Below are 72,089 nucleotides of genomic sequence, written 5' to 3'. Positions count from 1 at the left end.
CCCTCTGGTCTCAGCAATTCTTCGCATGGCATAACTTCACAGCTAGAGGCCCGGAAGGGAACAGCTTACATTAACTTGTTGCCAATGCGGTATTTATTGGTCACCCTGAGTGGACCAGACGAGGAGGTCGGCTTCTGAAGCCAACTCACTCCGTCTGCTGAACTTTAGATGCCAAGTTATAACATTTTAAAAGCAAAATGCTGCAGATGTTGGAATTCTTTGGTTAGTGCACTATCAGCACCTTTTTTTTAAGCACTAACCATTACCATTTGTCCTTTTGTCCTTTACTTCATGACATCTTTGTCAATCTCTCCTTTGTCCCCACCTATCGCTGGCCTTCTATCCAGCTTCACCTGCCCCACCCCACTTTGACAGTATAAATTTCATCACATTTCCACTTCTCTTCAGCTCTGAAGAAGGTTCATACGGACTGGAAACTTTAATTTTGTTTCTCTCTCCACAGATGCTGCTAGACTTGCTGAGTTTTTCCAGCATGTTCTCTTTTTGCTATAATGTTTTAACCTAGCCGCGCCGAAGTAAAAAAGAGACGCCTTCAATTTATGATGATGTCTGATAGGAGGGAAACGTGGAGGTGATGGCGTTCCCTTTCGTCTGCTCCTCTTTCGTTCCAGGTGTTAGAGATTGTTACATGTGCAATCAGAAGGGGACTTCTGGACTAAAGTTATACCTAGCAGCCGCCAAAGGACAACTATTAGCAAATTAAAGAGCTGACCTAATCTGGTTCTGTAACTGCCAGATAGGCGATTCATTTGAATCTCAGTAGCATAAAAAAAGAGGTTAAGTGTCCTGTCATGGAGTGCACTGTTACAGAGTGGAATTGCTTTGAATTTGGTGAGAGGGGAGGAGGGGAGGGAGGTGTTCTTTTCTTTCTCTATCTTCCTCAGCCTGCAGAAGACCAGGAGTTGAGAAACTGCACACGACGAGGCTGAGTTCTGAAAACATCCAAGAGTGACATCACAGGAGGAACACAAGTTCATCAGTTGGTGAGAAACTGCTGTTAGGGAGGGTCTTTAGGGAGCTGAAAATTATAAAAGCATGTTCTTAAAAGAAGGAGCTACTTAGATTTTAGTAAGAAACATAAACAACAGGGAAGTGAAGTTAAATCAAGGCCAGGTAAAATAAAATTGTATAATTAAACCAAGGTAAAATGAAATTGTATAAATAAACCAAGGTAAAATAAGGTTAAGATAAAGGAAGTAAATTGAAGCTATGGCAAGACAGTTTTGTTGTGTAGAATGCTTGTCCTGTAATATGTGGGAAGTTGTGGACAGTACCGGTGTCCTAGATGACCACATGTGCAGGGAGTGTCACCAGCTGCAGAACCTTGAGCTCCAGTTTTCAGAGCTTGAGCAGTGGCTGGAGTCACTGTGTCACATTCGCAAGGCACAGAGCTACGTGGATAGCACAGAGAGGAGGTCACACTGCAGATTAGGAGACTGGAGGCAGAAAGAAAATGACTGCCAGGCAGTCCAAGAGAACTAGGCAGGTAGTACAGGAGACCCTGAATACGTGGCTGGAAAGCTGGTATAGGAGGGAGGGTTATCAGATTTCTGATGCATCAGGACTGGTTCTGGGGAAGGTAGGATGTGTACAAGCTAGGCGGTCTACACCCAAACAGGACTGGGATGAATATCCTCACAGAGGGAATTGCGAGCGAGTGCTATTGAGGGGTGGGGGTGGCTGCTGGTGGTATATCATCGTTATAATGGAAACTTGGCTTAAAGAGGGGCAACAATGGCACATCAACATTCCTGTATATAGAGCTTTCAGGCAGGTTAGAGAAGAGGATTTAAAAAAGGCAAGGGTGTAGCATTATTAGCTAAAGAAATAATTACAGCTGTGAGAAGGGATGATATATTAAATGAATCATCATATGAGGCCATATGGTTTGAGCTCAGAAAAAAAGGGCAGCCACATTGCTTGGAGTGTGCTATAGACTCCCAAATAGTGGAAGGGAGTTAGAAGAACAAATATGTCGGCAACTTTCTGAGTGCAAAAATAATAGTGCTGTAACAGTTGGAGAATTCAACTACATTAATATCAATTGGGATATGAACAGTGTGAAGAGCACAGAGGGCACAACATTCTTGAACCCTCCCTCCTTTGTCAGAGGGAGGTCATGTCTAACAAATTTGATTGATTTTTTTGAGGAGGTGACCAGGTGTGTAGATGAGGGTAGTGCAGTTGATGTAGTTTATATGGATTTCAGCAAAGACTTAGACAAGGTCCCACATGGGAGACTTATAAAGAAGGCAAATGCACATGGGATACAGGATAATCTGATGAGGTGGATTCAAAATTGGCTTAGTGGTAGGAGGCAGAGGGTGATGACAGAAGGATGCTATGCTGGATCTGTGCTATTATTCGTCATTTATATAAACAACATAGATGACTATGTGGGGGGTAGGATTAGTAAGTTTGCAGATGACACAAAGATTGGCCAGGTGGTTAACAGTGAGGTTGAGTGTCTAAGGGCTACAGGAAGATATAGACGGGATGGTCAAATAGGCAGATAAGTGGCAGATGGAATTTAACCCTGAAAAGTGTGAGGTGATACACTTTGGAAGGTGTATTTTGACAAGGAAGTATTCAATGAATGGCATGACACTAGGAAGTTCTGAGGAACAAAGGGACCTTGGCATGTGTGTCCATAGATCTCTGAAGGTGGAGGGGCATGTTAGTGGAGTGGTGAAAAAGGCATATGGGACACTTGCCTTTATCAATCGAGGCATAGATTACAAAAGTAGGGAGGTCATGTTGGAGTTGAATAGAACCTTGGTGAGGCCACAGCTGGAGTACTGTGTGCAGTTCTGGTCGCCACATTATAGGAAGGATGTGATTGCACTGGAGGGGGTGCAGAGGAACTTTACCAGGATGTTGCCTGGGATGAAACATTTAAGTTATGAAGAGAGGTTGGATAGACTTGGGTTGTTTTCGTTGGAGCAGAGAAGACTGAGGGGCAACCTGATCGAGGTGTACAAGATTATGAGGTGCATGGACATGGTGGATAGGGAACAGCTGTTCCCCTTAGTTGAAGGGTCAGTCACAAGGGGACATAAGTTCGAGGTGAGGGGCAGGAGGTTTAGGGGGAATGTGAGAAAAAAACTATTTTACCCAAAGGGTGGTGACAGTCTGGAATATGCTGCCTGGGAGGGTGGTGGAGGCGAGTTGCCTCACATCCTTTAAAAAGTACCTGGATGAGCACTTGGCAGATCATAACATTCAAGGCTATGGGCCAAGTGCTGGTAAATGGGATTACGTATGTAGATCAGGTGTTTCTCATGTGTCGGTGCAGACTCAAGGGGCCGAAGGACCTCTTCTGCACTTTGTGATTCTGCATTGAAGATAACTTTTTTACCAGCATGTAACAACCCAGCAAAAGGGACTCCTAGGAAATGAAGCTGGGCAAGTGAACCGCTGTAACCTGCAAGGCTACGGACCAGGTGCTGGAAAGTGCCGTTAAAAATGAACGGCTCGCTTCTATTTTCTCTTTTTGTGGCGGCGTAGGCACGATGGGCTGAATGGCTTCTTGCTGCACTGTAACTTTTCTATGGTTCTATTGAAGTTACGGTAGTAATGGGGCCGACTTCGTCCCTTAGATTGACTTACGAGTTGAAACGTTTACAAACCAGGCAAGGAGAGCAAAACTAGAAAGCGATCCATTCACCGCATTAAGTTTCCTGTCAAGTTTATGATGTTATTGGTATATTCCGTCTGTAATCAGTTTCTGGCGTCAGAAATAGCACAGCAGAGTCGCAGCTTACCGCTGTCCACTCCCGCATCGTCCTCCGGTACCCTTCCGCTCCAACCCCCAACAAAACGAACGCAAACAGGCACGCAGGTCACGGCAGAAGGATGCTCCGCGGGTAGAATATTACGCTTTGCTGTGTGTAGCAAAAGCAGTTGAAAGGCACAGAGCGAAACGTTCCCCTGATGAACGGGCAAGCTTATCTTGAAGTAGCTTACATGAAAGAACAGAAGTGCCTTTGCCTGTGACATGGTTGAGGCAAGACTGAAGTGACACAAAGTACGGGAACGGAATGATCGATAAGAGTTTCAAGGAAGAGGTCAGCGAATGAGGAGGAAGGCGATGTCACAACCTCTGATGCTCAGATCAGCAATGGAATTTAACAGCAGAACGTTTTTCTTCAGATACAAATTGATAATTTCACAAAAGGTACTCACGGTAAAAATCAACTGAACGCCAAAGGCGATGGCGCAGGAAGGGGAAAGCGGATGATGTGCGATGGGAAAATTACAGAGTCCATCAATAATTGCACCATGATCTTATCTATTGTCAGTACAATACAGCGAGCTTCATTGCATGAGGCTCTAAGTAAATATGAGGTAAGAGCAAGTTGTTTAACTGTGTAGTTCGAGCTTTCACGAGTGGTAAAGCTATTTTTCAATATGAAGCTGAGTACTCAACAATAGCAACAATTATCAGACTTTTCTTCCATCGTGTTTACCAAAGAGTGGCATGTTCTACTAGCACCAAATATAAAATTTATTGAAACTGAATGCCAACATTGCATGTATACGGCAATTCGCTATCAAAACTCAGTCTATTATTAGTACCTCAGTGAAGTTCTGGGGGAGTGCTGCACTGCCGGAGTTACCGCCTTTCATTGGACCGGTCCTGTTGTACCTAAAAGATCGCACGAGGATAAATCCAGTATTTGTCCCTCAACCAACACCACTAAAACAGATTAACAGGTCATTTGTCGTTTGTCAGATTTTGCTGTTGCAAAAGGCTGCCAGGTTTCCTGCATAACAATAGTAAACACATTTTCAGAAGTAATTAATTGACTATAAATAACGTTGTGATGTCCTGCGGTCGCAAAAGCCGCTATAAAGACGCAAGTCGTTGTTCTTACCTACATCTGTGTCTGATGGTTTCAGATGCATGTTCGCTTGTTTTCAATCACCCCCAATCATTTGAAGCCACATGGGCAGTGAACTAAAAATGTACAAGAAATATTAAAGATATATTGGCATGTTGTGACCGGGTGAGAATGAGTGAACTAGTTCCCTCTATTCAGCCTCCTCGGTTGGTCACAACAAAGATTTAAGTTTCTTTCACAGGAAGATGTATCCTTTCCAAATCAAAATGTATTTAACTATTTATGCAGTAAGCAATAAGGAGCCAATCAACAAGGTTCGGAATTAAAAATGAGCAAGTTTATTAACCACTAAACCAGCAAAAATTAAAATGATGATGTCACACACAGGCAGGTATCAGAAATAAGTGAAGTTAGAGAGCCCAATAAAAAAATAAAATAATGTATGGTTACATCCTTTGATTGACGTGTACATTGTAGCCAATTTGGATTAGCTTGTTTCGTGGATGCAATAGATGTAAAAGTGTCACAATTGTTATGAGATCTCGGTTCATTAGTAGGGTTCTAATAGTTGACTTCTTGAACCGGGTGACACACACTTTTCCCAAAAGAGAGAGGGAGAGAGCACAGCTTTTCAACCTCTTTCCTCCACTGAAAATTTTGTTAATACTCACTGTGTCCCTTTGAATCTTTCTGCAGTGGTTGCATCCTGGCTGTTATACTTCATCTAATGTGTATTTCCAAGGGTTTTTGGGTGGGCCTGTCTGTGGCAGCCATTGTTTCAATATCCAGCACTTTGCATTTTAATGTCTCTTCCTTAGACAGTGATGAGTTTTAATGGGTCTGAAGGTTTGTTTGTTTTTTTTCACTGCTTTGGAATGTGGCCTTGCATTTTAAAGCCATTTGCCTTATCTCAGTTCAAATTGCAATGTTTGAATTGTAATTCTACATTGGAACTTTCCAGAAGTTGGTCAACTGGCAATACTAGATGTCAGGTGACTCATGGCAGCCTTCTTTAGTCAGTGACTTTTCTTGTTTTTAAAAAAATCCTTTTTAAACAGTTCATCATATGTTTGGTCAGCCAGTGAAATTACAGATTTATCACTCATGAACAAGTCACATCATTGATCTGGTGTGAACAAGGCATGAAACTGGCTTTATCCCTAATATCACTGGCCTAAGTGTTCCATCCAGCCAGACTAATGCTCCATGGGATAAACAGAAAGTGCTGGAAAAACTCAGCTGGTCAGGCAGCATCTGTGGAGGAAGAAGCAGAGTTAAATTTCAAGTCCAATATGACTCTCAAGAGTTTTTCCAGCAGTTGCCGTTTTTATTTCAGATGTCCAGCATCCACAGTAGTTTGCCTTTATTTTAATGCCCTGGAGGCAATGCTTCAAATCCCTCCATGGCAACTTTAATTTATAAAATCTGGAATTGAAAGCTAGTCTCTAATGAAGTTATCATCGATTGTTATAAAAACCATCTGGTTCACTGATGTCCCTTAGGGAAGGAAATCTTGACATCCTTACTAGGTCTATTCTTACACTTATATGTGACTCTGGACACATAGCAATATGGATGACTCTTAATTGCTCTCTGAAATGAATGCCACTCAGTTCAAGGGCAAATCAGGATGAGCGAAAAATGCTGGCTATGCCAGTGACACCTACATCCCATCAAAGAATTAACATTAAATGCCAGTGAGAGTATTTGCACTCTCATTGCACATTGAACATTGTCTCTTCTTATTATATGCCTAAACTTTGGGCTTACTTTAAGTGAATGAGATAAAATTCAATCAGAAATAGCATAAATAAATTTGCCTATAATATAGGAGGAAAAAAAAAGTTATTTTCTGTCTGTATTGTTACTTATACCTACTCGGTAAAAAATGGCGGCAGCTCAAGATAGCGGTGTGAGCTAAGTATTAAATTGTAGTTACAGTAGTCAAATGCTTACATGTTTGCTCATTTTTCAGCTAACATCTACCAGACAGGGTACAGTTTACTCTATTTCATTAGAACTACGCATTTATTCATTAATGAAAACAAAACAACAAAATGTGCCTCCAGCATCTCAATAGTTTAGCATTAACTGGACTGAATGTAACATGGTTCAAGCTAATTTCAACATTACAACCACACTGCATCAGCCAAAATCATGTTAATGTATGGAATATTTTATAATAGCATTTACTGAGGCCATATTAGTTGCTTTCAATCTTGCAAAACAGAACAAGCTTTACGAAGTTTGCATTTCATCTGTTATCTGAATAGGTGGAGAATTAAGTATGGAAGATCAGAAGAACATTAGAAATAAAAGCTGGTGTGGCCATCTGGTCTTTCAAGCCTGATATGCCATTTAACAATATAATGCCTGGTCTTCTACCTGAACTCCACTTCCCACTCTATCTCCATATCTCTTAATTCTGCTAGTATTCAAAAATCTATCGAACATTGTTTTGAATATATCAATGTGTGAGCATCAACGTCTCTCTGGGGTAGAAAATTCCAAAGGTTCCTAACCCTTTGCATGAAGAAATTTCTTCTAATCTCAGTCCTAAATGGGCGACTGCTTATTTTGTGACTGTGACCCTGTATTCTAGATTTATGAGCCGGGGAAACATTGTCTTGGCATCTACATTGCTAAACCCCTTAAGAGTTTTATATGTTTCAATTAGATCACTGCTAATTCTTCTAAATTATAGGAAATATATTCTTAGTATACAATTTGGATGTTATTCATAGAAGCCCATTAGAGGCTGACTGATTGAATGGTAGGTAAATTGCTGTATACAGACCATGCACCTCAACAGTGATGAAGTTGATTCTTTCAGTGCTGTTCACCATAAATCACTGATCAAATAGAAGTGTGGCTATGACTACAACATTTTAGCTACATGTACCAATAAAATATTCTTGTGTACAGAAAAATGTACTTAACATATGCTCATTTTTTTCAAAACATATACAGCACCCCAATCAATAACCAGGGAAATATAACACTCACAATGACCAAAGAACACTCCAATTTGCTTTTTGCCTTACTCTGTTACCAACAAAGGCACAAAAATGTTGAAATACAAATACACACACATGCAACCACAAGTATTTAGATCATATGTCTTGGGCCTTTTTCTCATTTTAATTAGGAATCAGAACTGGAACTGGCTACATCTGGATTCATAATTAACCATATGTGACTAGCGTGTAATATGTTGGACAACAAGGGATTGTCTCTTTGCTCTCTTCGTTCCCCCAGTTAATGGAAGGTATTTACTTCAAAATAGCCTTCTGTACATTCTATTTTATATTAATACACAAAACATCTAATACGGAAACTTGAGCTACCCAGCTAATTTAATCTGTGTAATGGACCTGATGTCTGTATTTAATGGAAGAAAGTTATATGGAATTGTTAACAGAACAACCTTAAGATTGGGATTAAGAGTCCCAATATCCTTTGATGGTGACAGCAAATGACATGTAATTTTGGTTGCTGTGCACTATTTCACACACCCACAGTAGTTTGCTTTTATTTTAATGCCTGGGGACATTGGTTCAAATCCCTCCACGGCAGCTGGTGAAACTTAAATTCAATTAATAAAATTTGGAATTGAAAGCTAGTCCCAGTAATGGTGGCCATGAAGCTGTCATCGATTGTCATAAAAACCATCTGGTTCACTGATGTCCTTTAGGGAAGGAACTCTTGTCATCCTTACCAAGTCTAATCTTACACTTATATGTGATTCTAGACACATTGCAATATGATTAATTCTTAACTGCTCTCTCTTTTATCTCATGTACACGAAACTGGTCTTACCTATTAATAGCAGGAAAATAATTTAACCATGTACTAGCTTTCATTCTTTAGTTACTTCCAGAGGTTATCAATCAAATGTTGGTGATATTCTAGAATACATTTACATTGAGTAATGGGCTCACTTATTGGGATCTGGTGAGTTCACATAAATAGATTCCTGCTTTGAAGACTTGAGGAGAAGATCTCAAATGCATTGATTGGAAAAGGCAGAGGAGATGTTGGTTTTGATTGCTTATTTGCACCAGAACATCAGGTTCCTTGTGAGTGCATCGATTCCCACTGGATGCCGTACTCAAGGACCACAATGATAACATTTGGCCTTTCTGGTCTTTCCTCAAATCCAAATTCTGGTAAATCTTTTGTCTGATGGTGCTTCCCAAATTTCCTTGAAGATAGCTGTAAGTTTATTCACTAGCACTGCTCTATTGCACTCATATATCTCTGCTGGAAGGCTGTCTGAGCCAGGGGCTTTGCCTCATTTGCTTGATTTGATTGTCTTTATCACCTCTGCTGTGGAGGCAGGGAGAGACAGGCTATCTTTCTAAGGCACCTGCATAATTTGATGCAGATGATCTGCTGACGAGCTCAGTGATCTCCCTATTATATCTCCCTATTATAGCTGCCTTATCAATGGTTAGTTCATTTTCATCAGCTACTAAGGTAGGAGCAAATATTGTGGTGAGTGTGCCAAATACATCTTTGGCCCACTGTGTAAAATTAAAAAAAATGGATCATGCATCTCAACTAGATAAGAACATAAGAACTAAGAGGAGTAGGCAATTCAGCCCCTCGAGCCTGCCCCGACATTCAATACGATCATGGCTGATCTCATTTTGGCCTCAACTCCAATTTCCTGCCCTCTCCCCATAACCTTTACCCACTTCAACCCTTTACTAATTAAAAATCTGTCCACCTCCTCCTTAAATTTATTCAGCGTCCTGGCATCCACTCCCCTCTGAGGTAGTGAATTCCACAGATTCATGACCCTTTGAGAAAAGTAATTCCTCCTCATCTCTGATTTAAATCTACCACCCTTAGCCTAAAACTATCGCCTCTCGCTCTAGAATTCCCCACAAGGGGAAACATCCGCTCCACGTCTACTTTGTCTATCCCCTTTAGCATCTTATATATCTCAATTAGATCTCCTCTCATTCTTCTAAACTCTAGTGAGTATAGACCTAAACTGCTCAATCTCTCATCATAAGACAAGCCCCACATCTCTGGAATCAATCTAGTGAACCTCCTCTGAACTGCCTCCAATGCAACTACATCCTTCCTCAAGTGAAGGGACCAAAACTGTGCACAGTACTCCAGGTGCGGTCTCACCAATGCCTTGTACAGTTGCAATAACACTTCCCTATTTTTATACTCTATTCCTTTAGCAATAAATGCCAAAATTCCATTTGCCTTCCTCATTATCTGCTGTACTTGTGTACTAGCTTTCAGCAATTCATGCAAAAGGACACCCAGATCCCTCTGCACTGAAGCATTCTGAAGTTCTCTCCATTTAAATAATGTCGCCTTTTTATTCTTCCAATAACCTCACACTCATCCACGTTAAACTCCATCTGCCACATTTTGCCTCATTCACCTAACCTGTCCATATCCATTTGTAAATTTCTTATTTCTTCATTGCAACTTATTTTCCCACCTATTTTGGTGTCATCTGCAAATTTAGCTTTAGTACCTTCTATCCCTGGATCCAAGTGATTATTATAGATTGTAAATAGTTGAAGCCCAAGGACTGAACCATGTGGCACCCCACTAATTACAGCTTGCCATCCAGAAAAAGACCCATTTATCCTGACTCTCTGCATTCTGTTGGTTAGCCAAAACTCTATCCAAGCTAATATATTACCCCTAACTATGTGTGATCTTATCTTGTGTATTAATCTTTTTTGCGGCACCTTATCAAAGGCCTTCTGGAAGCCCAGATATAGTACACCTACAGGATCCCCATTATCCACTTTGCTTGTCACATCTTCAAAGAACTCTAGCAAATTAGTCAAACACGATTTACTCTTCCTAAAACCATGCTGCCTCTGATGGATTGCATTTTGACTTTCCAAATGCCCCATTACTACTTCCTTAATAACGGGTTCCAACAATTTCCCTATGACAGACGTTAAACTAACTGGTCTATAATTTCCTACTTTCTGCCTCCCCCCCCCGCCTTTTTGAATAAGGGCTTTATAGTAGCATTTTTCCAATCCACTAGAACCTTTCCAGAATCCAGGGAATTTTGGAATATTATAGCCAATGCATCCACTATCTCTGCTGCCATTTCATTTAAGACACTGGGATGTAGGCCATGAGGTCCTGGGGTCTTGTCATCCTTTAATCCCAATAGTTTGCTCAGTACTTTTTCTCTTGTGATTGTGATTGTTCTAAGTCCCTCCTTCTCTATTCTCACTACTCTACCTGTTACTATTGGGGTGGTACTAGTTTCCTCCACCATGAAAACTGAGGCAAAATATTGATTAAGTGTCTCTATCATCTTGGCATTCCCCACTATTAACTCCCCAGTCTCATCCTCCAAGGGACCAACATTCACTTTAGCTACTCTCTTTCATTTTATATACTTGTAGAAGCTTTTGCTGTCATTTTGTGCTAGTTTTCTTTCATAATTTACCTTTGCTCTTTTTATTATTTTTTTTAATAACCCTTTGTTGATCTTTAAAAGTTTCCCAACCTTCCAGCCTGCCACAATTTGCTATGTCTTAGTTTTTGCCTTTATGTTATCTTTAACTTCCTTGTTTAGCCATGGATGCTTTTTTCCCCCTCTTACCATCTTTCTTCCTCTTTGGAATATATTTCACTTGGGAGTAATTGAATATCTCCTTAAATATCTGCCACTGTTCATCAACTGTCCTACCTTGTAGTCTTCCTGCCCAGTCCACTAGGGCCAAATTTGCCCTTATGCCTATGTAATTACCTTTGTTTAACTCTAGAACACTAGTGTTTGACTCAAGTTTCTCGCTCTCAAAATGAACTTGAAATTCTATTATGCTATGATCACTTCCCCTTGAGGATCCTTTACTGTGAGATCATTAATTAATCCCATCTCATTACACAAAACCAAATCCAGACTAGCCTGCTCCCTTGTTGGTTCCACAATAGGTTGCTCCAAGAAACAATCTCTAATACACTCTATGAATTCTCCCTCAGAGCTACCCTTGCCAATTTGATTAGTCCAGTCTATATGCATATTAAAATCACCCATGATTTTGGCGTGCCTTTCTATCATGCTCCCAGTATTTCCTGGTTCATGCTGTGCCCTACTGCTGATTTACTGTTTGGGGACCTATAGATTACTCCCACCAGGGACTTCTTTCCCTTGCTATTTCTTATTTCTACCCAGACTGACTCTACGGCTTGCTCTCCAGTGCCTATATCATCACTATAGTACTGATCTCTTCCTTTACTAACAAAGCTACACCACCTCCTTTTTCTTCCTGCCTATCCTTTGAAACACTGAGTACCCTTGGATATTCAACTCCCAAATCTGTTCTCCCAGTAACCACGTCTCAGTAATCACCACCAAATCATACCTATTCATCTCTATTTGCACTGTTAACTCAGTTTTATTCCAAATGCTATGCACATTCAGATACAAAGCCTTTAAGTTTGCCCTATAGTCAATTTTCACTACTCTTATATGATTCTTTGGTGCAATATGTCATTCGCGCACTCTTTCCTTTCCTTTCACTTTTTGGTTACAATCAGTCTCGTCACTAACCTGCACTCTTACCCTCTCCTTAAACTTTGATTTTTTATATTTCCATGCAACTGAGCCCTTCCCCCACTATTTAGTTTAAAGCCCTATCTACAACCCTAGTTATACGATTCACCAGGACACTGGTCCCAGCATGATTCAAGTGGAGCCCGTCCGAACCGAATAGCTCCTTCTTTCCCCAGTACTAGTGCCAATGTCCTATGAATTTGAACTCATTTCTCCCAAAACAATCTTTCAGCCATGCATTTAACTCTTTAATCTTATTGACCCTGCGCCAACTAGCTCATGGCTCAGGTAGTGATCCAGAGATTATTAGCTTTTTGGTTCTGCTTTTTAATTTAGCCCCTAGCTGCTCGTATTCCCTCAGCAGAACCTCTTTCCTCATCCTACCTATATTGTTGGTACCTACGTGGACCATGACAACTGGATCTTTCACCTTCCATTCCAAGTTCTTCTGCAGCCTAGATAAGATATCCTTAACCCTAGCACCAGGTAGGCAACACAGCCTTTGGGGCTCTCGATCCTGGCTACAGAGAACAGTATCTATTCCCCTAACTATACTATCCCTGATTACGACTACATTTCTCTTTTCTCCCCCCATTTGAATGGCTCCCTGTACCACGGTGTTATGGTCAGTTTGCTCATCCTCCCTACAGTCCCAGCTCTCGTCCACACAGGGAGCAAGAATCTCGAACCTGTTAGCTAAAGGCAAGGGCTGAGGCTCCTGCAGTGCGACTTCCTGGATCTCGCTAGCTACCTCACTCATAGTCACACCCTCCTGTCCCTGACCACCAGACAAATTTCAGGTTGTTAATCTAAGAGGTGAGACTGTCTCCTGAAACACAGTATCCAGGTAACTCTCCCCACCCTGATGTGTTGCAGTGTCTGAAGCTCAGACTCCAGCTCGTCAACTCTGAGCCGGAGTTCCTTGAGCAACCAACATTTGCTACAGATATGGCCACCAGGAATCACAATAGGATCCACCAGCTCCCACATCATACAGCTACAACACATCGCCTGGCCCTGCATCTCCATTTTATTTAATTAGTTTTTCAATTTGTTTTTAAATTTCCTACTGGTCTCTAGTTTATCAATCTCTAAAATATTTCTCCTATTTACCTTTAATCTGAAAGCAAGTTAGAACAGGGATTCAAAATACACTTTTTAAAATCAACTGGAACTCGCTCTCTCTGAGTTGAAGCTGAAGTGTTAGGCCTCCGATCCTGGACCCCAGTACTCACCTTTAATCTGAAATCAACTGAGAATAGGTAGTTGAAACTAGCAGTTACTTACCAACCAATTAACTTACGATTTTCCTGTGATGTCACTCTTTGCTTTTTTTCCCACTTGGTGACAGTGACTGCAGAGAACACTCTTCCCAGACTGCTTCATGGCGACAGTGACTGCAGAGGACCTCCCTGTGTGGACGAGAGCAGGCCTTTAGGATGTTGCAGTTCATCAGCTTCCACATTCCACCAGTGATTTGGCATTTCTCTTTATGCTCGCTTGAGCTGGTGTTCATGTCCTTGTTCAAAAAATATTGTAAGGATAAGCCCAGCGATTACACATCTGTCAGTTTAACTTCAGTAGTGGGGAAGCTTCTAGAAATAATTTTTTGGGATAGAATTAGTAGCCACATAGAAAAACATGTGTTGATTAGGAAGAGCCAGCACGGATATCTAAAGGGAAATCATGTTTAACTAACTTACTCGAGTTCTTTTGAACAGGGAATAGAAAGGGTAGATGAAGGTAATGCTGTTGATGTGGTGTACATGCACTTTCAAAATGCGTTCGATATAGTATCACACAAGAGGTTTGTGAGAAAAGTTATAGGTCATTGAATAAAAGGGGCAGTAGCAGCATGGATACAAAATTGGCTGCAAATAGGAAACAGGAAGTAATGGTTAATGGATATTTTTCAGGCTGCAGGAAGGTTTGTAGTGGTATTCCCCAGGGGTCAGTATTGGGACCCTAGTTTTTCCTTTACTAATGATCTAGAATTTGGTGTACAAGAGACAATTCCAAAGTTTGCGGATGATACGAAACTTGGAAGCATTGTAAACTGTGAGGGGGTCTGTGTACAACTTCAGAAGGACATAGACAAGTTAGTGCAGTGGACAGATAGTGGCTGATTTCAGTAGGAGTGACCACCACACAGTCCTTGTGGAGACAAAGTTCCGCCTTCACATCAAGGATATCCTCCATCATGTTGTGTGGCACTGTCACCATGCTAAATGGGATCTAGCAACACAAGAAAGGGCATCCATGGGGCGCTGTAGGGCATCAGCAGCAGCAAAACTTTACTCAACCACAGTCTGTCGCCTCATTGCCCGGCATATCCCCCCAGTCTACCATTATCACCAAGCCAGGGATCAACCCTGGTTCAACGAAGAGCGCAGGAGGACATGGCAGGAACAGCACCAGGCAGACCCAAAAATGAGGTGTCAACCCGGTAAAGTCACAACACAGGACTACTTGCATGCTAAACCACATAGGCAGCCAGTGTTAGAAAGTGCTAAGCGATTCCACAACCAACGGATCAGATCTAAGCTCTGCAATCCTGCCACATTTAGTTGTGAATGTTGGTGGACAATTAAAGAACCCACTGGAGGAGGAGGCTCCACAAATATCCCCATCCTCAATGATGGAGGAGCCCAGCACATCAGTGCAAAAGATAAGGCTGAAGCATTTGCTACAATCTTCAGCCAAAGAGCCAATTGGATGACCCAACTCGGCATCCTCCAGAGGTCCCCAGCATCACAGATGCCAGTCTTCAGCTAATTCAATTCACTCCACGTGATATCAAGAAACAGCCAAATGCACTGAATACTGCAAAGGCTATGGGCCCTGACAATATTCTGGCAATAGTTCTGAAGACTTGTGCTCCCCAACTTCCAGTGCCCCTAGCAAAACTGTTCCAGTACAGCTACAACACAGGTATCTACCCAGATACGTGGACAATTGCCCAGGTATGTCCTATACACAAAAAGCAGGAAATCCAACCTGGCCAATGACCGCCTACTCCCAATCATCAGTAAAGTGTTGGAAGGGGTCATCAACAGTGTTATTAAGCGGTACTTGGTTAGCATTAACCTGCTCACTGGCACACAGTTTGGTTTCAGCCAGGGCCACTCAGCTCATGACTTCATTACAGCATTGAATCAAACATGGACAAAAGAGCTGAACTCCAGAGTTGAGGAGAGAGTGATTGCCCTTGACATCAAGGCAGCATTTGACCAAGTGTGGCATCAAGGAGCCCTAGCAAACTGGAGTCAATGGGAATCAGGAGGAAAATTTTCCACTGGTTGGAGTCATACCTAGCACAAAGGAAGATGATTGTGGTTGTTCGAGGTCATCGTCTCATTTCCAGCACATCACTGCAGGAGCTCCTCAGGGTAGTGTCCGTGGCCTACCATCTTCAGCTGTTTCATCAATGACCTTCCTTCCACCATAAGGTAGAAGTGGGGTTGTTTGCTGACGATTGCACAATGTTCAACATCATTCATGACTCCTCAGATACTGAAACAGTCCATGTCCAAATACAGCAAGTCCTGGACAATATCCAGGCTTGGGCTGACAAGTGGCAAGTAACATTCATGCCACACAAGTGCCAGACAATGACCATCTCCAACAAGAGAGAATTTAACTATTGCCCCTTGACATTCAATGGCATTACTATTGCTGAATCACACATTATCAACATCTTGGGGGGCTTGACCAGAAACTGAACTGGACTAGCCATATAAATACTGTGGCGACAAGAGCTGTCCAGAAGCTAGGAATCTTGTGGGGAGTAATTCACCTCCTACTCCCCAAAGTCTGTCCACTATCTACAAGGCACAGTCAGGAGTGTGACGGAATACTCTCCGCTTGCCTGGATGAGTGCAGCTCCAATAGCACTCTAGAAGCTTGACACCATCCAGGACAAAGCAGCTCACTTGATTGGTACTCCTTCCACAAACATTCACTCCCTCTACCACTGCCGAACAGTAGCAGCATCTACAAGGGGCACTTCAGAAACTCACCAAGGGTCCTTAGGCAGTGCCTTCCAAACCTATGACCACTACCATCTAGAAGAACAAGGGCAGAAGATACATGGGAACAGCACCACCTGAAAGTTCCCCTCCAAGCCACTTACCATCCTGATTTGGAAATATGTCGCTGTGCCTTCACTGTCGCTGGGTCAAAGTTCTGGATCTCTCTTGCTAACAGCATTGTGGGTGTCACTACACCACAGGGACTGCAGCAATTCAGGAAGCCAACTCTCCACCATCTTCTCAAGGGCAATTAGGGATGGGCAATAAATGCGGGACTAACCAGTTATTCCCGCATCCCACATATGAATAAAAAAAGATGAACTTCAATGCAGAGAAGTGTGAGGAGATGCATTTTAGTAGGAAGAACAATACAAAATAAGGGCTACATTTCTTAAGAGGGTACAGGAGCAGAGGTAACTGGGTGTATATGTGTATAGTTCATTGAAGATGGCAGGACAGGTGGAGAGAGCAGTTAATAAAGCATACAGTATCACAAGAGTATAATACCATAAGATGCAGGAGCAGAAGTAGGCCATTTGGCCCATCGAGTCTGCTCTGCCATTCAATGTGATCATGCCTGATCTGATAATCCTCAGCTCTGCTTTCCTGCCTTGTCCCCATAACCCTTGATTCCCTTGCTGATTAAAAACCTGTCTATCTCAGCCTTGAATATACTTAATGACTCGGCTTCTACAGCCCTCTGCGGAAAAGAATTTCACAGATGAACTACCCTCTGAAAGAAGATATTCCTCCCCATCTCTGCTTTAAATGGGCAACCACCTACTCTGAGATTATGCCCTCTGGTCCAAGACTCTCACACAAGGGGAAACAACTTCTGAGCATCTAACCTTTCAAGCACCTTAAGAATCTTATATTTTTCAATAAGGTTGCCTCTCATTCTTCTAAACTCAAGAGAGTACAGGCCCAACTACTCAACCTCTCCTCATAAGAAAATCCCTCCATTCCCAGAATCAACCCAGTGAACCTTCTCTGGACTGCCTCCAATGCCAGTATATCTTTCCTTAGATAAGGGGACCAAACCTGTTCACAGTACTCTAGGTGTACTCTAATTAGTGCCTTGCATTGTTTTAGCAAGACCTCCCCATTTTTATACTTCATTCTCTTTGAAATAAAGGCCAACATTCCATTTGCCTTCCCTATTACCAGTTGAATTTGTATGTTAGCTTTTTGGAAATCATACACAAGGCTCCCAAATCCCTCTGTGCTGCAGTCTTTCTCCATTTAAATAATATTCAGCTCTTCTATTCTTCCTGCCAAAGTGCATAACCTCACATGTTCCCACATTATATTCCATCTGCCACTTTTTTTACCAATCACTTAACCTGGCTATATCCCTCTGTAGACTACTACTTGTGTCATCCTCATCACTTGTCTTCCCACCCACTTTTGTATCATCTGCAAATTTAGTGATTGATGAGGGAAGTGAATGTACTAAGTCATTAATATATATTGTAAATAATTGTGGCCTTGGCACTGACTGCTGTGGCACTACACTAGTTACAGGTTGCCAACCTGAAAATGCCCCCCTTATCCCAACTCTTTGTCTCCTATTAGTTAGCCAATCCTCTATCCAAACTAATATGCTACCCCCAACATTATGGGCTCTTATCATATTAAGTAGCCTTATGTGCGGTATCTTATCGAACACCTTTTGGAAATCTAAATACATTACACCTATGGCTCCCCTTTATCTATCCTGCTTGTTACCTCCTCAAAGAATTCTAATAAATTTGTCAGGCATGATTTCCTCTTCATGAAGCCAAGCTGACTCTGCTTGATTAGATTATGTAATTCTAAATGCTTTACTATTACATCCTTTATAATAGACTCCAACATTTTCCCAATGACAGATGTTAAGCTAACTGGCCTATAGTTACCTGTGTTTTGTCTCCCTCCCTTTTTGAATACGGGTGGTACATTGCCAGTTTTCCAATCGTATGGGACTTTTCCAGAATCTAAGGATTTTTGGAGGATTACTACCAGTGCATCCACTATCTCTGTAGCTACTTCCTTTGATATCCCAGGATGCAACATATCAGGTCCAGGGGATTTATTGGCCTTTAGCCCCATTAGCTTCCCTATTACTTTTTCTCTAGAGATAGTTATTCTATTTATTTTCTCCCCCTCTTTTGCCCCTTGATTATTTTGTATTAGAATTCCAAAAAATGTCTTCTACCATGATGACTGAAGCAAAGTATTTATTCAAAATCTCTGCCATTTCCTGGTTCCCCATTATTATTTCCTCAGCCCAATTCTGTAGGAGGCCTATGTTCACTTTGGTCTCTCTTTTCCTTTTTATATATTTAAATATATTTATATATATTTACTATTTTTATATTGCTAGTTTACCCTCAGAGTTTATTTTCTCCCTCTATTTTTTGTTGGTCATCTTTTTAGTTTTTAAAACCTTCCCAATTCTCTGGCTTACCACTAATCTTTGCCACATTGTATGTCTTTTCTTTTAACTTGATACTATCCTCACCTTGGTTAACCATGGTTGGTTTATCCCCGTCCTTAAATCTTTCTTCCTCATTTGGATATATCTTTGTTGTGATTCACAAACTATTTTCTTAAACGTCTGCCATCAACTGTCTTTCCTGCTAAAATCCTATCCCAGTCCACTCCAGCCATCCCTGCCCTCATTCTTTGGTAATTACCCTTTTTTAACTTTAGCACAGTTGTTTCCAACCCAAATTTCTCACTCTCAAACTGAAGGCTAAATTCTACCATATTATGGTCACTGTTTCCTGGGGTATCTTTTACTCTGAGATCATTTATTAAACATGCCTCATTACACATTACCAGGTTGAAAATAGCCTCATCCTTGGCTGGATCCACAACATATTGTTCTAGGAAACTGCCTCGAATACACTATGAATTCTTGCTCGTGGGTACCTCTGCCAAATTGATTTTCCCAATCTACATGAAGATTAATGTCACACATAATCAATGTACTGCCTTTTTTACATGCCCTCATTGTCTCCTGATGTATTCCCTGTCCTACAGTATAGCTACTGTTTGGGAACATATAGACTACTCCCACCAATGTTTACTTCCCCTTGTTATTTCTTACCTCTACCCACATGGATTCTATATCTTCTGATCCAAGATCCTTTCTTGCTATCGTTCTTATTCCATCTCGTACTAACAAAGCTACCCTACCACCATTTCCTTTCTGCCTGTCCTTTCAAAAAGTCACATACCCCTGAATATTTATTTCCCAGCTTTGATCTTCTTGTAACCATATCTCCTAATGGCTATGAGATCATACTCATTCCCCTCTGTTTGTGCCATCAATTCATTTATTTTGTTCTGGAAACTACATGCATTTAAGTAAAGAGCCATTAATTTTGCCTTTTTACCATTTTTTCCCCTTGTGATCCTATATGCTGCTTTTTTTTACATTTGTACACCCTGTCCCTTCCTGGCACACTCTGGGTATCATGACCTAAATAGCTGTCCTGCAAGGCTGCCATATCCTTTTGCTTTGTAAACCTACATATCCCCTTTTCAGAGCCTTGGACTTTATCAATAGGGGCATTGAGTACAAGAGCAAAGAGGTTATGCTGAGCATGTATAAGACACTAATTAGACCTTAGCTAGAGGATTGTGTACATTCCTGGGCACCACACTATAGGAAGGATATAAACACATTGGAGAGAGTGCAGAAGAGGCTTACAAGAGTGGTGTCAGGGGTGAGAAATTTCAGTTATGAAGATAGGTTGGAAAGGTTGAGGCTGTTCTCCTTGGAGGGCTGCTCAAAATCATGAGGGGGGCCTGGATAGATTAGATGGTAGAAACTGTTCCTGCTCATAAAAGGATTGAGAACGAGAAGGCACAGATTTAAAGTGTTTCCAAAAGAATCAAATGTGATGAAAAAAAACTTTCTCACTCAGCAAATGGTTCGAGTCTGAAATGCACTGCCTGGACATGTGGTGGAGGCAGGTTCAATCGAGGCATTCAAGGGGGCATTGGATGATTATTTGAATAAAAACAATGTGGAAAGGTACAGGGAAAAGGCAGGAGGATGGCACTAAGCCAGAATGCTCATTTGGAGAGCTGGTGCATACACGATGGACCAAATGGCCTCCTTATGCACCATAACAGTCCTGTGATTTTTAAAATTTGTGATAGATGCTTGGTTGTTGACTATGAGGTACACATTTGAGCTGATTCTGTTTGGGAAGATTCAAAATGTTTTCAACATTCTCATCAAATCAGCTTCAATGCTTGCACTTGCAGTATCCCAGGAATCTGCTGAAGTTTTGAAGATTTGATCATAGAGCAGTTTCCATTCATCTCCTACTCCATTTAGGGATAGGCGGGATGGTGGAGGTGCAGATGGTGGTCCGTCCATGAGTCAGTTCTTCACATGGCACAAGTTATCTTGAAGTCAGCCTTTCCCTTTTTTCTGGCAAGCACATATTCCAGTGGATGCCAATGCTTAGGTATTGCCAGGTTGACTCAGATTTCCTTTTAGGCAGGACATGATATTGCTTATAGTATGGTATTGCTTGTCACACAATGAAAATCGGAGAGATGCATTTGGCTATTCCATTCCAAATGTATGTTGGCTGAGGATGCCTGCCCGTGTGATGTGGTCATGTCCGACTCTGGCATTGAAATTGCCCAAAGGATGATTTTGTCTTCTTTAGGGATTAATCATAGGAGATAGGCCAGATCATCACAGAAGCTTTCCTTTACAAGATCACTGCAAGTCATTGTGAGAGCAAATGTACTTGTGTGTTGCATGTCTCATGTTGCTGTAGAAGAAGACATAGGCTTATCAGACATTTGTTGATGCCTTTGAGAGAGTTTTCTAGATCCTTTGTAATTTCTCTCCTGATAGCAACACAACCCTGGCCGCTCTACATTGTAAAGTGCATCCTTCTTCTATTTCTTCAAGCTGGCATTCTCCTGTTAGCTGCCCTTAGCAAGACAAGACTATGTCTACACCATACCCTCTAAGTTTCCAGGCTACTAGAGCTGAATGAAGATAAGATCTATTGCTGGCTTGATGATCACGTAAGTTGTAGACATTCCAACATGCCACTGTCATGGTTGGTGACTTAGTGTTTGACTTGGCTTTCTTCTGTAGCTTCTTGCTGCTGGATTGAGTTGCTCCCAGCTGCAGTATGCTGGGCAGTAATGTTAGAAGCAATTTTTGTTTAGGCCTCCTTTTATTGGCCCCTTGGGTGATAACTGTCCAGCTGTGCACCCTTAAATAGGGCAGCTAGGTCGTCTGACCCATATGTTGCTGTGGGTACATTTGACCATCGTCAAAAGAGCACCTACGTGCATGGTGAGGACTAGGATTTCCAATGTGACTGCACCTGTCGCTTCGCCCGTTTCCCATGACCGCCAGATATGTTTGCAGGTCATGCTTTACAGCTAAACCTGCGCTAAGAAATTTGGTTCTAGTGGAGCAAGGGTACCTGCTGCTCCCCACCCCTTTTAACTGCTTTTGCATGATCCCAGAGATTCGGAGGATCCGAAACGTCTGGCTAGCTTGGGAGCTGCAGTGGACGGCCAGTACTGGGTGTTTCTCTGCTTTCACCAATTGCCGCATCTACACTGTTACCATTACCATTGTGCCATATCTGCCGGAAGTACCTAATAATTGCTGGCGTCGCCCCCATGCTACAATGTACTTTGTTCGCCCTTACCATATCTATCTCTCCATTGTAAGATAGAGGTTAACCGGGCTCACCACAAGGAGGAGTGGATATGACGTAGATTAAGGGGCTGTAGTTCCAAAGAGGACTTCCAATCAGAGATCAGCCTCTTTTCACGAATGAGGCATAAGATGGGCGCACATTGTAAACAGGATGAGAGTCGCCTTACCACCTTAGAATCCCCATTTGCGGAATAGCGGAGCAAAGTGCTAGGAAGAGTTCGCCAAGCTTGACATATCTGTCACTGAATACTCTTCATAGCCGGCATGCACCTTTGGAGAAGCTTCTCAGCTCAGGATCACAATGTGCCGCGAATGAATAAACCTAAAATGCAATATTGGTGTAGAACATCATGTTTTCCAAGAAAGAAAGAGTTATATGGGCCATTCCACTATACTGAACACGGGTGTCTATCATACCTGATTAGGGAACTCTGCTTCATGACGAATGGAAGATGTTAATCTGACGGGTATGGCCAGAGCAAGCACTCAAATATTCTGGTAAACATTGCGATTTATTCCCAGAAAGCAAGCAGCTCCTGTTGAAACTTCATATTTCCAACTGCATTTGTTTGTATTTGTACCCATGGCATACGAATCGGCGTCGGGAACAGGCACATTACGCTGCGTGCACGGAACCAACTTCAATCGGCTTTCCTATTTAGGAAAACGGTTAGCTTTGGAAAGTGTTTTGAAGCATGGTGTATTCATGGAAATTTACAAAAAGGCACCGTAACTTTCGATGATTGAATTGCAAGTGAATCGCATGCATATGATGTTGCTCTATACACTGTGAAAGTACAACATTTAATGCATATTATATGTATGGTGACGAATATGAAGATGACAAAGACATTCAACTCTGCATATTCCATTTAACTCTGCATATTACCCTTCCTAATCTACCCCCAGTATGTCATAAGTAGACATGTGACCAACATGTTCTAATTAAAAGAAACAACAAAATGCAAATTTATTTCAGTTTCTTTGTAAATTATTGTTTTTTTAAATCAGGGAATAAATGGCAAAAGGAGTAAGCTAACGTGAGAAACCTCAGGGTGAGGAAAGAACTGGGATGTCAACTGAAATTAAAATATTTTGATATTATATGGTAGAGTGTTTCAGATTTAACAGCAAACCTCAAGTATAGCCACTGGAAGTTTGAAATGTTTTCTAAGATCGTGAAATAAAAGTCATTTTGCGGTTTAACGCTAGTCAGAAATTACTGTTTGTCACCGCGAGGGGGCTGAAGTGACTGGCCCCTCGGCAAATAATCCGAGGACCATCATTATCTGAGAATGAGGAGTGTTTTATTCATTGGATGTAGGTGGCTCAGTTGTTTAGAGGGCATTTAAGAGTATTGTTGTTGGGCTGGAGTCACATGTAGGTCAGACCAGGTATTAGTGAGTGAGCAGGTGTGTTTTTTAACAACAATGGTTCCATGACCATCATTAGAGTTTTAATTCCAAATTTTTATTGAATTCAAATTTCACCATTAGCCGTGGCAGGATGCGAACCCAGGTCCCATAGCATTACCCTGAGCCTCTTACTAGTCCAGTGACAATACCGCTATGCTACCACCTCCCCACCCGAAAAAGGTCACATCAAGCTGATTTGTCAGGACTTGCAGTTCTCGCTTTCTTTCTCTCTCTCATTGGCCAACGGGAGTGATATTGCGTTGAAGAATCCGAAACTTGCCATTTTTAACTCTGGTGAGATTTGGACAGGTTAAAACTGGAGCAACTGTTCGTAGTGCGCTGCCCCAGTGACTCTCTAGTCAGTGTGTGAGGCATCCGAATGGAAACAAAGACCCTTTCGAATGGTACTGCTTTGTTCACTTTTCCCCCTCACTGCTGCATCTCCATGATGAGAGCTGCTCACCCAGCAGTGAGAGACGTGACCTCACAGTCTCCATTGGATAGAATGTAACAAAATCAACGTATTAAATATCAAATGTAACCCAACGTATATGAATTGAAAAAATGTGCATCAAATATTTGAAACGAACAACTATAAATTAAAGGTGCAAGTGCTATCAGTTACTGGTAAATTCCCGGATTGAATAGCTAGCCTGCTTTCAGAATTACCAGGCTAATAGCAGGAACACAAATGTAAAAGCGTTTTCTTCGTATTTTGAGTGTGCAACTCGCTGCCATTGGCCCGGAAAAGATGAGTGTTGCTCAAATCCAGTTTAATGAATACACCCGAATGGCCGAGCTATATAGAATACTTGAACAAGACCGAGGAAAACCAATATTCCAAAATAAAGCAGAGGTAGGAATAATGGGAGTGGAAAGAAGCAAAGTGGGAAATGAATGAGTGAGCGAGAGTGTAATTTGCAGTGCGGGAACATGAATTGAAACATTCAAGGAGACGGTGATAGATTAAAATAATGAGCTGAGCTGGAAAGACTGTCAAATGATTACGTATATTCTTATTGTCACAGCTACATAAGTGTCTGTTTAAAATCGTCGATTCCTCAACTACGATTTGATGAATACACAAATTAACTAAAATGTTATTGCCCTATTGTAGCCCGAGACGACACTGGGCATATTGTGACACTCATCTGAGAAACCGGGGGACAAAAACTATTGCACAGTACCGGCCGGTGAACTCGGGTTCGCAGCATAGACGGGTTGAAAACAAACAAAAAAAATCAATAGAGCAATAGACAATATTGTCTCTTCTGTTAAACGGGGAGCCTAAAAGGTTCTTCCTAAATAGCCAAGTGGTTATGGTAATGGTTTGTAACCCCAAGATCAAGAGTTCAAATCTCACAATGGCAAACTATGAAACAATGTAACTTCATCTGAAACAGATGGAAACGGGTTTGTACTCGAAAGAGTTACATAATATTGCTCGAAGGGTCATGAGGACTCGAAACGTCAACTCTTTTCTTTTCCGCCGATGCTGCCAGACCTGCTGAGTTTTTCCAGGTAATTTTGTTTTTGTTTTGGATTTCCAGCATCCGCAGTTTTTTTGTTTTTATATACATAACATTGCGTGCTTGGCCTAAATAGCCAAGTGGTTATGATACTGGGTTTGTAACCCCAAGATCAAGGGTTCAAATCTCACAATGGCAAACTATGAAACAATGTAACCTCATCTGAATGGGAACAGATGGAAACGTGTTTGTACTCGAAAGAGTTACATAATATTGCCAACAATTTGAAGTTATTTAGGCCAATGGCAGCGAGTCACGCACTCAAAACATGAAGAACACGCTTTGGATTTCCATTCACTTTTCTGCTGTTAGTCTGGTATTCAATCCTGAAACGTATCGGTAACTAGTAGTTATAGCTAAAATATAACGTTGTTCGTTTTAAATATTTGACGTACATCTTTTGAATTCATACGTTAGATTATATTAGATGTTAATACATTATTTAAATGCTGTTTCAATTTAGGATCACGAGCAATGTTGGGTTCATGCGGATTTGAGCGTTTTTTTTTATTGACAGTTGCATCGACTGTAAGATGAAGGGAGCTTTCCTGTGTTTTGCTTTGGGTCTTCCTAGAATGTTCTGAGATTTAAAGTAGAATTAAAAGGTGCCACGCCTTTCCGCATCAGCGTTTTCTTTAACGTATTTCTTTACATCCTAGATAAAAAAATCTTGGATTGGACGCCTGGAGCCGAAACCGAAAATTCATATCTGGGACTGAAAGCAACCTGTTGGACAATTTGACGGAGTCCATTTGAAATCAGAAAGGATGAGCAACACCAAAAATGACGATATCTCGGTGAAGGATTATACATTTTGTGGACACACTTTAACGATTACGATGTTTAAAAGAGCTGCTTTAGGTCTTTCTGCTTATGTCTGGGGACCTGTAAGTCTAGTATTGTCAAACATATTGTTTGAACTTAAAAATAAATTCCCGACCCATTGCAAGGCCTTTCCAATTTATCGCTGCAGTTTTGGCCACACTCGCTTGGATTAGAAACTGCTTTAAGTGGGTGCATAGCCGCAGAATCAGTTCCCAGTCTGACTCCGAGCCAGATTATCTGGGTAAATGACGATGTAAATTATACATCGGCCTCCCCAGCTGCAACCATATTTTGAAACTGAACAGAATACCCGTGTTGTCATTGAGCATTTAGGTTGTAGTAACCACTTCCATTTTGTATCAACTAAACGTTTCATATCTAGTTACACAAATAGTTCAACACACCGTCGACAAACCATGCCATTTGGTTTCGCTATGTGTCCCCTCTAAAAAGCGTTTGGCTGATGCCAGCGTCCTGCTTCTACAACATTTTTCGCTTCCCGCTCAGAGTAATCAGCCATTCGCCTCAGACGGGCAGGGCAATGCAATATAAATGCAGTCTATTTCCTTATTTTAAATTCCGATTTCATTTATTTTCGGATCCCGGCTGTTAAAGATGAACAATTTGAACACAAAAGGAATAGGGGGTGCATGGCAAAAGTGCGATTAGAACACTCCGCTTTTCATTATATCTTCCTCCTTTTTTTGACATCTCTTAGAGCCCGAACTCACCACTGAAATCAATAAGTTTGGTTGTGACCTACCTGAATGACTCTGTCAAGGCTGTTTTTCTACCCATATGAAATTGCTTAAGTGGCCTTTTAAAACTCCTCCCCCAATCATATCTTTCTCTTTCCACAAACCGGCCTTTTCTTTCTCTTCTCACATTGTCCTTGTTCTTTGCGTACTTTGTAAAGTGGTTAGCACAATGAATGTTTCTTTTGTCAGGCAGTTGTTCTGTGTCAGTACTTTCATGATGAGAAGATTGATTTTACTGGGAAGAAGGTGCTTGAACTGGGTTCTGGCACCGGAATTGTGGGAATTTTGGCGGTGCTCCTAGGTAAGTTAACTTATCTTTCACTTTTGAAGTGAGAAATACAAATTCTCACTGATAGTAAACTTAAAGGTATAAAGTGAAAAAACATACTTCATTGATAGTGACTTTTCGATATGTTTAACGTTCCATTTGCTATCCTCCTGACCTCTATAGTTACTGTTCGGAGTGAATATTCCGACAGATATTAATGTTAATGCATATCCCCATATTATCACTCGTAGTACTTTCCTTGTTGCCATATACAGTGCATATGATTAAATACTATTCAAAGCCAATTATTACTCTTTGTAATCTACTCAATAATCGATCTACATAGTTCCTATCCTTCGATTACTATTCATATCGTTAACTCTGCAGTAACTAAGTATTTATCGTCTGACGTCAAAACATAATTTTAAATGTGTACCACAGTCATAATCTATTGTGCTTACAACAATGGTTACAAGTTACAGTGCTTAGCTGTCAATTTACAATTCATACTGGTCATCCCTCTAATTTCTGCTTCAAGCATAACTTTCTATAGGCACTATTACGATCTCCATAGAGATTGATAATTTTTGAAAAGAGATTCGAACTTCCAGTTACTAGTTAAAATAATGACAAGATGTAACATTGTAAAACATTTACTGTAACAAATGACTAAAATACCATTGACAAACCATTGTTTTCTTTTAGAAGCTAATTTATATTTTAAACTACAGAAAGGAATATTTCCCTTTAATATTTGTCACATATCATATTCCCCAGGCAATTACAGTCTTTATACTAGACAGTTCACAGTTGCTCCCAACTTAAGGGGATCGCAAATCCCCATTTCGTCGAGTAGTAAATTTGAGTGAATGTCTACAGGCATTTGCTGCAGCTTTCACAGTGTCTTAAATCCAGGGACAGCAGTGAAGCATGTTCTGATGGTACCTGAACTCCTAGCCATACCAGAAAAATCTCTCAGAATCCCTAGAAGGCTGCAGGATGTGTCTCTTTGAGTAGAGACCATCTCCCTTCTGCATCCAGATGTGGTAGCTCACAACACCAAGCATCCTTTTTCTCTCAAACACAAGAAATATAGCCTCTGATAACAAAGATTGTTTGGCCAGCAACTGGGTCACTATATAGATAGGGAAAATCTCAGGAACCCTTTCCCATAACTGCTCTGTCTCCTTGATCTCACTTGGCATCTCAGAGACAACTGGGGAAGCCACTACCTTAGCCCCCATCAAGTCATTTCCAAAGAGCAATTTAACCCCATCCACAAGTAAACTATGGACAATCCCCATAGTTACGGGCTCAGACATTAAGTTGCACTGCAGGTGCACCCACTACAAAGGTTTGGGTATGTACTCGCCCCACTAATACTGTTCACTAAAATCATGACATCCTAGTGGAAAGATCATGCCTTTCCCCAGCAAAAGGCTTTGGGTAGTTGCTTTATCCTTAAGAATGGCTAGTGGCTTACATGCCTCACGTTGAGGGGTAGGGACAAAAAGTCCTGGTAACTCAGAGTTCTTAACAGAATTACCTAGAAAAACTCAGCAGGTCTGGCAGCATCGGCGGAGAAGAAAAGAGTTGACGTTTCGAATCCTCATGACACTTCGACAGAACTTGAGTTCGAGTCCAAGAAAGAGTTGAAATATAAGGTGTGTGTGTGTGGGGTGGGGGGGGGGGGTGCGGAGCGAGAGAGAGAGAGAGACATGGAGGGGGTTGGTGTGGTTGTAAGGACAAACAAGCAGTGATAGAAGCAGATCATCCAAAGATGTCACCAACAATAGAACAAAAGAACACACAGATGTTAAAGTTGGTGATATTATCTAAACGAATGTGCTAATTAAGAATGGATGGTAGGGCACTCAAGGTATAGCTCTAGTGGGGGTGGGGAGAGCATAAAAGATTTTAAAATATTTAAAAATAATGGAAATAGGTGGGAAAAGAAAAATTTATATAATTTATTGGGAAAAAAAAACAAAAGGAAGGGGGAAACAGAAAGGGGGTGGGAATGGGGGAGGGAGCTCAAGACCTAAAGTTGTTGAATTCAATATTCAGTCCGGAAGGTTGTAAAATGCCTAGTTGGAAGATGAGGTGTTGTTCCTCCAGTTTGCGTTGGGCTTCACTGGAACAATGCAGCAAGCCAAGGACAGACATGTGGGCAAGAGAGCAGGGTGGAGTGTTAAAATAGCAAGCGACAGGGAGGTTTGGGTCTGTCCGCAAGAATGACCCAAACCTCCCTGTCGCTTGCCATTTTAACACTCCACCCTGCTCTCTTGCCCACATGTCTGTCCTTGGCTTGCTGCATTGTTCCAGTGAAGCCCAACGCAAACTGGAGGAACAACACCTCATCTTCCGACTAGGCACTTTACAACCTTCTGGACTGAATATTGGATTCAACAACTTTAGGTCTTGAGCTCCCTCCCCCGTCCCCACTCCCTTTCTGTTTCCCCTTCCTTTTGTTTTTTTTCCCCAATAACTTATATAGATTTTTCTTTTCCCACCTATTTCCATTATTTTTAAATATTTTAAAATCTTTTATGCTCTCCCCACCCCCACTAGAGCTATACCTTGAGTGCCCTACCATCCATTCTTAATTAGCACATTCATTTAGATAATATCACCAACTTTAACACCTATGTGTTCTTTTGTTCTATTGTTGGTGACATCTTTTGATGATCTGCTTCTATCACTGCTTGTTTGTCCCTCCACGTCTCTCTCTCTCTCCGCACCCACCCCCCACCCCAACACACCTTAAACCAGCTTATATTTCAACTCTTTCTTGGACCCGAACTCAAGTTCTGTCGAAGGGTCATGAGGACTCGAAATGTCAACTCTTTTCTTCTCCGCCAATGCTGCCAGACCTGCTGAGATTTTCCAGATAATTCTGTTTTTGTTTTGGATTTCCAGCATCCGCAGTTTTCTTGTTTTTAACTCAGAGGTCTTGTTCACCTCACCCACATCCACCACACTGCCTTTTTACTGCTGCGGTCAGAGCCATAGCATTGTCTGCTGTGCCCCTTCTCCCGCACTTACCTGGTGCACCCTAACTAATCCTTTGGGCTTTTCCAAAAACTTCCAGCAATCAGCACAAAGATGTCCCAGCTTGTTGCAAAGGAGCACATAGGCTAAAATGGTAGGTAAGAATAGGAGTGACACCTGGAAGCCTGAGGAGAGATCCCACTGCATTTCCAGCTTTCTCTTTTCGCCCCTGGCTTTCCACCCTCCCAATTTCCATCCTTCTTAGGCTTGTCAGGGTGATGGATAAAGAGTTTCCCTTGGGGTAAGGGCTTGTGGACAAGCTCAGTCAGTCACCTCAGTTGCTTGTCTAGCTTTTGAAACCTTTTGGTTCTCCACATATGTACTTTAGAAGTAGGGAGTGAGATTTTAAATTCTTGCAGGAGAATTAACTCAGGTTTTTTTTGTCAGGCCTCTAATTTTAGTGCCACATCCAGTGGTTGAACTTATGTTGTTTGACCCTTTCAAACTCTATATAAGTTTGCTCAGTAGGTTTTTGGAGGTTTCAAAATTTCTATTAGTTTCAGGCACTAACTCAAACAGAGGCCTTTTTTTGTCATCAGTCTGCAGAGGTCTCCCACAAAGCATGATATTAACCTTATGGGCTTTGTCTGTTCCCCTGCTTTGCATTAGCAGTGTCCAGTTTTCAGCAGAACATTTCATTTGCCTTGCTATTTTCTCAATGAAATGAAAAATGCCTTTATGTCCTTCTCCTCAGGTTTTAGGATTGCTTGGACAAGTTTAAAATTCCAACATGTGAATAAACCTTCAATTTGCTCTCTCTCATGCAGAGGTTTAGTCTATCTGTAAGCACTATAGTAAATTATGGAGAAAAGACTTATGAATGGTCAGCAGTGAACTTTGGTCAAGATGCAACAATGCCTAAGGCATCAAGAGGGTGAGTGTGCTAACAGGACTTTCTCAGTGAGCTCACAATCTAGATAGAATGATGTTGAGTCACAGGCAGTGCACTCATCAGAGGCCAACAATGCCTGACCTACTGGAATTTCTATCTTATCAAGGCCTCCCTTGTGTCTTGGCCATCCATGCATTCTTGCGCAGACCTTTGCACCTCTCCTTCAGGATGTTCCCTCTCTGCTCTTCGCCCCCATCAGAGAAATGCCTGCAATCCTGTGTTTCCTCTTCCTCCAGTGCATCCCCTCTCTGAATGGTGAGCACGGTACACAATGACCATCAGTGAAACTCTGGATGGCATGTACTGCAATGCTTCTCCTGATCTATCCAGACATTGGAAACACTTCTTTAGGAGCCCAATTGTCTGCTTGATGATGGCCCTGGTAGTTCCATGGCTGTTGTTATAGCTCCTCCTTGGCTGTTCTAGGGGCTCTCACGGTATCATGAGCCACCACTTCAAAGGGTACCCCTTGTCACTGAGAAGCCAACCATCCAGGGCATCAGGTCCATTGAACATGGCTGGCACCTGTGAGTTCTGGACAATGTAGGCTCTTGCCAGAGTATCATGATCATACCTGCATGATTCTTTGATTGTGGTCACATACCAACTGGACATTCAAGGAGTGAATATACAAGGCTGGCCTGCTAGGACCTATATGGTGACATGAGTGCAGTCCATGTCTCCCTGAACACCGGGGATACCTGCCATCACTGCAAAGCCTCTGGCTCATTCCAGTTAACTGTGGCGGTCAATTAAAATTGCAATATACTGACCTGCCCTTCAGAATATTGCATGTGCAATGCACTGGTATGCAGGAGGCTTGATAAAGCCACTGAAGTCTCCAGAGGCAACCTGAAAGGATCCAGTGGCAAAGAAATTCAGTGCAATAGTCTCCTTTATGGCCACTAGCATTGGTGACTACCCACGCAGTTTGAAGCTATCTCCCCTGCCAACATCTGAGAGAGAGAGATAACTGTGACTCTGAAGAGCCTAAGTCTCCTCCATCAAAGTGTCTCTGATATTTGGAGGTAACTTATTCTCTGCCTATATACTTGGTTGGCAGCACAAGTCCCAGCTCTGTGCCTCCGTTGTTGCAGCATTGTGTCTCCATCAGCTAGTTGCTCCGGTCCTGATCTGCTATCCTCATGCACCATCAATGACCATCTGGCCTTCTTCCTCTCCCTCTCAATCTCCTCCTTTTCCTCACTGGCGGATATGTATCCCACAAAGACCACTATCCTCATGTCTGTACAACTAAACAGGCTGAGGTACAGTTGACGACTTAAATGCACCATTTCGCAGGCTAAATGACACCTCAAAACAGCAAAGGTATCCCTTCGAAACAGCTTCCAGCAGCAAATGCTAGCAGCATTCACAGCAGCTTGAACTACTGAAGTCAAACTAAGGACCCAGCTGGTGACTTTTAACCCACCCTTACATTCTTTCAGTGAAAAAAAATCCCCAATGTGTATTATTCCAGTAATTTGCCAAATTAACAAGCTTAACTAAACAATTAAATTGAATTTAAATAAGGTGGGTAGGCAACCAATTTCTAGGCCTGCCCACCTGCCATATTATTGCATTTGGACATGATGTCGGGAACATGACCCAGTGTCATCCTACCTGATAATACATTGGTGTGGACACAGTAGAGTTTTCGCTGCATATTATTCAATTTCAATTCATCAGTGAACAATGCCTTTAAACTGTTCCAAGTTATTTCACTCTGTCCTAAAAACACTCTACACTTGAAAGTGGACATTTTGGTTAGTATGGAATCAGTCTAGTACACAAGAAAACTGTACTGGTGTTTTTAAATTATGACCAAAAGAGAATAATTTCCACTTCCTATTACACTTGTTTGTCTATGGTTTCAAATCTTGGATGAGCCCCCTAAAATCTGTTATGACACAGTCAACAGAGGTCAACTGACTCCTCTCTCTGTCCCACTCCTGAGGTGGTTGTAAGAGAGTTTGAATTTAAAAGGGAAGTGATATTGCCAATTCTTTATATAGTGCTAAAAGTCACTCAGATACAGATGCAGAAATTACAGAAAAATGTTTAAAAGAGTACAAGCATGTGCAACTACCCACTAATGCAAAATTCATGTGCACACAATCACCAATTCCACCCCCACCTCAAACATGCAAAGAAAAGTAAAAATCTTCAGAGCATCAGATATTAAAAACTTGACCAAGTAATAAGTAAATGCAGAAAACAATTATTTACAGAATGTCCAGATGCTTATGTACAGCTGAAGGGTCCAGATCCACAGTATCTGCTGCTTCTTGGGGTTTCTCACTAGAGACAGTGGTGTTGATTCAGAATTATCCTTTAAGAACTCTGTTTGCAGCAATGATGTCTTCTGGTGGGTTTTCTAATCACAAACAGCTGAGCTTTGATAAGAGTGGTTTCAAAAGAAAGATATTGAGTAAGCCTGTTGCCTCTGTGGCAGTCTCTTTCCATGCTTCAAAAATCCAGCACCTATTTTCTACCCAAGAGCTGGATCACACAAACTCTCTCTGTTAGCTCCATAGGCTTTGCATCTCCATAAAAGCAGCTGTGTCTTTCGCAAATACAACATTGTAGCTGCTGTAAGCCAATGTCCTTTGCTTAGGAAAAGTTTTCTTTTCAAATAAATTCAATACATATTGATGACATCATAAATTACTATTTTATGTAATACATCTTCATAACATTTCATTAGAACTGTTCTGAAGAAAAGTCATATTTGGCACAAAACAGTAACTCTCTTTCTCTCCAACAGATGTTGCCACACCTGCTGATTATTTCCAGCACACTTTTTTTTTGCCTTTTCTCTACATTGATCACACAAAACTGCTGCCTGTCTGCAATATTCATTGATTTGTAAGGAAGCCCGTAACCTGGTCTCAACAATGATCTCTTCCCTATGGAAATGTAAAACACAGTAACATTACATCCAGGTAGAAATGCTGAATACATATTCTTCACCCCAACTGTTTTCATCTTAAAAGTAAATGAACAGTTTACAGCACAACTGTTTAGAACCCAAAACTATCAACACCCTTCTGTAACTTTGGAAGACTCAGTCTACGTATTGTAAATTCAGAGGCTGCTGTCATTATTTCCAAGTGTAAAAGCATTGCACCTTCTCTGCAGTAAAACAATCTAAGCCTTCCTTGATCTCAAGAAATCAAACCCAGGCCTAATCTCAGGCAGACTTCAGAACAGGTCACATAATCCCCTTCATTTGCCCTAATTTTAAATATTGTGCCCCAAAATATAATCTTATAAATCTCACAATTGTAACACCTCCCCCGCCACCTCTAGAGTGCAAAGTCGTCACATTCGTCACAAGTTTTCATAAACACTATCCATAATATAACTAACATTCTACACATTTTAAAAACTAACTTATTACGTACTGTACAAGTAACATTCTTCCCCATGCTGTCACATTATCCATTACACAGTCCATCCCAGCAGCATCACAATGTTTATACAGTATCAATCAAATGCTTGTAACAATTAGGATTTAAAGTCCTTTTTAACAGTGAATATTAAAGCCCTTCCTCTCAAATGACACAGAAAATGGTTTTGTTGCCAATAGCTCATGATGCTTAACGTTCATTTTGTTTCCTTGTCCTTGGTTTAAAAAATGGCACAATTGATTCAGTATGGGAAACTTTCTCAAGAACAATATTGCTGACTTCTGATAGTCCTTCTGGCTTTTGAATACCAACAGGTGTAAATTGTAGTGTCAGAGAAATTTCTCAGTCATAATGCTTTTTTACCCTCTGGACTCATTAGTCAGCCTGTGAAACATTTGGCCCAAGCTTTAACTTTGATCTCAATTTTCCTTCCTGGTTAGAAGTTTTTTTAATGTCTAAATCCTCAAAAAAAAACGTTTCAGCTAGGCAACCATCTGAGTCATATTTCTCCCATTTAAATGCAGGATTATGGTTCTCCTTCGCTGCTTGAAGAATCTGATTGAGATTATGTTTATGTTCTGATTAAAAAATAGCAATAATTTTTATGAGCTCTCACAGCTTTCAACACTGTTACTGTTTTTTTTTATCTTCCTGTTCAGTATGAGCATTGTCCAATTTTTTTCCAAGCAAGAGCCACAGTTTCTGTATTTTGGAGTTTCATTTTACATTAAAACTTTAATGTGCTCTCTAATTTCGCTGCATCAGCAGTAACTACAAAGAAGTCATTCTGCTTCAAAGCATTCTCTCTCTTTGGTTTTCTTGCCTGGAGCACTGCTGTTCTGTTCTGTTCTGACACCTTTAGCCTAAGACCAACGACATGTTCAAAGCAGTCAGATTCAGTTTGTTTGCATTTGATTTTAACTTTTTATTGCCACTCAGAGGTTTCAAGCATTCTTTACTCTAAGAAATCTGAGCTTTTGATTCTTTGGAGACATCTTTAGTCGAAACAGTACTTTCTACAGCAAAATAACAAATGCTCCCTGACTTCTTTGCTATAGTGTCAGTTTCAATGGACTTGCTTACCATCTCAAAGATGGCAACATTCTATCTCCCGTGAGTTCATTTCCTAGCATGAAATAAACACTGTTAATAGGCAATTCAGACACAATTCCATCAATAACTGAAACATTGACTAAAGCACAGTTTACATTCACTCTACATGATGGAAAAAGTGAACAATTTCCATTAATATCCCATATCAATTCTGTCTTATTTAGTGAATCCCATGGAGAGGAATTTGCATCTTTTGCAAACACCAAGTTTCGAGACAACCCTGTAACCTTAAGGATAACTATATTTTGGCTCCTTTGTGAGACAAGAGTGGAATTACTGCACCCTAAAATTCCCATTATATTTTATGCTGTGATTTGCACCAACTGTAAATACATTAGATGGTTTTGGTTTGTTACCGGCACCAACTACTGTTACAACATTCTCTGAAGAAGCATTGGGCACTCCCACCAAAGCTACTGCCTTTGGTTTCAACTTCCAACAGTCTGCTTTCACATAACCCAAAGTAACATTTTGGTCTCCTTGAATTATTTTTCATCTCCCACACTATCTCCTTCACTACCCTGACAAACATTGTCTTTTCAGTTTTGCCACCCCCTCATTGTGTAATATTCTATCATAATCAAGTCATTTGTCTCTCCAGCTTCTCTGTGTTTGCAAACAATGGTTTACTGTCACCTATGTTTTTGTGGAATAAAGCAAAGTTATCAGCTAAAACAACTCCCTCCCTTATGTTAGAAATGTTATGGTCTTCCAGGTGGAACTTGATTCCTAAAAGAATACTGTCTACAAATGCATTCATTAGCAAAAGCTCTCTAAGTTTTTCAAACTCCTATTTGATTTTCATCAACCTATATCATCAATCAAACACCATCTCTTTTTATCTAGGAAATTCCACAAAAGTCTGGTTCTGTCCCTTGCTCAGATGTTAAATTTTTTTGTCCACAAGCCTCTGGAACTCTCATAATCACTAAGCACAGCAATCTCAAATGTGTCGAAACCTGCAGACTGTTCATCAGAATGAGTCAAATAAACTGCCAATGTTTTTTCTATTGAAACATTTTGTAACAGGATTGCCCCAATTTCTGTTGCCCATGATAACTTCATAGGAATTGTCTAAAATGATATAAATACATTTCAACTCCTTTCTCACTGAATTTAGGCAATAGATGAAAATTGCCAAAAACCAGGAGGCAAATCTGACCCATCGTCAAATCTACCTGTTACCCCCCTGTTCATGTAATTGAAGACTTCTTCTGTACAGTTAAAATTTCCCAGCTTTCCTTTCCTTTTGCAGGTCAAGACTTTCCCTTTCTTTTACTCTTAAATTAATTGAAGTTTTCACATTTCTCCTTTTTCGAACTCAATTTTTTTGCTTTTCTCTATCACTTTCAATTTCAAGGGGCAGAATTTCCCCCCGTTGGTTGGGTGGGGGGGGGGGGGGGGGGGGGTGGAGTTCAGGAGCGGGCACGTGAAGGCGTGCTGCCCATTGACACCCCTGATTGGGTGCACACTGCCATTTTACGTGGGTAGGCCAATTAAGGCCTGCCCAGCGTGACGTCTGCCAGGAAGCTGTGTTGCAGGGGGTGGGGGGTGGTGGTGGTGGTTGGGGATTTCCCTCAGCCGCGAGCCTACTCATCTCCCTAAGTGTTACCTCAGGGAGATCGGTTCCACATTAAAAAAATGTTAAAAATACAAAAATAAAATTTCCCTGATATGTTCCCTCATGCGACACTGTCACATGAACTGGGACATGTCCATCACTTTTATTACATTTTTAAAAACCTACATGAAACCTCATCCCACCCGTGGATGAGGTTTCATGCTTTCTCTGCTTCCCACCAAGACTCCCGGCCTGTCCGCCAACCTTAAGGTTGGACGGACAGGTCCATTAAATAAGTTAAGTACTTTGTCAAAGGCCTCAGTAGGCAATTGACAGGTCGGCAGGCACACAGCTGATTCGGCTCAGCCCCTGCCGACCTGAAAATTGAAATGACGTGGGGTGATGTCAGGAGTTCTGCCCAATGTCATCCCACGTCATTTTATGCATCGCCGAGTGGGCCCCGCCCACTGGGAAATCCTGGCCAAAGTTTCTTCATTTATGAGTCCAATTCCAGTTGTTTCATTTGCAACTGTACTCTCGTCAAGTCAACCTGCGTTTTATCCAATTTACCTTTTCCTTGCTCCAAGAGGAGGAAACGCAGTCACTAGAAGGGTTGAAAATAGATAAGGAGGAGGTATTGGATAAGCTGTCAGTACTCAAAGTGGATAAGGTACCGGGACTGGATGAGATGCATCCAAGAATATTGAAGGAGGTGAGATGGAAATTGCAGAGGCATTGGCAATAATCTTTCAATGTTCCCTGGATTCAGGGGAGGTGTGGAGGACTGGAGAATTGCAAACATTACGCTCTTGTTCAAAAAAGGTTGTAAATATCTGCCCTGAAATTACAGACCAGATCAGTCTGTACCACTTCGGTGGTGGGGAAACTTCTAGAAACAATGGGCAGAATTTTACGTCCGTTGGTCGGGCGGACCCAACCCACTTGGCGGCAGGCAGGTAGCCAAATGCCGCTGGCGAATCTGGCTGCACCACCATTTTCCACAGGTGGGTCAATTAAGGCCTGCACCGTGGCTTTGCGACTCCCATGGAGAACGGGAAAATAGTCGCGGGGGCGGGCGGCCTCAGACTACCGGTTCCAATGGGGAGCCGGCAGCCTGTATAAAGAGTGGACAGGCAGCCTGCTTGAAGCAGTGCACCATAGACAGAGAGGTAGAAATGCTCCAAGGGAGGCAGAGAAGGAGGAGGTGGAGGAGGAGGAGGAGGAGGAGGGTGACAGGCTGCAGGAGATGCCAGCAGGGGTCACTGTGCACCCAGATTCGCGGATGCATGTGTTGCTGTCCTCCTGGAAGAGGTGGGCCAGCGACGTGATGTTCTGTATCCTGAGGATGGGAGGAGGAGGGCACCCCATGTTATCAGCCATGCATGGGAGGAGGTGGGCGAGGTTGTAAGTGCCCATGATGACGTCAGATGCATTGGCGCACAGTGCCGAAAATGCTTCAATGATTTGCTGCGCTCTGGACGGGTAAGTACCATGTCTGTCTGGGCTATTTGAGGCAGAAGGTAGCCTTAGCCTTTGCCCCCACACCACCCCCCCCCCCCCACCATGTATGGCTGCCGTTACTGCATAGGGCATCTGTCGCATGCTAGGTGGGCAAATGGGTACTGACAATGCTTACATCAACCTTAGTGGTTGAGAAGAAGAAGGGCTTTCTGCGCAGCATATGTTGGTTTCTGTGGCATTTGAGTAGTTTGGGGGCAAGCTGCAGGGGAGGCCAATAGACACATACTCAGAACTCCAACACATGTCATATTGATGGTAATGACATGGTCTAAGGGGTGCCTCAAGGTCCTTTGGGCAAGTCCCATCTGCCAGCATCAGCGTCGCACCTATTTGATCCTCTTTCCATGGGCGCTAGGACCCGTGTGCTATTCAAAGTGATGGATGCCAAAAGTGTCCAAGGGGACCATTGGGTGAGGGGTTCGGGACCAGCCGTACTATCTTCTGGGGACTCATCACTAGTAGGTGTGGACAGGAGCTGTTGGAGGCCTCAGATGGCCCACTGTGGTTAGGGTGTGGCATGTGCGTGCAGATTACATGAGTGACCTGCCCCAATAAATCCTCTTATGTGTTTTGCAGGCAAAAAGTAACCACAATGCCCGGAAGCACCTGAGGATGGTTGGTGGGCACGCCCTCTCCAGCGCCCCACCCCATTCGAGGAGCAGGCCATGGGACTGGGCTGGAAGCAGGAGGCCAGGGTGGCTGGGGGCGGTGAGGCTGGTGTCCAGCGGGCAGGTATTTGAGGTCCACAGTCCCATCCAGTGTGCCCACCATTCAAACCACTGATCATTGCTGCAATTGTTAATGCTGCAACAATGCTCATTCACTGACTGAGACATTCTGACGTGTGGGTCATACAGGAGGGACCCTCGTCCCCTTGAGGAATATCCTCTCCACCACCTTCCAAAGTCACCTTATCCCATTTGTGACCACTATCACCATGGTCTAACATGCCATTGGATTGCCACTGCACACCTAAAGACTTATTCCATTTTCGGGGGTTTGGGACCTCCTGTACCCTTCCAGCCAGTGCGCCCACATTACTTTGTCCAGAAGGTCCTCAGCACCTCAGCTGTCAACCTCATGGCACTCAACTTAGATGAATGCCACCACGTTACTCATCCCTGCGCCAAGGGGAAACGTTGCCTTCTGGCCACCCAGTCTATGCCCCTCCTTACAGAATGAAAGGCAATAATATGACCTCTCAATCTCCTGAGTTTGGCGGAAAATGACACAACTGTTTGAAATATTTCCTCAGCCGCGCAACTATCCAGGCCACAATGCATCCACCTCTCCCCACTCCTCTGGTTCTTTACAAGCCATGTGCCATTCACGAGGCCATCTAACCATGTGCATTTAATGCTTGGGGCCCATGTTGACTCATCTGGACCTCACCTATGTTTTTCTTTTAAGGGTGAGCTACTTATGTGGGTGGGGGCGAAAGGGATGAAAGATTGAACTGATTGTATGCTAACTGATGCACTGTCCTTGTTGATAATTTCAGCATCACCACCAGAGGTGACCCGCACATTCTCAACGCAGCCCCCAATCCACGCCTAAGGGGCAACATGTGCAACTTGCGGCACATCATTTCAGCCAGCCAGGCACCAACGCAAGCACACACACCTCGGTGGGGAACTTACCGTTGGCTAGTGTCCCAGGTCACAGTGGAGAGGGCGCATCGCGATCGCTGGAGGAGATGGTTGGGGCAGAGAGTGCTGATGGCTACAGCAGCCGGAGGGCTGCAGGGGACGAGGCACATGCTGAGCCCAGCACTGATGATGTGCCTCTGGAGTTGTCCCCATTGCAGCAGCTGCAGGAAAGGCAGCAGGAAGTTTGCATCTGGCAGGGTTGCATGAGGGAATGGTTCAGTTGCTCTCTGCGACGGAGGAGTCTAGGCAGAGTGCACGTGAAGAATCCGCCCTCGGGGCACAGCATCAGGATTCCTTCAACGAGAGATTAGTGACTCTCACAGAGAGGGGTTTCCACCAAATGGATTAAAATATGATTGGGTTACGCTCTAACCTGCAAGCCCTCACAGCTGTTCTGGCCACAGGTGGTGTTTTCCATTATGGAAGATGTTGTGGACACCAAGTGCCAGCATTTGGTGAGCAGGGAGGTAGTCGTGGACCTCACGTCAGCACAGCAGCTGCCTGCCATCCCTGCGAGCTCCTCTCATGGTGCTCCGGCTGAGGGCAGCAGCTCCTCTGCCCCTCTGCCAGTCAACATTGCTTCCGTTGAGGCTGTGACAACTAGGGAGGTGCCAGTTCAGGAGCTGGCCACTCCCTCCCAGGTGGGGCCATCACAGGCTCCATGGGCCAGAGGACACCCGCCAAGATCACCTAGGCCAATAGGACAGCAGAGTCAACAGGCTGTCTCACAAGCCACTCCGAGAGATGAGGCAGCACATAGCACCCGGAAAGGAAAACATAAGGCACCTTCGGCACTCCCCGGGTATGTCACTGGTGATTTTGTGTTGGCCTTAGAATAGGGACCCCTTTTTGTAACATTGACGAATAATCATGTTGGCTTTAATTTTGGACAGAATAAAGTCCACCTTTGTTACCGTGGCTGAGCGTCTTTTCATTATGGTGCTTTTTCCATTTTCACAAAATTATCATGAGTGTTTGAGTGGAGATTGATGTTTCTGTACTAAGGCCTTACTTGCAGCTTATAAGGTGGAAGAGGTAGCACCTAAGTGCCACGTGTGGAAGTTCCAGGCAATGCTGCTCCTGCTGATCCATGTGTGTGGAGCTAGCTGAAGGTTCTTGGGATTAACTTGTCCCGGCTGTCCCTGCCTCCTTGCTGTAAACACGGGTCGTCGTTGTGGCCTTCATCATTGCTCTGTGCTTCCTCATCCTCTGAGCCACTGCTGGATTCATCATGTGCAGCCTCATCCAGGGTGTCAAGGTCTTCATCGTCAATTGCATCCTCCCTTTCCAGCGCAAGATTGTGCAGGGCACAGCAGACTACCACTATCAGAGAGACGCGATCAGGGGGGTACTGGAGTGCGCCCCCTGAGTGGTCCAGATAATGGAAGCGCATCTTGAGAAGACTGATGGCTCTCTCCACCACTGCCCTTGTGGTGCCCTGGCTCCTATTGTACCAATGCTCAGCTTCTGTTCTTGGATGGCGTACTGGCGTCATGAGCCACCTTCGCAGAGGATAGCCCTTGTCACCCAGCAACGAACCGTCTAGCCGAGCCAGAGCACTGAAGAGCCCCGGCACCTGAGAGTGTCTGAGGATGTAGGCATCGTGGGAGCTGCCTGGGAACCTTGCACAGACTTGTAAAATCTGCATCCTGTGATCGCACATTATCTGCACGTTCATTGAGTGGAAGCCCTTCCTATTGACAAAGGCACTGGGCTCACCTGCTGGCACCTTGATGGCCACATGTGTATAATCTATAGCACCCTCGATGCAGGGAATCCAGCAATGGCTGAAAAACCTCTGGTTTGCTGTGCCTGACTTGTGTGGTCGCAGTGGAAGTGGATAAAGGTGGATACCCGTCTGAACAGAGCGTCTGTAACCTGCTTGACACAAGTGTGGACAGCTGATTGGGAGACACCACAAAAATCACCCACCGAGTCCTGGAAGGAACCAGAGGCATAGAAGTGGAGGGCAACTGTGAGCTTCAGAGCCGCTGGCATGGGGTGTCCTCCCACACAGTTAGGGGAGATCTCAGGGCCAATCATCTGACAGATATAGTTGACTGTCTCCCTTTAGAGTCGGAGCCTCCTTCGGCAATGCACCTCAGTCATATTGAGGTAATTGCTTCGTGGCCTGTATACCCTGGCAACAGGACAGTGGTGTCGTCTGTGGCCCCTTGCACCTTGGACAACCTTTTGGCCCTGCGCCCCTTGTGCCTGGACACCCAAAGGTGCCTCCCTTGGAGGCTGATTGTCCAATCCTGGCCTCCTCCTGACCCTATCCCTCCCTTCCTCCTCAGGGAATCTGCCTCCACTGGAGTGGTCAGGCTAAATGGAGGCCTCCAGAAAGCTGCATGGCTGAAAAAGAATGCTGTCTGCAGAATGCTTTCACTTTACACAAAAACCTCTTAGACATCGAGAACTACTAACAATCACACAGGTATGTTTTAAACACTTTCATCAATTATAACTTAGTGAAAAACATGAACAACCCCTCTAAGTCCACATATCCCGGCATTGCAAAAGTTTTCTTAAATAATCTCCTACCCGCCTTCCCGTTGGGCCCGTGCGCCGACCCGAAGTTTGCACGGGTCCCTCAAAATCATACACAATTGGCAAGTTATGGGGCTTAACGAGCCCTTCAATTAATGGCGGGTGAACTGATCGTGCCTGCCCACCAAAATATCACGATGGCACGCGCTGATGTCAGCGCACGTCAATTTACGCACTGACGTGCGGGCTACACCATCCGCACATCAGCCGGAAAATTCTGGCCAATAATTCAGGATAGAATTAATAGTCACATGGAAAAATACAGTTTGATTTGGAAGAGTCAGTATGGATTTATTAAAGGGAAATTGTGTCTAACTTACTTGGAGATTTTTGAAGAGGTAACAGAGATGGTTGATGAGGGCAAGGCCATTGATGTGATGTATATGGACTTCCAAAAGACCTTCAATACAGTATCACACAACAGATTTGTGAGAAATGTTAAAGGTCGTGGGATAAAAGGGATAGTCACAACATGGATAAAAAATTGGCTGAGGCATAGAAAACAGAGTAATGGCTTTTGGGTGGGAAGGTGGCTTGTTGTGGTGTTCTCCAGGGGTCAGTATTCGGACCCTTGCGTTTCTTGATATATTAAATGATCTAGATCATGAGCACTGCACAAAATTGTGTGCAATCACCTCTGAGTTCTCCTTGAAGTTGAGGTTAACAGGTTCAGTTCAAGCCTTTTAAAAGGTAGTTGTAAATCATGTCACTTTGAAATCATGCCGACAAGGGATTTAAATTTGGTGTGGGGGTATGATTCCAGTTTGTGGCCATGGTAATTAGATGCAATTTTAGTACAATTAACTTCCAGATGATCAATAGCAGGAAACATGGCCCACCATTGACTGGGGGAGGGGATAATTGCGCCTTGGATTTACAGCGCCGGGAATTACATCACTGGGAAACACAACTGTGGCCTTCTCATGAGATTCTCCAACCCATCACCGAATAGGCCTGCAGTGGACAGGGGTGGAAAATCCCAGCCTATATGTTATTACTTATGCTATGAACTCAGGTTTACTTTTCACTTCCCCACAAGAGTTCCCTTATACATTACACGAATCCTGAAGATTCATTCATTCTTCCTGGGATCAATTGAGAGGTATGCCACAGTCCTCTGGATTATACTTGAAATATTCTAAGCATGCCAGCTTCCTCTGAGATATGGAATTTCATGGGATCCTTCCATTCGATTTTGGCTAAGCAATCCTTCAAATGCTCTTCAAAATGTTATGACTTCTCAACTCAAACTTAGGCTTCAATGCATTCTCAAAGCTAACTTTTGGTTTTCACAATGATATTTACTGTAAATTTCTTCTTCTAGCTCTAAGCTAGGCAAATCTTCCAGCTTCTTTACCCCTCACTAATTCCAAGTCTCTAAACTGATTGACCTTGGCCACAAGCCTAACCCTGTTTCACTGTGAGGACCACTGTAGATTTCTTCCTATAGCTACAAGCTAGTTAAACCTTCCAGCTGCCTTTTCCCTCACAAAATCCAAAATGAGCTCAAGTCCCACCTGCACTCCATGCAGTAAATGTTAAAGTTAGTATTTTCTTTGCTTACGGTGCAGGCCTGACTAACAATCATCTGCTATTGGTTCTCTGTGAGATGCAGTCTACACCAAAGCAAAACTGCAACTGCCTGATTTCTGTGCAAACACCCAGATAGCTTAAGTAAAAGAATCTCCCAGCCACACACCAATTCTCTATGTCAACGTAGCATACTTTGGGGTGTGCTCCAAAAATTTAAATTAATTATTTTACCTTCAACACAACTCTTTGATTCTGTACCCCATAAGAATAATGTATATTTATAATTGCCCTAAGTCCCAGCTTCCACTGAGAAGTCCAGAGATGGGTCACCCATTGCTTAAGTATTTTTATTCCAGTATCACTCTGATTTGTAAGATAAACAGAGGTTAAGTAAACCTTGGCTTGTTCAATTTGCTTTTACATTAGGATTGTTTATCAGATTTTTTAATCAGGCTTTTCCATTTATCTTACATTTAGCCTTCTAATTCCTAAAACTAAAAGTTATATTCTAAAGCATATGAATCATGAATGAGATACCCACAATGCTAGAATAAATACCATTAACAAAACAAAAACAGAATTACCTGGAAAAACTCAGCAGGTCTGGCAGCATCAGCAGAGAAAAAAAAAGAGTTGACGTTTCGAGTCCTCATGACCCTTCAGCAGAACTGAGTAATATAATCATATAATTCTCCCAGAATACTTGGAAAGCTGCAGTCTCTTCGACTAGAGAATGCCTCCCTTCCGCATTCGGCTGTGGTAGCCTGAAAACTCAAGCAGATATTTTTTCTGCTGACCACATAGAACTGTGCCTGTTTGCGATATTTATTGATTTGTAGGGAAGCCTGTAATCTGATCTCAATTAACAAAACACTATTTTCTTTCCATAGGCAACTTATACTTTAAACTAAAGAAAGGAACATCTTGCTTTTACACTTATCACACATCTCACTTCCCAAAGAATTACAGTCCTTATAGCAAACAGTCCATGGTTGGTCCCCACTTCCAGTTGGTTCCTGTATCCCCGTTTCATCGAGTCATAACTTTGAGCGACCATCTATAAGCACTTACCTCAGTTTTCAGAGTTTCTTAAATCCACCACCGCAGTAAAGCCTGTTCTGATAATTCTTCTTCCCCTTAGCCATGACAGGACAAATCTCCCAGAATACTTGGAAGGCTGCAGTCTCTTCAACTAGAGAATGCCTCCCTTCCGCATTCGGCTGCAGTAGCCTGAAAACTCAAGCAGACATTTCTTTCTGCTGACCACATAGAACTGTGTCTGCCTGCAATATTTATTGATTTGTAGGGAAGCCTGTAATCTGATCTCAAAAATGGATACCTCTTGCCTCTTTCCTATAACATCATGAAACAATTTAACCTTGCACCCAGGTAGAAATGCCAATTTGCTTTTATTCAACCCAACTCTTTCACCTTTGAAGTGAATGGATAGTTTACAGCATAGCTGTTTAGAACCTGAAACCTTCAACATCTGAGATTTTGGAAGACTGTGTCTACCCAATATAAATTCAGAGACTGCTGACATTGTCTCCAAACATAAATATCTTGCACCTTCTTCAAAGTAAAATAGTCTAAGGCTTGCTTTGATCGCTAACAATCAAACATCCCAAGCTTATTGTCAGGCAGACTTCAGAACTGGGCACATGATCTCTTTCATTTACTCTCATTTTACAGATACAATTTTAAAACACAATAACCTTATAGACATCACAATTGTAACAGATCTATAAATGATGTTCACTGCAATAGTTAATATTCAACACGTGGCTGTCTATAATTAATATTCATTGTATTTACTCCTGTAACAACTATTCATACTGCAAACCACTATAATTATTATTCATTGTGCTATCCGCCTATAGCTACAGTTCATAATTCGAACAGGTCATTATACGCAAGCTGTTTTTTAAATTATTTCTGAGTTACTCCTATAATTAACATGCTTAGTTATGTGGCTATGTCTGTTAGTTATTATTCATATTGTGGACTCCTATAATTATGATTGCCACTATATTGCTATTTATATCATTGACCCCGAAAGTTGCACTTCATGGGCCTAAATCTTATCCCTGCTGCTACCATTGATCAGACAAAAAACAGTACACTTACCTGGTTACATTTAAAAATGCCAAACATCCAATGCATCACACAGAACTCCTCACTGCCGGAATCGAGTTGAGATTTGTGAAGCATTACAGTGCAAAACACACGCCCCCTTTTTTACCACACTAGCTGCTATTTTCTGGTAAGTGTTTAAAGGTTCAGTCTTTTAATAAATCAGAGTGCATTAGTGAATAGGTGAGTGAATGGACGAATGGCGGATGTACGGATGGGTGAGTAAGGTGGGTAGATGAGTAGTTGGGTGAGTGGGTAGGTGGGTAGATGAGTGAGGTGATGGGGTCAGGTCAGGTCACAGTGGGGCGTGGTCAGGTTGGTGTGGTGCAGCAGCATGGTCAGGCGATCGGGGTGGGGGCAGGGGGTAGCTGGGTGTGTTTGGGGGTGTAGTCAGGTTGTGGGGGTAGTCGGGTCTGGTTAGTGGTTTGTGGCATAGTTTGGCAGGGAGTAGACATGGGGGGGGGGGGGTGGTTGGCGTGATTTGTGGGGGGGGGGGGTGGGGGGGGAGGTTGGGGAGGGGTGGAGGCAGTGGGGGTGATCAGTTGTGGGGTTACCCAGATGTTAGTCAAGGTTTTAAGCTGTATTTCATTTCTTGGGATAATTATCAAGGTAAGTCCTCTGGATTTGTATGAGTCTAAGTCAGGGTCAGAGACATTCGCGCAGGGTCCTGGGCAGCAGAGGAATTGCCCACTGGAATTATAAACTTCCAACACAAGTCTGCATGTCACGACTTCCGTAGAGTCCTGACATGCATCTTTGGTTGTACGTCAGGTCTCTGACAATTCAGAGGCCAGAAGATTTGGGCCATTGTGTTTACAAATGTCATCATTACAGTTTACACTTATAATGACAACTTATAGCCATTGATTATGTTAACATTACTTCTTTTGCATATTGCTGATTACAATTCCTACTGTGGACTCCCCTAATATAAGTCATATCCAATCACTATACTGTTACTTGTATAGTTAATTTTCATACTGTGGCCGCTACAATTACTATTCTTCACATTTGTCCTTCAAGTTTCTATTATTAATGAATAAGCCTATTTTAAAAAAAAAATTATGTTTATTGTACCTATAACTGTGGTTACTGTCGCTATTCCACAATTTTTAATTTAGACTTCTAAAATATTTACCTGAAACAACAGAACTGACTCCCTTATCACTCACACAGATCACCTCTCTCCCAGATACTCCTCTGACCTCTCTTCTGCCTGTCTGAACACACTGACTATCCCTGACAAAACCTGACCGCCCGAATAGTTGGTCCTGATCTCCTGACTAAACCTCGGCTCACTGACTAACCACCCAACCTTAACTAAATACCCCTTCTGACCATGTGACACCCCAACCACCGAACTACTCCTGACCAGACCTGATTAGCCCCCGACCTGACCACAACTCACAACCCAACCACCCACAACCCACCTACCACCTCACTCCTCTGCCCCCTCACCCATCTGCAAAGCTACCCACCCACCACTTTACTGACCTACCACACCTTACCTACAATACCCTCTGACCACCTCATCCACCTGCCACCCAACCCAAGTACCTCACCCACCTACCACCCTGCCCAATGACAATCGCATCCACCTGCCACCCTACCCACCTACCACATCACCTACCTTCCAGCCTACCTACCTATCCTCCTGCCCACCTGTCACCCTGCTCACTTACCTCTATATCCCACTACCAGCCACCTCACCCACCTGCCACATTGCCCATACTACTCACTCGACATCTCACCCATCTGCCATGCCATCCACCTACCACCTCACCATGCTACCCATCCACCTACCATGTTGCACACCTGCCACCTCATCCACTTGCCTTGCTACCCATCAACACCTCACCCATCTATCATACCCACCTGCCACCTCAACAACCTGCCACCCCATCCACCTACCACCAAACCCACCTACTACCATACCCTCCGGCCACCTCACTCACCTGACTCACCCAGCTATCACCTCACCCACAATTTACCCTACCCAAATACCACCTCACCCACCTACCACCCTGCCCAATGACCACCTCACCCACCTGTTCCCCTATCCACCCACATCACCCACCTCCAAGCCTACACTGCTAACAATCTATCCACCTATCCCCTCACCACATTACCCTACCCATTTACCACACTACCACCTCACCCGCCTACCAACCTACCACTATGCCATACCACCCTACCCACCTGTCACACTAGCCACCTGCCACCAAATCCAACTACCACCTCAACCACCTGCCACCCTACCCATGCACCAGCTCCCCATCTGCCACTTCACCACCTGCCACCTTAACCACCTACCACTTCACCCACCAGCAAGCCTCCCCAGCCACCACCTCACCAACCTGCCAACCTACCTACTGCCATACTTTATGACCATCTCACCCACCTTCCACTATATCCACCTATCACCCTATTTACCTACCACATCAACCACCTTCTACCCTACCCACATTACAACCTAACCACCTATCCCATCACCCAGCTGTCACCCAACCCATCTACCACCTTACCTCACTCCCAGTTCAACCTACCCACCTGCCACCTCACCCACCTGCCATGTTAGCCATTGACCCCTCACCCATCTGTTACCCCAGCACCCACCTCAACATCCTGCCACCCCTACCACCTTACCCCTCTGCCACCCCATCCATGTACTAGCACACCCATCTCCCACCCTACCTTCCTACCACCTCAACTACCTTCCTTCCACTGGCCACCTACCCATCTACCACATCACCCCCGCCATTCTACCCACCTCACCCAGCTGCCACCTCATGCACCTGCCACCCTACACACTTGCTACCTTACCCACATCTCATCCCACCCACATCCCACTTCACCCACCCTACCCCACTTACTCATTTACCTCATCCAGCTACCTACCCTGCCACCCAACCCATTCACTCATTTATCCACTCCTTCATGAATATTCATCCAATCACTCAGCTTTGCACTGGACATTTAAGCATACTATCGGGCAGGTAGTTCCATAAAATGGGGGGTGTATCTGGTCTTCCCCCGATGCTACAGCGCTATGACGGAGCTCTCCAATGGATGCTGCGCTCCACATTTCAAGAGAAGCTGGGCTCAGAAGATCCAACAGGATATGCAGAGCAGCTCCACGGAAGATCTGGGTTAATATTGCACCTGACTTTATTTTTAAAAACAGGCTGGTTTCAAATTCAGAACATTTGATCAATTGCCTCAATATTCATGACAATTTTCCCCACAGCAGTCAATAGTACTTATTTCCCAGGATTTTGTGATACTGATGAAGGTGAAGCTGCCAATGTTCTACATAATTACTCCTCTGAAACTGAGGGCAATGACCAGAGTCTGCACATGTGCAGTTAAATGTGGAGGTCGGGAAGTTGCTGTCAGTGATTCTATGCTACCCCATGGAGTGCACTTTTAAAACTTCAAACAACCTCACCACCCCCTTCCTGCCCCACAAACCCACACCCTTCCAGCAGACTGCAATCAAGGACATGACTGAGCTGAACGGAAGGAGCCTTTAACTTTACTGTAAAAATCCTTGAAAATGTCACAGCTTGCTGAATAAGTTGTAACTGGGTTTTTAATAGCATAATAAGTCATAAATACTGATGAACTGTTCCTGAAAATAATGCTTCTGGAACGTCAATTTTTTCCATAATTATGAATATGTTTTTAAGATATTGGCCCAAATCTCCCTGTCTCCAACTTGTCGGAGATGGGAGTCTGCAGAAATCAGGATGCACAGACACACAAGAATTTCCTGGGAACTTTGAACTTCTGATGGGCTGATTCCCTGCTGCCCAAGAACTCCAAGAATATCTCTGACCTGAGCTCAAGGTGGAGACTTGCGCTAGATAGGTGTTACTTACTTGGGTACTTAGACCAATATTAAACTGAATAACAATTTCTGGCTAACAGCTGGACAACTCCACAACTGACTTACCACCCCACCCCAACCCCTGCCACAATCACCCCTCCAACTACACAAATACATTACTGACCCAGCTATGCCCCCATCACGACTACTCCTGACCATCAGACTAGTCACCCCCCCCCACCACCCCCCACCACGAGCTGATATGGCTATCCATTGACCACCCGATTACCCCGACCCAACTACACCCCGATTAGATCCTGACTAACCTCCAACCACCTGACTACCCCCAAAGCAACCTATTGCCTGATCACCTGACTACCTCTGACCTGACTTCCGGACTACCCACCTACCAACCTAACCATCTCATTCACCTACCTCAACCACCTACCCACCTCACCATCTACCCAGCTCACCCAGTAACCCACCTACTCACTTCACCCACTCAACCTATTCACGAACCCACACTCATTCATTACAAGACCTGGGCCTTTAAAAACTTACCTGAATATGGTAGCTAGTGTTCTTAAAAAGGGGATGGGTCATCTCCTTTCCCCAACTCTATTACCATTGCTGGACTTTCCCAGATGTGTACTGCCTATTTCTTCTTCAGCCAGGATCAGAAGGCCCCAGAAGAAATGGGCAATATCACTGGGTTGCTAAAAATTTGCATGCACTGGCAATGCACCCAGCATTGCTGCTGAATGGAAGATCTAGATCAATATGTTATAATTTTTAATGATATTTTAGCTGCTACCTTAATCAGACATATCTGTCTGAAGCATCTATTATGCTCTCTGTAAAACTTTCATTGGAAGTGAAAAGAATCAGTGTGTTACTATTACTCAATCCTCTACCACCAACGTCCTAGGGGTCAACATTGGCCAGAAACAGAACTGGACCAGCCATATAAATACCATACCTGCAAGAGCAGGTCAAAGGCTGTAAAATCTGCAGTGAGTAACTCACCTCCTGACTCCCCAAAGTCTGTCCACCATTTCCAAGGCACAAGTCAGGAATGTGATGGAACGCTCTCCATTTGCCTGGATAAGTATGGCTCCAACAACATTCAAGAAACCCAAAAGAGTCCAGGACAGAGCAGGCTGATTGATTGGCACCCATCCACCACTTTAACCATTCAACCACTCCACTACTGACACAGCGACAGCAGTATGTGCCATCCATAAATTGCACTGCAGTAATTTGCCAAGCTTCCTTCGCCAGCACCTTGCAAAACAGCAGCCTCTACCACCTAGAGTGACAAGGGCATTAGATGCTTGGAAACACCACCACCTGCAAGCTCCCCTCCAAGCCACGCACGATCCTGACTTTGAACTATATTGCTGTTCCCTTCTGCATTGCTGCACCAAATCCCAGCAACGCCCTTTCTAACTGCACTGTTGGGTGTAACCTACACCGCATGAGCCGCAGCAGGTCAAGATGGGTACCAAGAAAACCTTGATGGCAATTTTAGGGCAGAGCAGCTGACATCCCATGAGCGAATAAAAAATAAACATCCTGGTGTGCCGTGTTCAAGAACACTTTAATGTGTTTGAATGCCTACCCTTGTTGATGATAACTGAACGGATGGGGTCCATTTGACTTGACGCCAGGTTCAAATTGATGTCCAGAAAGAGGACCTTCATGTCAGAGTAACCAGAAAATTTTAGTTGGTAGCTTGCTTCGACTTCAACGGCAGAGCAATCCCCTAGCCATTGCCCACGAAATCTGGGCCAATATCTGTTTTTTAAGCTACATTAACCAAATAGTGTTAGGGGGAATGCGAATACAGATTTTGACTCCTTTGCTGACCATTGCATTCTGTTTGCTTCAGAATGAACGCTTTTATTACGCCAGGTTAAGATATCAAACATACTTAAAAGCTGAGCCCTGTTTTTCCTTATTTCGGAAGAAGATATCGCGACATAGGCGAAGGGAAATCGTGTCCAGCAGTACTCAATTTCAGGCTCCAAAGGACAGCTTTCGGGTCAATCGCTTTTAGTGGGTCTGTAATGACACAGTTTTGTAACTCTAATATCATAACACTTTTTGAAGTGCCCATAGACCTGAATGTATCCATATGATCAGGCACGGGAGAATAGCGATGTTAAAATAACGAGAACATTGGCTCCCCGACACACCTGCATAAAAAAAGTAGAATGGTTGCTGCTTCCTCTTTTTTTCTTTTAAATTGAATGATTTTGGAAAGGTCTGATTTTACCTGAACTTATTTAAAACCTACACTGCAGTCAGTGTATGCAGAGCAGGTGCGTGTGGGCTACCGGAACCCCTTCAGTACATGGGCGCTGTGCTGGACGGGGGCAGGGAGGCTTCCCCCTGCTTCTTTGGGTCAAGGCTACTTTGTGTCGAATGGTCAAAAGGAGTTACAATTTCCTGTGATAATTTTACTATTCTTTCTCTTCGGGTGACCACAATGCACGTTGCAACTCGTGCTTGGTAGAATCATAAGGTAACTTCGATTACTTTCTTTTTTTTTGCCAGGTGGACATGTCACCATTACGGATGTACCAGAAACGTTGAAGCAGATAGAATACAACGTTAATGCTAACATCCCAGTCACCTCCAAACACCGTTCAAAAGTGCGTGCCCTTCTTTGGGGTACTGACCATCTTAACTTTCCATCCGACTTTGATTTCATTCTGGGATCGGATGTTGTTTACAGCCCAATGCACTTTCCAGGTCTTTTAGCGACAATTCTGCATTGTTGCAATGAAAACACCACAATTTTCATCTCTACTAACATGACCGCCAGAATGGGGTCCGAGAATTTCCACAAGGAGCTAATACCAAAGCAATTCAAAAGCGAGCTCGTTCGTACAAGTGGGATGATTTGTATTTACAAAATGAACAAGAAACCCACGAGATATTAGTTCCTGATACAGGTGCGGGGAGAGAATGACCTATTTTTCATTTTACATAATTCTGGAGGTCAGTTTGAATAAACTTCTCATTTTCTCTCATTTTTCAAGTTCCTTCCCTTGCTCTCCCAAAGATTTGTGATTCACATTAGCATAATATTCAACACAGCTCTATTCTAGTGAAAGCTTATCAACGTTAACGCTATCAAATTGCAGCAACCAAGGACATAAGATCCAAGGGTTTCAATTATTTAGTTATGATCGTAGGGACACATTGGTATGGCTTTATATTATTTAATAGACGAATTAAGTCGTTTACAATAATTGGGTTAACGCCCTCGGTAAATTGCGCCTGGGTTTGAATACGCGAAGCAAATCGGTTCGCATACTTCAGCTGAACCCAACGGAAGGCGCCAGGCTGCGTCCTGTTCAATCTAGCGGCGATCTTATCTTCCCTCTTTGTTCATATCATGAATTCAACTCTCCCATTGCCTCCACCAACTCTTATTGCCGGAACCCAAATTATCTGGGCTGAAATAGGGCTCACTAACTATTGAGTTCCACTGCATTATAATCCACAAGTTTATACTCACTTGAATTCATGGCAGATTGAACACTCAGAAGAGCAACTGAAAAGTCACGCCTCCCTCGAGCGTAAGGTGTTCCGGCTAAATTACTAACGTAGAAGTTAAAGAACAGAAATGATTTCCTCTCTACAAGTGCAGCGCCATAAACATGGGCTTTAGCTTCACGATTTAAAGGCGGAACAGCCGAATGTTTTAAATAGGTCCGTGTAGGTGTTGTGAAAATATTCCTTTTTTGTGACTTTTCTCCTTTATATTATTTGGAGAAGTATCGCAAGTTGCAACAGATACATTTGCCTACTATTAGTTCTATTCATTTAAACTGCGAGGAGCAAGATCGTACCGCAAGCCTCAAGAGATACCAAGTCTTTGGCCTATAACACGGTTTAACTCAGTTGCACCTCGAGGATCGGAAAGATCCGAACATTTCTGGTATTGTGTGTAATCATGATGTATTAAATATGCATGCATCTGTTCTGCTATTAATAAAAATGTGGCAAAGCTTGAATCTGTTTCAATATTTGAATGGAATTGGTTTTGCAGAGTATGTAAAGTTGTTGATCTACTTTTGTTTTTTGTTCTATACCACACACCTTCAAACATAGCCACTGTGTAACAATGCATGAACAATAACAAAAATGAGTCAGGTTTGCGACCTTTCACCCTGATATTGAAAAGTGTGGTGCGAACCATTTTTGTATATAGTAAAGAATCGCTGTAAAATTATCGAGTACCATATTATTTGTTTAAGATATGAAACTAAATATCACCATAGATCAATTTACTGAAAACATCACTGCACAGCAACACACGAGAGGCAAAATATCATTCTCAGTATCTTCCCCACAGCAATTTTCTATAGTTCATCATTGTTGGTGCGGAAGGGTTGATTAAACGCACAACAGCTAAGGGCTCCTCAGAAAACGTCACAATCGGCACATCATAGTCTTTCATCACATCTGATGTCTAGATATCCTTTGATCTCTGAAATACAGCTCCTTCTTTCATGTGCGTTAAATAAAATATATCACTGCCGTTATACTATAACTTAAGTGTTAGCAAGTTTAGGATAGCGCAACAGCCCTGTTAACCTTAACATATAATTAATTTTCATTCTTCGGTCTCTTTCTAATCAAAACAAGGTGGCATCGTCTTTTTCCACCACTGTCATTGCAGTTCGTGTATAAGGGCCAAGGATAATATTAGACAGGGGTACAAGCATTGAGAGTAGAAGATAGGGGGAATAGGTTTTACCATCTATCCAAGGATTAATGGAGCAATACAACTAACTGTTCCTTGAAAGCACTATTAGAGCTGCAACTCACTTCAGAAGGTTCAGAAATTTAAGGCAGCACCCATCAGTTCTGTTGACATGCATCATATTTTCTCTATTGGAACAAGAGCTGTTTTCAGATTTCAAAAAGGTTTTGCTTTCAATTAAGGAGCACTGAACATAATATACTTACACAAATTGAAGAAATATCCATCTCTGTTGTCTTCATGTTTCTTGTTCTCTCTCTGTCTTGTTTGCTTCTGCCTTTCCTTTGCACATCCTTAAACCTGTTTTGCTTCAATTTCCTTCTGCTTCTGTCTCTTTCTGCACATTTTCTTCCTCTTTCCTAGGAGGTTGCATCAGTTTAGCATAGTGTTCTGGAAAAGGAACTACCTAAAATATTAATTTCTGTTGTGGTTATGAAGAAAATGTGACCACCCATTACGGCCCTTAATTATTTACCTGTCACTAACAATTTCACTTTCTACTACCCATTGCTACAACCATGATCCCCATCTCTTTGACTTTTATCTACCCATTCAACACAGCCTCTCGCTCCAATGTCACTCCCATCATGATTCATTCTTCAAGCAGTCCCCATTATCCGAGAAGGTAGATGATCAGAAAACAAGTGTTCCTAACTTTGTGTTTTTCTCCACCTTTTCATTCCTATCTTTATTCACCATGATTTTTCCACAACGATGCTTGCTTTCAAAACAAAACTCGCATTTTATTTACATTAGGTCAAATTAGGTCAAATGATTAAATAAACAATGTACTTTTCTGCATAAAAGCAAAATACTGTGGATGCTGGAAACACAAAATAAAAACAGAAAAGTGCTGGAAAAATTCAGCAGGTCTGGAAGTATCTGTGGAAAGAGTTAATGTTGAGTCCAATGTGAACCTTCTTAGAATTGAAGATAGACAGACATTTGATGGATCTAATCCTGTTGGAAAAGGTGGGGGGTTCAGGGGGGGGGCAAGGTCAGGTGGAACAAAAGGGAAGGTCAAGGATCGGTTAGAGGACGGAAGAGATTAAATAACAAAGGTCATGGAACAAAAGGCAAAAGGAGTGGTAATGATTGTAGTAAAGAAGCAAGTGTAAGGAGCATACCTTTTTATTTTCTGTTGGACTGTGGGTTAAAATTACAATGGCTGCAGTTTGAAAGACATATCCATTGGGGCAGGGCAAAAGATATGCACAATGTTGTATCACTTAGCCTGCAAGGGACAAGACCTAAAACCTCTTTCTCCTGTGTGTGGACGATTCCAATAATTCCACAATATTAGCTAACTGACTTTTCTCCTCATAAAACCTCTGTCAAGAGGCAAAGGGGAAAATCCCTTTCTTCCTTTGTGCTCAAGTGCTTGAAAGGCAAGTGCTCAACCATTGAACTAAATACTGAAAATGCTGGAAGACCACCTCATATCATCAAAAGAACAAAAAAGAATTTGGAAGACATCGATCAAAATCAACCCATCAAATCCTGTACTCTGGAATTGGTGCTATTGAACTGTTTTATCCCACCCTTAAAATCCATGATTTGTGTGTCTTACATGTCGTGTGTGTGTGTATGTGTAGGGATTTAAGAAGGGGTAGTGTTTAGGTTAAAGAATTAGATATTAGCAGTTCATATTTCTTTCTTTTGCCACTGGTTAAAGACAATTTGTTCAATAAACAGTTACTTACTTATTAAGTTTACAAACATGGTGCTCATATTCTGTTAACCTAATTAAAACAGTCAGGTAGAATTGGGGCAATCTGGTGATTTGATCAAACATTTTCACATTTGTTGTGACTCAGGGAACAGCTGGACTGCCAACCTGTCAACGGCCTATTAAGGCCATTAAAAAACTTATTGAAATCATTAACAGATCTGCCCATCCAACCTTAGTGTTGGAAGGCAGGCTGGGAGCCCTGGTGGGCTTCTGAAAAAGCATGAAACCTCATCCACAGGTGGGATGAGGTTTCATGAGTGATTTGAAAATCTCAGAATATTTCAAAACGAAAGTTATGGACAGTGTCACATGAGGGGACATGGCAGTAAAATGTTTTCCTCATCTTTATTTGAAGTTTCAAATCTGAGCCGATCTCCCTGAGGCAGCACTTTGCCTCAGGGAGATCAGTGAGCGCTTTCACGTGCTTGCGTGAAAGAGCACACTCCTGGCTCAGGGAATTGCACCCCCACCATCTGCACAAGGAGCGCATAATGCTTCCCAGCCTTAATTAGACCACCCATGTAAAATGGCCACATGCCCCCAACCGAGGGCGCCGATCAGAAACATGCTCACTCGCACCCACTCCTACGCATTCCCCCACCCCAAGGTGGGGGAGCAGGTGATGTTGCCCACGGAAAATCCAAGCGTCAATAAACAGGCATTTTACCTGGCCAAGACTTCATAAGGACGTAGTGCAACATTGTAAAACGTGCCATACGGGTCGGGTAGTAGGTAAACCTCAACATGCAATCAAACCAGCACTTTTAGTACCCATACCAGTTTTTAAGGAACCATTCAGTCTGGTATTAGCAGATTGTGTAGGACCATGACCTAAAATGAAAGCGGGGCATCAGTTTATCCTTATAAGCATGGATATGACAACCTGGTTTCCAGAAGCTATTCCTTTAAGGACAATTACAGCTAAGGTGGTAGTGGAAAGTTAACTCAGTTTTGCACTTGTTATGGCCTATGAATTGAAATACAATCTGCCCAAGGTTCTGACTTCATGTCTAAAATTTTCCAGGGCATAATCAGCAATTTAAAATATCAAACAACTAAAGTCTAACACCCACAGACACATGGAACTTTAGAGAGATACCATCAGACTCTCAAAATCATGATTAAGACCTTTTGCCATGAATACTGGATTAAGTCCATGCGAATTGACCCATGTCATGAAATAAGAGGTCCATTAAAAGTGTTTAAGGAAAAGCTCATAAAGCAGAAAGATGAATCCTTCTTGTCGGATTATGTGTCCAAGTTTCTAGAAAGACTCACAGGAGCATATAAAGTAGCATAAGAAATCATGAGATTTTTGGGAGTGTGTGGGTTTTAAAGGAAGGTTGTGCCTAACTTCAGCACAATAGCTGCACCTCTCACCAATTTGTTAAGAAAAAAGGCAAATGCCGTATGATCAGCAGAATGCCAAGCAGCCTTTGAAAAGCTGAAGGCAATCTTAATAAATGAACCAGTGTTGCTGCCCCTGACTTTACCAGGTCTTACAAAAAGTCAACTGGTGCTGGTGACTTGGGGATAGGTGCAGTCCTATTACATGATGATAAATTAGGGATAGAGAAGCCAGTGGGGTACTTTTCCAAGAAACTAAATGAATATCAGAGGAAGTACTCTATAGTTGAAAAGGAAACTCTAGTATTGCTGCTGTCTCTTCAACACTTTGAAGTTTATGTCTGACATAATAACAAAGAAATACTATGTCTACACTGACCATAATCTGCTGGCCATAATCCACTGACCATAATTGAAAAGTTTAAAACTCGAAACGTGAAACTGTTTGGATGGAGTCTATTGTTTCAACCATTCAATGTAAAGATTGTTCACAATGCCAGGAAAGATAATGTGATCGCGGATGCATTGTCCCGGGTGCAAAATACTAAAATAAGTTAAAGGGAAAAGAAATGCTGAAAAGTTGTATAAGGGAGAGGAAGGATGAAAGAAAGTAAGTCTCATGTTTTGTTGCCCATGTGTCACATGCCTCGTGATGAAATGTATTTTTGAAGTGGCGTTTCATCTCTTTTAAGGGTGGAGGCATGTAACGAACATATCTTTTTATTTCTGTTGGATTGCAGATTAAAATTACAATGGTTGCAAGATATACCCACTGGAACAGGATGAGAGATATATATAATGTTGCAACCCTGGAACAAAGCGTGCCATGAGATGGAGGAATCCGGCAGACATAGGAACGTAAGAACCCAGAGCAGGAGTAGGCAATTAAGTCCTTCGAGCCTCCACCGCCATTCATTACGATCATGGATGATCTCATTTCAGCCTCAACTCCAAATTCCCGCCCTCTCCCGATAACCTTTCAACCTATTATGAATTAAAAATCTGTCTATCTTCTCCTTAAATTTATTCAGCATCCCAGCATCCCCTAGACTCTAAGGTAGTGAATTCCACAGATTCACAACCCTAAGAGAAAAGTAATTCCTCCTCATCTCTGATTTAAATCTACCACCCCTTAACCTAAATCTATTGCCTCTCATTTTAGAATGCCCCAGAAGGGGAAACATTTACTCCATGTCTACTTTGTCTATCCCCTTTAGCATCTTATATACCTCAATTAGATCTCCTCTCATCCTTCTAAATCTAAAAGCTAGTGAGTATAAGCCTAAACTGCTCAATCTCTCATCATAAGACAAGCCCCGCATCTCTGGAATCAATCTAGTGAACCTCGTCTGAACTGCCTCCAATGCAACTACATCCTTCCTCAAGTGAGGGGACCAAAACTGTGCACAGTACTCCAGGTGTGGACTCACCAATGCCTTGTATAGTTGCAACAACACTTCCCTATTTTTATACTCTATTCCTTTAGCAATAAATGCCAAAATTCCATTTGCCTTCTTTATTACCTACTATACCTGTATACTAGCTCTTAGCAATTCATGTATGAGGACAACCAGATCCCTCTGCACTGAAACATTCTGAAGTTTCTCTCCATTTAAATAATAAGTTGCCTTTTTATTCTTCTGACCAAAATGGATAACCTCACACTTATCCACGATAAACTCCACCTGCCAAATTTTGCCCCATTCACCTAACCTGTCCATATCCATTTGTAAATTTCTTATTTCTTCATTGCAGCTTACTTGTCCACCTATTTTGGTGTCATCCGCAAATTTAGCTATAGTACCTTCTATCCGTGAATCCAAGTCATTAATATAGATTGTAAATAGTTGGGGCCCAAGGACTGAACTCTGTGGCACCCCACTAGTTACAGCTTACCATCCAGAAAAAGACCCATTTATCCTGACTCTCTGCATTCTCTTGGTTAGCCAATCCTCTATCCAAGCTAATGTATTACCCCTAACTCCATGTAATCATCTTGTGTATTGACCTTTTGTGTGGCGCCTTATCAAAGGCCTTCTGGAAGTCCAGATATACTACATCTACAGGATCCCCATTATCCACTTTGCTTGTCACATCTTCAAAGAACTCTAGCAAATTAGTCAAACACGATTTACTCTTCCTAAAACCATGCTGCCTCTGATGGATTGCAGTTTCATTTTCCAAGTGCCCCATTACTACTTCCTGAATAATAGATTCCAACAATTTCCCAACCGACAGACGTTAAACTAGCTGGTCTATAGTTTCCTACTTTCTGCCTCCCACCAACAACCACCCCCACCCCGCCATTTTTGAATAAGGGCATAATATTTGCATTTTTCCAACCCACTGGGACCTTTCCAGAATCCAGGGAATTTTGGAATATTATAGCCAATGCTATATATGGGAAAACGCCTGGCAACAGCATTTTAATTGATTCCTGACTAGGTGACCAGGTCTTGTGTGGCTGCAGTGCAGCTGAATAGCTCCTAGCCTGACAGGAACAAGGCCTAAAACCTCTTTCTCCTGTGTGTGGAAGATTCCAGTAATTCCACAATAATAGCTAGCTGGCTTTTTCTTCTCATATCTCTATAACCTGCTCTCTCTCTCTCTCTCTGAAAACCCTGTCAATAGGCAAAAGGGAAAATCACTGTTAGAGACATTGAAAGGCAAGTGCTCAACCAGTGAACTAAATACTGAAAGTACTAGAAGGCCACCTTATGTCATGAACAAAAACTGAAAGGAATTTGGTAGACATCGATCAAAATTAACCAATCGAATCCTGTACTCCAGAATTGGTACTAATGAAAAGTTTTATCCCACCCTTAAAATCAATGATTTGTGTGTGTGTTTGTGTAGGGATTTAAGAAGGGGTAGAGTTTAGATTATAGAGTTAGAAATTAGCATTTCATATTTCTTTCTTTTGCCACTGGTTAATGACAGTTTGTTCAATAAACAATTATTTACTTATTAAGTGTTACAGCTTGTGGAAGAGTGGGGCTTGATATTACAGTGCTATCCCCACTGAGTCATGACGAAAGGTATTTGGTCCAGAGTAAGTGTTAATGGCAGGATAAAGGAAATCACTGTCTGAAAACATGAAAAAAAGATACAGACTGGCAATTGGTAAAACAAAATGGAGGACAAAGTTCACAGTCTGAAGTTGTTGATCTTAATGCTGAGTCCAGAGACTGTAAGATGCCTAAACAGGAGATGAGGTGCTGGTCCTCAAGCTTGCATTGGGCTTCACTGGAACATTGCAGCAGGACAAGGACAGAAATGTAAGTATGATAGCAAGGTGGTGAATTAAAATGGCAAGTGACTGGAAGGTCGGGGTCAAGCTTACGGACTGAACAAAGGAGGATTACATTTCCTGCGCTTCTACCCCACCCCTTCTCCTCCCTCCCAGAACCAGGATAGGGTTTCCCTTGACCTCACTTTCCACCCCACCAGCCTCCACATTCAAAGGATCAGCCTGCACCATTTCTGCCACCTTCAGTATGATCACAGCTCCATAAACATCTTTCTCTCCATTCCCTCCCCTCTTCTGTCAGCATTTTGAAGGGTCCATTATCTCCATGACACCCTGGTCCACTCCTCTACCACCAACAACACCCCATTCCCTTCCCACTGCGCTTCCCATTCAATCACAAGGAGGCCTAAAACCTGCCATTTTACTTCCTTTCTCCTCACTGTTTAAGGTTCCAATCATTCCTTCCAGGTGAACCAGTGCTTTATTTGTACTTCTTTCAATTTAGTATTCTGTGCTTGCTGCTCACAATGCAGTATTTTCTACACTAGGGAGACCAAATGCAGAACACCTCACTCAGTCCACAAGTGTGGCTCAGACTTTCTTGTTACATGCCATTTTAACTCACCATCTTGTTCTCATGCTCACATTTCTGTCCTTGGCCTGCTGCAATGTTCCAGTGAAGCCCAACAAGAGTTGAGGAATATTCTTCTGTTTAGGCACTTAAAGCCTTCTGGTCTCAACACTGAGGTTAACAACTTCAGAGCCTGAACTCTGTCTTTCATTTTGTTTCTTTTTTTGCCAAGTGCCTGTCTGTAACTTGTTTTCATGATTTCAGATAGAGTTGTCCTTTATTCTGCCATTAATGCTTACTCTGGACCAATGCTTTGTTTCTTTACTACAACCATTACCACTTCCTTTGCCTTTTGTTCAATTATATTTTTGTCACTTAATCTCTCCCACCCTCTACCTATCCCCGACCTTTACTTTTGATCTACCTAACCTTTTCCCCTTTTTCAACAGCATAAAACCCATCACATCCCTACCTCTCTTCAGTTCCAAAGAATGGTCATATTGGACTCAAAATGTTAACTCTGTTTCTCTCTCCACAGATGATGCCAGACCTGTTGAGTTCTTTTTCCAGCATTTTTGTTTATATTTACATTTATACAGAAAAATATCACACCTTGCTTTCCCCCACTCAATTAAACCCTCTTAACTCTATCTCTCTTTTTCCCTATCTATCTACACATATCTTTCCATTTCCCTCACTCCGTTCTCACAGTCTTGCTCTCCCACTGGAGGTTGGAAAATTGAATGATTGCCACTAATGATATGAGGTGGTCTCACTTCCCAAGTAGTATTTAGAAGAAATTGCATATCATTTGTGACAAGTTGTAGGAGAAGTCTACTGACAATGCAGAGGTAATAGAGGGAAGGAAAATGGTGGTAGTGAATTAGAACTGAGTGATGCTGGGTGAAATCAGCACGTAGGTGAAACTTGACACCATGTCAATATGATATTGCTTAGAGTTAGCAGGTAGATAAGAAATGCTGAGGGGAGGGGGGTGAATGGGGGTTAAAGTATAGATCAGTATGACTCCAGAGGGAAATATGTGAGGACAAGTAAAGACGTATTGCAGCAAATGCACTGGTTATAACTAGTAGGCAAGTATTTAGTGAGGTGAGGGCTGGAGCACACATATAGATGATGAGGAGAGGTACTGCAGAAGGGTGAAGCTATTGACCATGCCAAAGATATAGAGCGGTCAAGAGGATGCTAAGTAATTAGAAAGTAATAATACAGTCAGGCTGAGTCAACATGGTTTGTGAAAGGGAAATCATATTTGACAAATTTACAAACATATGAATTTGAAGCAGGAATAGGGGAGTAGATCATTAGGCCCGTTAAGCCTGCTTTACCATTAAATACATTCATGACTGTTCTGAATGTGACCTCAACTACCCCCCTACACCATTTGACTTCCTTGTCAATCAAGAATCTACCTAATTTAGCTTTAAAAATATTCAATGAACCTGCCTCCACTACTCTCTGGGAAAGAGAGTTCCACAGACACAAAATCAAAGCAAAAAAATCTCCTCATTTCCATCTGAACTTGGAGACTATTTCTTTTAAATTGTGTCCCCTAATTCTAGTTTCTCCCACAAGTACCCTAGTTCTAGTGTCTCACACGAACATCCTTTCAGCATCCACCCTGTCAAATCCCCTCAGGATCTTATGTTTCAATAAGATTGGCTCTCTTTTTTCTAAACTCCAATGGATACAGTCTCAACCTATCCAACCTTTCCTTGTAGGATAACTCCTTCATTCCAGGAATCAGCTGAGTGAACCTTCTCTGAACTGCTTCTAATGCAGTTATGTCCTTTCTTAAATAAGGGGACCAAACTGCACACAATACTCTAAATGTGGTGTCACCAATATCCTAGCAAAACATCCCTACTTTTATATTTCATTCCCCCTGCAATAAACAGGAACATTACATATGCCTTTCTAATCGCTTGTTGTACCTGCATATTAACTTTTTGTGATTCTTGTCCCGGGACACCCAGATCCCTCTGTACCTCAGAGTTCTGCCATCTCTCCACATTTAAATAATGTTTTTTTTCAATTCTTCATGTCAAAGTAGACAAGTTTATTTTTTTACATGATTTTCCAACTGACAATTTTTTGCCCACTAACTTAACCTATCTAAATGCCTCTGCAGACTCCTTACGACCTCTTCACATCTTCCTTTCCTACCTATCTTTGCATCATCAACAAATTTAGCAACTATACATTCAATCCCATCTTCCAAGTCATTTATATATATTGTAAATATTTGAGGCCCCAGTACTGATCCCTGTGGCAATCCACTCATTAGATCTTGCCAAGGTGAAAATAACCTATTGACACCTATTCTGTTTGCTGTTAGCTAATCAATGCTCTACCCATGCTAATACACAACACCATGAACTCGTCTTTTGTGTAGCAACCTTTGATGTAGCATCTTGTGAAATCTTCTGGAAATTTAAGTACACCACATCCACAGGTTCCCCTTTATCCACGTTGCATGTTACTTCCTCAGAGAACTTGAATAAATTAGTCAAACAATTTCCCTTTCACAAAGCCATGTTGACCCTGCCTGATTGCACTAAGGTTTTTTAGGTGTCCTGCTATAAACTCCTTAATAATAGATTCCAGCATTTTCCTTTTGACAGATATTAAGCTAACTGGCCTGTAGTTATCTTATGAGGAAAGGTTGGACAGACTGGGCTTGTTTCCACTGGAGTTTGGAAAGAGTGAGGGATGATTTGATTGAAGTATACAAGATCCTGAATGGCCTTGACAAGGTAGACATCAAAAGGATGTTTCCTCTTTTGGGTGAGTCCAGAACTAGTGGGCACTGTTTTGAAATTAGGGGTTGCCCTTTTAGGACAGAGATGAGGAGAAACTTCCTCTCAGAGGATTGTGCGACTTCGGAACTCTCTGCCTCAGAAGGTGGTGGAAACAGGGTCAATGAATATTTTAAAGCAGAGGTAGACAGATTTTTGTTAGGCAAGGGAATCAACGGTTATCGGGATTAGATGGCAATGTGGAAATCGTAACACAAGATGTTCAGCCATGATCTTATTGAATGGTGGAGCAGATTGGAGGGGTCAAATAGTCTACTCCTGTTCCAATTGCTTATGTTTTTATGTCTCCCTCCTATCTTGAATAGAAGAGTTGCATTCACTATTTTCCAATCTGATGGGACCTTTCCAGAATCTAGGGAACTTTGGAAAATTAAAAACAACATGCATCTACAATCTTAGCAGCAACTACTTCGCACATCCTTGAATGAAGCCCATCAGACCTGGGGACTTGTCAGCTTTTATTTCTAATAATCTTTTCAGTACTCTTTCCCTTAATTAAGTTCCTTCCTCCCTTTCACCTCTTGATGCACATGTGTTTTTGGGACATTATTTGTATACGCCACAGTGAAGACAGATGCAAAACATCTGTTCAATTCATCCACCATTTCCTTATATTCTATTATTAATTCCCAAGGCTCACTCTGTAGAGGACCAACGTCCACATTACTTAATATTTTCCATTTTAAATACCTGTAGAAACTCGAATTTAAAAACTATTTCTAGCTAACTTTGTCTCATACTCTAATTTCTCCCACCTTATTATTTTGGCCATTCTTTTGCTTTTTAAAAAAAATATTTTGTCCAAACTTCTAACATGCCACTATTCTGTCCAATCTTCTAACCTATCATTAATCTTTGCAGAATTCCATGCCTTTTTATTCAATTTGATACTATCTTTAACTTCCTTAGTTAGCCACGGATGGTAAGTCCTTGCCTGAGAGACTCTTTAGCTATCACTGGAATTACCTTTGTTGACTGTTACAAAATATCTCCTTAAATGTCTGCCACTGCATCCCTACTGATTATCTCTTAACCTAATTTGAGTTATTTGAGGATGTATCTAGCAGGGTGGATAAAGGGGAACCAGCAGATGTAGTGCATTTAATTTCCACAAGACACTAAATAAGGAGTCATATAAAAGGTTAGTACACAAGATAAGAACTTATGGTGTTGGGGGTGATATATTAGCATGGATAGAGAACTGGCTAACTAATAGGAAACAGGGCACCAGTATAATTGGGTTACTTACAGGTTGTCAAACTGTAATTCTATTTTTCCACAGGATATGGACATTGCTAGCTAGGCCAGCCTTTATTGCCTACCTCTAATTGCCCTTGAGAAGGTGGTTGTGAGCTGCCTTCCTGATATCACTACAATCCATCTGATGTACGTAAACCCATGTGATGTTAGCTAACTAAGAGAGTGCTGCAGGGATACAGTCTCAACTACTTACAATCTATATGAATGACTTGGATGAGGGACCAACTGTATTGTAGATGTATTTGTTGATGATAGAAAGATAGGAAGGAAAGCAAATTGTGAGAAGGATACAAAGAATATGCAAAGCAATATAGATAGCTTAAATGAGTGGATGAAAATTGGGCAGATGGATTATAATACAGAGAATGTAAAGTTGTCCACTTTGGCAGAAAGAATCGAAAAACAAATATTATTTAAATGGAGAAAGACTACTGAATGCTGTGGTACAGAGGGATCTGGGTGTCCTTGTATATGAATCTCAAAAAGTCAGCATGCAAGTACAGCAAGCAATTAGGATGCAAACAGAATGCTGGCCTTTATTGCAATGGAAATGGTCTATTAAAAAAAGGGTATTGTGAGACAACACCTAGAGTATCATGTTCAGTTTTGGTTACCTTACTTAATGAGGGACATATATGCATTTGAAGCAGTTCAGAGGAGGTTCATTAGGCCAATTCCTCAGGTGTTGGTTTTGCGTTATGAGGGAAGGTTAGGCCCATGCTCACTGAGTTTAGAAGAATATGCACTGATCTTATTGAAACATATAAAATTATAAGGGAGGCTGATATGGTAGATACTGAGAGGATGTTTCCCCTTGTGGGGGAAATCTAGAACTAGGTGGTATAAGACGGAGATCAGGAGGAATTGCTTGTCTCAGAGATTAGATAGTGTTTGCAATTCTCTTTCCGAGTGAACAGTGGCAGCTTGGTCATTGAATAGATTCAATGCTGAGTTAGACAGATTTTTGATTGACAAGGGACTCAACAGTTATGGTAAGCAGGAAAGAAAGGGGAATTAAGATCAGCCAAGATCTTATTGAATGGCAGAGCAGGCTCGAGGGGATGAATGGTCTACCTCAGTTCTTATTTCTTAAGCATGTATACTACTGTGCCACCATCTCTGGTGGTTCTCTCCTGCCAATGGAACAGGGCATACTCAGATGGTGATAGCAGAGACTGGGTCATTGAATGTACGCTAAAATTCGGTGAGTATGACTATTTCAGAAAGTTGCTTGGCTAGTCTTTGGGGCAGCTCTCTCAAATTTGACAAACGTGCCCAGTTGTTAGTGAGGGGACATTGTATGGTCGACTGGGCAGTGTGTACATTTGCTGTTTCCAATGACAAGGTCAATGTCGGCTGGTAAACCCGAGTCCCTTCGTCTTTGATTTTTCTGTTGTGGTTTGATAGAACTGAGTGGCTTGGCTAGACCATTTCACAAAAGAATTACGAGTCAATCACATTTCTGTCGGTCTGGCGTCACATGTAGGCCAGACCAGATAATAATGGCGGATTTTCTTCCCTAATTTACATTGATGATGTAATTTAACTAATTTAATCAACGTTGAACTGAATTTAGAGACATACCACACTTTAGGGGTGGTAAGGTGTAACACAGAACTTTTAGTGCTCCCATCCTTCCCCTGCACGCAGGATGTTGGGTTATTAAATGCACAGGAGGAATCACAGTTCCAATGAATCATCTAACCTTCGCTTTAAAAAAGTGAAAACAAAAGCCAAATCAAGTTTCAATTTAAATCTCCCCCACCGCCCCCAACTACTTGTACTTGAAGGCAGTGACGTACTGAACTCCCCGCCTGTATTTTAGGTCAAAATCTAAATCGCTTGATGTTAATGTACATTCCCGCCACTTCCACTTTGGGAGAAAGAACTGGTTATTTGGTCTGCGCCTTTTTGTGATCAGTAGAAGTGTAAACAAGCCAATTGGGAATTTAGTGTTTGGAACAGTGCAATGTTGGGAATGTACCTGACCGACCATCGATGTGATTAATCACGGCAGCAACCAAGGCTAGTACAAGAGCATTCGACAAGACTTAGGTGAACCTCCGACCTTAAGCCCCTGCCCCACAATTAACTTTTGAAAATGAATACAGAAAATGGCGCTATACACCTATTCCTCGTCAGTCACACAACCGCTAAAAGTTATCAAACTCACGGAGTTATCGATGACCTTGCCTTGCCCCAGACTCATCTTCCCAATGTTCTGCAGCACCTGGATGCCGCTCACATCTGCGCACTCCCCGACCTCTCAACTGCACCACCATGAGATCACCCAGGAGCTTTCGGATTGGCTGAAAACGCAGTACTTTTAGGTGAGCAGCATTTTCATCATCACTATCCCCAAGGCAATACGGCCGTCTGCGCCTGCGCACTTATTAACCAGACACCTCCCCTCCCCCTCCCCCCCCCCAAGCTGTGGTTGCAGAAAGGGAAACTGTCATTGGTGGATCAGCTAGCCTAGAGGGGAAAAGGAGGCTGTGATTGGTGAATCAGTGAGCACGGAGGTGAAGGGGTTACTGCCATTGAAGATTTAATGAGCATGTGCGGGGGTGGATGGAACGGGTGGGGCCGGGAGGAAAGTTGTTTCAAAAGTTCCAGAGTTTCGGATTCACCTGTGGAAATTTCGGGCACTCATGGAAAGTTGCATATATCATTCTAAATCTCTAGGTAGTTTCAGTTTTTTTGCCGCTCCCCCACTCCCACGAACTTTGATTCCCTATGGAACCGTCTAATTTGCCCAGTGATTGCACTGGCCCTGACAACAATCTGCATTTCATAGAGTCAGCGATACGTTGTGGTAAGGAAGCAGGCAATGTGGTCCATTGAATCTACGCCGGCTTTCTGTAGAACAATTCTATCAGTCCCATTTCACCGTTATATCCAGGTGACCCTGCAAGTTTATTTCCCTCAAGTGCCGATCCAATTTTATTTTGAAATCAGGAATCGTTTCCCCTTCCACCACCCTCACAAGCAAAGAGTTCCGGGTCATTATCACCTGCTGAGTAAAAAGCTTCTATGTCACATCAGCCCTGCACCTCTTTCCAAAAACCTTGTAGCTGTGTCCCGAATCCTTGCACCATTAGATAATAGGAACAGCCTTTCTTTATGTACCTTATCTAAACTTGCTATAATCATATCCACCTCTATCAGACATTCCCTCAATATCCTTTGCTCCAAGAAGAATAATCTCAGCTTCTCCAAGCAACGTTTGTAACTAAAATATCTCCTTCCTTTGTAAATCTCCTGTTTGCACTGTCTCAAGGGCCTTCACATCCTCCCTAAAGTGTGATGACCAGAACTGAACGCAATATTCTAGTTGTGGCTTAACCTGAACTTTAAAGATTGAGTACAATGTCCCTTTATGAAGCCCAAGAGCCCATTTCGTTTTTCTAATTAATCTCTCAAAATGTCCTGCTACTTACAAAGATCTGGCCACATGAACTCCCTGGTCCCTCCAACCCTGCACAATCTTTAGAATTGTGCTTTGAAGTCTACATTATTTCTACTTATTTCTTCTGCCAAATTGAATCATGTCACACTTCTTTGTATTAAATACCATCTGCCACTTTTCTACGCATTCTACTAGCCTATATCTGGCCTGCAGTCAATTTCTATCACTCTCACTGTTTTCCACAACTCGCTGTTAGGTTTCATTGACAAATTGTGAAATTTTACTCTTTATTCCAATACCCAAGTCATTTATATATATTAAAAGAAACAATGGTCTGGACACTGACATTTGGGGAGCACCGCTGTGTACCATCCCCCAATCTGAAAAACAGCAACTATTTACCATGACTCATTGTTTTCTATCCTTATGTTATTTTCTTTATCCAAGCTGTCATTGACCCTTCTATTCCATGAGCCTCAATTTTATTTCTCAGTCCTTTAAATGGTACTTTGTCATATGCTTTCTTAAAATCCATATGGACAACATCCATTGCACACACTTCATCACCCTTCTCTATTACTGCATCAAAAAATCAAGTAGATTAACCAAGTATGCTCTGACTTTTACAAATCTGTGCAGTCTTTCCTTAATAAATCAAACTTTTCGAGCTGCCAATTGATTTTTCCCCCTGATTCTTATTTTGAAAACATTACCCACCACTGGTGTTAAACTGATTGGCCTGAGTTGCTACAAATGTTCTTACAAACATTCTTTAATCAAGGTGTTATATTTGCCAATCTCCAATCCTCTGGCACCTGGAATATTATGGCAAGCCTAACAATTCACTACCCCACCCCCCTCCCCCAAAAAACTGATACAAGGCATGAGACCAGGCAACCGCTCCACTCTAAGTGGAATGAGGCTTTCCAGCACATTCTGTTGATCAATTATCATCCCATCAATTACCTCTATTATCTCCCTTTCTACCGATACTTTTTCAGCATCCTCTTCCTTCATAAATGCCAAGACAAAATATCACAGCCTTGCCCTGTGCCTCTAAGGATATATCACCCCCTTTGTCCCTAAGTGGCCCCAACCTAGCTCTACTATCCATCTACTATTTACATGTCAGTAGAAGACCTGCCTCAAGTCACACATCCTCCCTGTCTTCCTATCTCTACTCTTGCTAGCATTGAAGTAATCCAGATATTACCACCTTCAAGATAGTATGTTTTAATTTCTCCCATAGCTTCTGGAAATCTAACCATAGGACCTCAACAACTGCCCTCTCTATGTTGTTGGTACTGATGTGCATCACAACTCCTGGCTCACTGCCTTCCCCCACAGAAAATTCTGCAGCATCTCCATGATGTTTATTACCCTGACACCAGGGAAGCAAAACACCATGTAGCACAGTGTAGAGGGAGCTTTACTATGTACCTAACCCATGGCGTGCCTGCCCTTGGAATGTTTGATGGGACAATGGAAAGGGAGATTTCCTCAGTGTCGATCCCGTGCTGTACTGCCTTGGAAGTTCTCGATGGGACAGCGCAGAGGGAGCTTTATTCTGTACCTAACCCGTGCTTTAACTGCCCTGACAATGTAGTGTGGAAAGTGACGTGTAAACAGTGGGATGCTGACATAGGGCACTTGGGTGTGGACACTGAGGGTGTAAACAGTCAACTGAGGGGAGTGACTGCAGTTTGGAGACTGCGTTGTGAACATTTGGATGTTGGGGGGCGGGGGTGAGGTGTGTGCAGTGAGCAGTGAGCTGTGGGCAGTGTTGTACGGACAGTAGGACGTGGGCAGTGAGTTCAGGACAGTAGGGAGTGAGCAGTGAGCGGTAGACAGTAAGGTGTGGGTAGTTGGATGTGAGCTCTTGAAAGTTCGGTGTGGACAGTGGGATGTGCCAGTGAGCAGCGAAAAATTGTTGTTGTAATATTAGAAAAAGCGACTTAGATCAAAAGATCCAGAAACTACTCAGATACCCGTCTGAGCATGGCGTTGTAATCCAGTAAATTTATTCAACAGTTATTATCTATCTGCTGTGCTTAAAATGAACACCGACGAGACGGGACGCGGTTTACTCAATTACGTACAGTTAATTTATTTCAAGCCACCCAAGCATTCAGTTGCCAATGAAATCGTCAGAAAGAGAATAATAAAATGGGTTTGCAGAATCACAGTGGCACAATGTTAATTGGACGTAATATAACACGGCACAAATTTATTTAACAGAGCTGAGGGTCATGTTAATGCATTAAACGTTTGTTAATACTGGAGCGGTTAGCTGGTTTCAATCTCACATAAGATCATGTGCTTTGAGAAGTTTACATTGCATTTGCATCCGAATAGGTGGATCATTAAGTACATCTTGGATGTCATTCGCAGAAGCCCATGAGAGGTGGTTGATTTGGTGTTAGATAGACTGCTGCATACAGACTTCAGCGATATGACGTCGCTCATTTCAATGCCATTCAACATGAATCCCCGACTAGACGGGTCTATGGCTATAGTTTACAATTTTTTAGCTGCACGTATTAATTTCAGTGGGGAAAGAAGTAGAATTCCTCGCGCACACCCGCACAACACAGACAAATGTACTGTACACGTGTGTATTTACTCAACAAACATACGAAATACCACAATTCAGTGGCCAAGGAAATTGAACACTGATATGACCAATGAACAATGGCACTCTACTC

General features: G+C 42.5%; 1 protein-coding gene across 1 annotated transcript; it reads left to right on the top strand.

The window, feature by feature from the left end:
- Window positions 1-25,866: 25,866 nt before the first annotated feature.
- LOC121292303 (EEF1A lysine methyltransferase 3-like) lies at window positions 25,867-53,143 on the top strand. The gene is made up of 3 exons (XM_041214153.1): window positions 25,867-25,986; window positions 26,872-26,983; window positions 52,755-53,143. Exons 1-3 carry the CDS (start codon window positions 25,867-25,869, stop codon window positions 53,141-53,143), a joined length of 621 nt encoding a protein of 206 aa, XP_041070087.1.
- Window positions 53,144-72,089: the final 18,946 nt, after the last annotated feature.

The sequence above is a fragment of the Carcharodon carcharias genome, chromosome 20, assembly GCF_017639515.1.
Source record: "Carcharodon carcharias isolate sCarCar2 chromosome 20, sCarCar2.pri, whole genome shotgun sequence".
NCBI classification, from domain to species: domain Eukaryota; kingdom Metazoa; phylum Chordata; class Chondrichthyes; order Lamniformes; family Lamnidae; genus Carcharodon; species Carcharodon carcharias.
This window is presented reverse-complemented; position numbering and strand designations above follow the sequence as displayed.

Coding starts and splice junctions, on each gene's coding strand:
- LOC121292303 (XM_041214153.1), top strand. CDS start 25,867: ATGAGCAACACCAAAAATGACGATATCTCGGTGAAGGATTATACATTT. Junction 25,987..26,871: donor CTGCTTATGTCTGGGGACCT/GTAAGTCTAGTA, acceptor TTCTTTTGTCAG/GCAGTTGTTCTGTGTCAGTA. Junction 26,984..52,754: donor AATTTTGGCGGTGCTCCTAG/GTAAGTTAACTT, acceptor TTTTTTTGCCAG/GTGGACATGTCACCATTACG.